Raw genomic sequence first — 63284 nt, 5'->3', positions numbered from 1 at the left:
ATCGCATTATTTTTTTTCCATGGAACACAATTCATTCACATAAATATTTGATCTCACTGCCTGAGTTTATTTGCCTGAATCCTAGTTAAGGGTGACTGCTGCTTGTATGGTGGACTGCTAGTGGATTGTGTACATTTTTTCTGTTATTTATGTGTTGAGACAGTTGTTGCTTTGTTATACATTTACAAACTTTTTGATAATGTTTAAAGTACAATAAATATTGACTGAAAAAACTAAAAAAAAATGGCTTATGTTCATGGGTGTGAAATGTAAACACATAGACACCCCCCCCCCCCCCCCCGAAGGATCAAATTTATATTTAAAAAGTCTGTTATTATAGTGAAACACTCTCCGCACATTTTCAGCTTTTTCCCGAGTCCTGACCCACCCGCAGAGACCGTCTCCGAACATGGTTTTCCAAAGAATATGCCAACCAGGAGTAGTGGAAAGGTAAAGATAACGAACAATGCTCGATACAGAAAATAAATCTTGCACACCAATAAAAATTTGTAAATGCATGTATGCGAACACTCTGGAATTATGAATACATGTATTTTGGACACTATTATTGGCCAGAACACACACACAAACAAATATTCCGATCGCGGTCAATGTTCACACGACGGATAAAAGGAATATATTTTTTTTTATTTTCTTATTCACAGTCATTATACCCCCCGCTTGAAAAGTTGGAGGGTATATAGTAACGCTTTGGGGTACCCATCTCTAATCCGCAACTCCTCTCATACCACTGAAGGAAATTTAATGAAACTTTCAAAGAATCTTTATTACATATTGCCATTGTGCACCTCCTATTTTACTTTTTGATCTGACATATATTTTGGATTTTCCAGAGCAAAACATGGACACTGCCATTTTATTCATATGGGAGGCGGGGGTATCATTTAGTGAGCTCATTGCTCATAGTACCTCTAGTATTATGGTTTTACTAACAGCGTGACAGTTTACTGGGCGTGCTAAAATTTTGTATCTCTGATTATCTTTTTACTCATCGATTGGATGTTTGATTTAAATGGAATCAATAATACTTTGCATAAGAAACACAGAACACAGCAATACCACTGACAATACTGACCAATGAATAAACAATAACACGTGAACGGACAAAGCAAGTTTTACTTCCTATAATGATGATATTGATAGAGCAACGTACATATATAGTACAACAGAAGCAGAGTAGCCTTACTAACTTTCTTATACGTACAATGAAGCGCATTGAAGTGGTAAAATTTTCCGTTTGGATGGAACGTTTTGAGCTATCTTAAGACACGCCCATTTCTTTAGAAAGGAAAAATCGGTCAAATGATTCAATCGAATACCTGTAGAACAGGTATTCCATAAATATAATAGCCAATGAAATTGACAGTCTGCATAAACACCGAGTAAGCACGTGTTCGACCGATACATGTGTAATGCTAACTCCAATAAACATGATAAAATCATAATTTATATGAACAAATTCGTTGCAATGCGTGTTTTACAAAAGCGGGGACTCTTTATATAGTTTTTTCTTATTTAAAAATCTTCAATTTAGTGTAACTCATGTTGTTTGTCGCGGAAAGTGGGGTGCCCTTAACCATTACGACGAATATTTCTTTCTCGTTTCTAAATAAATGGGCGTGTCGTTATGTTATAATTGGCGGTCTAAGCATGACTCAGAACGTTTCATCCAAATGGAAAATTTTACCACTTCAATGTGCTTCATTGTATATAAAAACCCATCCGGTCAAATCACAACAAATAAAACACACGCTTTTTTAAGGACAGAAACACGGGCTTTGACTGACCACGTGTTGCTGATGACTACAAATGCCGCACTGGTAAACAATCATTCAATGTGATTTGGTCAGTATTATCAGGCTATTGTTGTATTCCGAGTTTCATATGCAAATTAGTATTGATTTCTTTGATCCAATCGATGAGCAAAATGAAAACCAGCACACAAAATTTTAGCACGCCCAATCAAGCAGACTGCCACGCTGTTTGTAAAATGATAATACAATGAAGCGCATTGAAGTGGTAAAATTTTCCGTTTGGATGGAACGTTTTGAGCTATCTTAAAACACGCCCATTTCCTTAGAAAGGAAAAATCGGTCAAATGATTCAATCGAATACCCGTAGAACAGGTATTCCATAAATATAGTAGCCAATCAAATTGACGGTCTGCATAAACACCGAGTAAGCACGTGTTCGACCGATACATGTGTTGTGCTAACTCCAATAAACATGATAAAATCATAATTATGTACAAATTGTTGCACAATGCGTGTTTTACAAAAGCGGGGACTCTTTATATAGTTTTTTCTTATTTAAAAATCTTCAATTTAGTGTAACTCATGTTGTTTGTCGCGGAAAGTGAGGTGCCCTAAAACATTACACGTACGACGAATATTTCTTTCTCGTTTCCAAAGAAATGGGCGTGTCGTTATTAGGGCTGGGACGATACAACTTTTTCTATATCGATACCTATCACGATATTTGATCCACGATACGATATGTATCACGATATGTTTAATTGCTTATAAAATCTTTTTTGCATTGAAAGAAACAAATTATTTCTTTGCAAATAAGGATAATTTATTCAAAATAGTTGTTTATATGTTGTAAAACAAAAATATTTTACTCAAGTGGTGTAAATTATTATTTATTTCACATCTATATTTTTATTTATCTTATCTATTTTATATATTAAACCCCAAATGTTAAATAAACAAAGAAAAATAGAAGTAAGATTTTGGGGGGCGATATTTCGATATTTCTTCGTATGTATCGATATGCGTATCGTCCTCACATGTATCACGATATATCGATATCTCGATATATCGTCCCAGCCCTAGTCGTTATGTTATAATTGACGGTAAAAGCATGACTCAGAACGTTTCATCCAAATGGAAATTTTACCACTTCAATGCGCTTCATTGTATTAAACAAATAATGTTCAAATTTTGGCTGATCAGTAGATGATGCCATACTAGGAATTGTAAAAAATAAAATTCATTTAAAAAAAAAATCAGTTGAAACTTTGTCCATGCCCGTTTAAAATAATACACCAAGAATGTAACAACTTGATCAAAGAGCACAGTTTTTATATATAAAAAAAAATGATAGAAATAAAGTTCCTCATTTTTTTTTTAATGCTACAGTGTCCGTGCTAGATGTTCAAGCAAAATACAATGAAGCGCATTGAAGTGGTAAAATTTTCCATTTGGACGAAACGTTCTGAGTCATGTTTTGAACGTCAATTATAACATAACGACACGCCCATTTCTTTAGAAAAGAGAAAGGAATATTCGTCGTAATGTTTTAGGACACTACACTTTCCGCGACAGGCAACATGAGTTACATTGAAATGAAGATTTTTAAATAAGAAAGAGCTTTGTATTGAGTTCCCGCTGATGTAAAACACGCATTGCAACGAATTTGTACATAAAATTTTATGATTTTATCATGTTTATTGGAGTTAGCATAGCGCATGTATCAGTCGAACACGTGCTTACTCGGTGTTTATGTAGACCGTCAATTTCATTGGCTATTATATTTATGAAATACCTGTTCTACAGGTATTCGATTGAATCATTTGACCGATTTTTCTTTTCTAAAGAAATGGGCGTGTCTAAAGATAGCTCAAAACGTTCCATCCAAACAGAAAATTTCACCACTTCAATGCACTTCATTGTAGGAGGCGGGGCTATCGATCGGCGTCATTGTTGACATCTCTCTCTCTATTCCCTCCCCCCTCTCTCTCTCCAGAAATTCGAATACCAGGTACGTGTTAAGCATATTACAGCAATGTCATTATTTTAAAAATGTGATGACACGCAAAGTTAAAAAAATATTTATTTTGCCAAATTCTGAAAACGGCAACAAAACACGCTCAAAGACATAATTTAGATCGAGGTCAGGTTGAAGAAAACAATTAATGTACAACTCTTTTCACGAGTACACTCACAGATGGACATCACGTGATGAATTGTAATGATTGATTGATTGTATATTGTTTAACGTCCCTCTCCAGAATAATTCACTGATATGGAGACGTCACCACTGCCGGTAGCTGCAGATCTGTAGCTCTCCGAAAAAAAATATATTGATAGACCAGAGAGCTACAGTGCCACCCATTGAAAAAAAACTGTATATTTATTGCGCACAAAAAAAGTGCGCTCAGTTCTTGATTAATTATTCCAAATTCTTACCTCAATTGCAGAAAAGGGAAGATTTCAAAAAATTCCTTTCTCTTCTACCAAATACTCTCGTAGTTGACATCTTAACGAAGCATATTGGACCGAATTATCTTTGAAACCAAAAGGCAGTTTAAATAAGCGAAATATTCTATGATCAAAATACATGTATATCAGGGTCATGAGGACTATTAACAACATTTAAGAGGAATGTTTGGTTGTAGAAACAGCAAAAGAATATATTAGGAACACAGGGTTAGTAATATTTTGAGATTACATTTTGAAAACATGGAGAAATAAATCGAGAACCGAGCGCACTTTTTCGTGCGCAATAAATATACAGTTTTTTCAATGGGTGACTCTGTAGCTCTCCGGTCTATCAATATATTTTTTCGGAGAGCTACAGATCTGCAGCTACATTGCCGGTGAAGGGCTTCAAATTTAGGCCTATGCTCGGCACCACGGCCTTTGAGCAGGGAGGGATCTTTATCGTGTAAGAACAGCCGCCAAACATGTGCTGACTATGTATTCACGCGATAAAAAACGCGTGACCCTTATTATCTATTGATATTCAAGAAATCTTCAGGCACCATGCTTTCGATATTTATTTAGTTTACCTCGATAAAAAGCGTTTTAAATTCACATCCGTACAATGAATTCACGGTTAAGATGATGGAAAAAAATAAACATTTTGTGAAACTTAAATTTACGGCATTTTTCTGGCCAGTTAAGTCCACCCATTCTTTATCAAATTTTACAGTGAAATTTTTATTTAGATTATTTGAAGTAGTTTGACTCAAAATTAGACTCGAAACACGTAATATTGACCTTGATTACCACAGACCAGGCACGTAGCATCGTTTTTGAAAGTGGGGGGGAACCAGAGAAATTTTTTTTTTACTTACCTGATACCTGAAAAAGTTGACAAGCAAAAAAAAAAAGTAAAGGTAATAGACCAGACTTGAAAATCCTTTTTCGTTGGGGGGGGGGGGGGGGGGGTAGTGGTTAACTTTTTTTCAACACCAACTTCCTTTCACTTACATTTTTTCCATATAATACTACATATCCTTGATATCATTATACTATGGTAAGAATTAAGTGGGGAGGGGGGGGGGAGGCAACCAACCTTTCATTGGCTTTCAATAAACATTTTCAATAGTAAAGGTACGTAATGTTAAGACTGGCCTGACCTGCCTGTCTAATTCTTGTGTACGGTAAAGACAGGCAATACCAGTCTACGTAATGTTGGGATAAAAAGTGGGGGAACCCCCCCCCCCCCTTGCCACGTCCCTGTAGACAGACTTCCTGTGTAATGCTACGTGTATATAGGTTTTTTGACATCTTGAGTATTGGGTCTCCAGGTAAATAACATCACTGTTACCTAGACCACTCCCCCTCCCCAGTATGGTAAAAAAAAATTGGGTCTTTAAGGACCCTCTCTACACAAGTGCAAAATTTTTTTTAGACTTTCAGAAAAATATGTTGTATAAAGGAGTTAATATTGAGGTTATTTATTTAATTTTCACTCTATGGTGCGTGGCATTTACCCCCGGGAAAAATGTTCAAAGACAACACAGTATCCCTGAATAGAAATCACTGTTAATTACTTCAATAGAGAAAATACATGCAAATAACATGTTCAATTAATTTATCTTGGCCTTTTAAACGTTAAGAATACTAAAATTAATTACAAATTGAATAATATATTGTAAATTTCATTTTTTTTTTTAGAATTTAGATCTAAGGGCAGATCACTCTAACTTCAGAAAAATGCCTAAGAATCAGAACTCTTAGTGTGCAGTGTAGAGAGGGTTCTTAAGGGGCATTTTAAATAAACGCGCAGAAGACCCAAGATAATGGAATGACCTGACTATCCGTTGAATAGACCAGTCCAAGGCATTGGCGGATCCAGAGGGGGGGTTGAAACAATAGAATAATAGAAGGGTCTTCCGTTGGAGACGGAAGACCCTAAAAATAGTGGAAAAGAAACCTAAGAAAAACAATAAGGTCTTCCGCTGAAGACGGAAGACCTTAATAAGAATAATAATAATAAGAAACAGAGTAAAAACAATATGTTCCCCAACTTCGTTTGGGGAACATAATTACGAGGGCTGTTCAATAAATAATGTCCTCGGTGCTCAGAAAGAAGTAAAAGACGCTTTTCAATTATTTATTCTTCATGATTTTATTATTTAATCTCTTTTAAGTACAAAACATGTCCGTAGCATTTTTTATCCAATTTCTGATCGTTTGTAGAACTCATATTTAGGTATGTCCCTCAGTATACTGGAAAATGGCAGATCCAATGATTTCCCGGACTTGTTTCTTCCTTCTAAAAGGTATTTTTTCCAAGTTTGGAAATTGAAACAAGTCAAGAGGTCAAAGATCTTGCAAAAATTGTTAATGTGAAAAAACATTAACTTTCTGTTTATCCCGAAAACCCCTTTACTCTGCAGGGCATGCGGGTTTGGACGCTGTCTTGAAGAAATTCAATGTAGTAGATTCCTGATTCTGGGTCCTTCCTTTAATAAACCTTTTGATTTTTTGGCCAAAAAAGTGCTTTCTAGACTCCTCCAGAAATTAAACTGTCTCTCCGAATACGATTTTGAACAACATTACCACTAATGTTTAAGAAAATTACATATAAATCTGTCTTTGTGCTCTTGCATACCTGTGCACTTTTCAGACATTCGCCGTTTTTATCAAGTACATCTTATGGTAAATTTTGTTTTTAGGGTTTTAAGCGATAGATTAATGTTCCAATATCTGTTTGAAAATAAAACAAACGTGGATAACTACAATTACTGATATTTTAAAATAATTGTTAAGAATTTCGTACACGCTGTCATTTTCACTCATTTTTCAAAATATAGGGTGACCTTTGAGTATCAAGTTTTTTTTTTTACCGCCAAACGTTTCTAAAATACAGTGTAAACTACCCCCGATGTGATGTCTATCAAATTTGCTATGTGTCTTAAAGTCAATCATACAGCATCAAATATTATTTGTTGAAATTTGGCGAACAGTACATGAGTTGTTATAATTTTTGTTGGCAAGATGGGTAACCATTTTTGATGCCCATTATATGATTTTTTATCATTGAAATCCAACTGCTCTTTTGTCTATAAGACAGGCATTGGTTGCTCTAAATGTCACATATTTCAGTTAATATTTGTTTGGGAATTTTTAAAAGTTTTACGGCAGCTTTAATGAAGCTTTTATTTTCACTCTTGTTTACTGATTCTTTACCATTCATTTATAATGCAGTGTCTCGAAAAGCCCTTGTTTCCCAGCTTCTCATGATGAAACTTATACCCCATTCATACGACATGATTTACATACCTCAGTATATTTTACACATAAGTAAATTTACTCACGTGTGCAATTTTTGTCGTATGAACGGATTTACACATATGCAAATTCTGCACAGTGGAGTAAATTTACACCTGGTCAGGACTAGGTGCAAATTCACTTTTGCATACCTTTTGTAGCAAATTATTAGTTCATGTGTGTAAATTTTGTCGTATGAACACGCAGCAAATTTACTTATGTATGTATTTTGTTTTGTTTATTGATTAAATCTCTATTTTAAGTATTGTTTCGATTGTGTATGCATTGGTACGTAAAATATAAGTTGGTAAACATGGTGGCTAAAAGGCAAAACTCTAAACAATGAGCCATTATCTCCTCTGAGATAAATTTTCGAATTTGCAAAAACGAGGGCATCTTGCACCCTTTCTGGCAAACTTTTTTTTATATCTTAAAAGATAATAATAGTTGTGGTCGCTAATAAGTGCCCTGAAGGACCAATAAGTAGTGCACTTACTGTACAAGTTGTCTCCTTTGGGATGTTCCGAAGCTATGATGAGAACATGCATTCCATCAATTGCTCGGGCCCAATTACCGTTTAGCTCTTGATGGCTTTCTTCTACCCTTCTCTGTTTTTAATCGAGGCAAGCTACTCATATATAAGTTAATGTTTCAGGAATTTCAATAAACTCTTTGAAAGTAAGCATTTGTAAGTATCCTCTTCGGCACATAACCCCATAATGTCCAGGGGTTCGTGTTCATTTCCTTTTCACATATTTTTATTCAAAGATTTTTTGAGATCGATAAATATTAGTTTTCATTATCCTTTTCATTCCCCTTGAAAATACATAATTACATAACTGACGTTTTTCGCACTAATTGATAGTCAATTTTTCCGTTATTTTCTGATCATGACAATGAACACACGGCGGGTGAGACTGGTCGGCAGGGGATGCTCACTCCTCCATGGCACCTGATCCCATCTCTGATGTTCTGGATGTCCGTGTTTGCTCTGCTCCTATTTTGTACAATTTTATGGACTTTGATATTGAATATTATTCTCTCTCCATATCCTTCCTGTATCATATTCAAGAGGATATTTTATAATGGCTTCACATATTTGATGTTCTGTAGATTTCCCAACACCAAAAAGATTCTAATCGTCCTATTTCTGCTGAAGACGTCAATCAGTATAGATGGCAACAGTCATCTTTTTCTTTACATCCTACGGCTCTTACAGTAAAGAAAAATTTTAATATTTTTTTCTTCTTTGTGTATAAATTCTTTTGCCATTCTTTGTCATTAAAACATTCAGTTCCTTTTCTTTCGTACGAGGGCCGTTCAAAAATTACGCGGACTTGTTGCGGAGAAAAAATATTTGGCGACATATTCGGGCAAAATGCCACACATAATATAAAGGAATCTTTACTTACAAGGTCTTCAAAATGTCATATCAAAATGTTGTAAATTAGTATCAATTTTGAGTGATTTATCAGGACATATCATTGAGTCATGGAGCAGCAAAACCTTCGACGTCACAGGCATTATAAAAAAAATATGTGATTGAGCTTTCATTTTCTCAACATTTTCCCAAGAGTACCTGTACAGTTTGAGTTTCCTTATCTACTCAACATCCAAACACCATTTCCTGTCGAGCTTAAAATCTATTAAACAAGTAAAGGATATTCTTTTTTGTTTTGAAACCCAAAACTGCAGGTATTTATGAGATATAGTGTAATATTGGTGACTCTCAATCACGTTCTTGACATTCCGGATAAAGGTTTTCGTCGATAATCTTCTTCCCGTCCTCCCGTATAGCCTTTTTACAGAGGTCTTACTGTCTAAAATTTCATTTGGCTATTTGTGGACGAATGTCACGAATACCCTAGTTTACCACATATTTTATTATGCATATTTTGGATCTATGTTGGCGATATCTCGAGCATTACACATAATTTAACAAAAGTGTGGTGCGCCGTCAATTCAGGAGACGTCATTTTCACAGTCGTTTTCACGGGAATCGCATCGGGAAAAAATCACTATATTTCTGTTAGTACTTCACATATCTTGTCAGAAATTATAAATACATAATAAAAGAACAATATAAAGATACATTTGAGAAAATTGTCGAAAAATATCACGAATTATAGAAAATGAATGAGTTAAATTTTGGATTCCACATGCTTTTGCTTCAATTTTTTTGTCGTGCTCCGTACCTCTCCATCAGCGATATAAACATACCGATAATTTCCCTAGAATTTTTTTAAAATACAAAAATTTTGCCCAGAATTTATTTAAATCTTTAAGAAACGTATTTCTGTGAAATTTCATAACTATATGACGTCTGTAAGAGTAAATAATAGCACAGTCCGCGTAATTTTGGAACGGCCCTCGTACCAATATATTAATTAGTGGATCGGATTTCCACCCTAGTCTTTAAGGGTCCTCCACACACCTACAGCTTATGTTCTCATATTATTGAGCATTACTTTTAACAAGCATATCAGCCTTTAAAAACTGTCCAGGGATTAAAATGTAATTTATACTGATTTTTTGAAATAATTATTTCACAAGTTTCAAGAAATTTTTCCCAAGGCATTTTCATACCTAGCACAAAAAATTTTGTCTTACCTTTTCGTATATTTTTAAGCTCACATAATAACCATAAAAACTTAATTTTATCGATCATCACATATTTTACAGAGATTTATTTTATTTATAAAAAGTACATAAAACTCATTTTCTCTGAAATACATCACGAGAAAAATCAACAAGGCCTCCTTTTGTAGAGAAGAAACATTAATGAATTAGATTACATAAAAAAAATTATATTAAAATTAAATGCACTGATGTAGAAAAAACATTTTCAAAATATCTGGTATCAAAGTTCCTATTTGGAGTTATCTTTCCTGTTGCTCGGGACTCAAAAACTTTGGCAAGTCTCCGCTTACGTCACCATACTATATCTAGTAATATACTGGCCACTGAACTGGACAAAAATAAGAGAGGAAAACTAAAACCGCACACTAATTTATCAATATTTATAAACACACATTGAGATAATGTATTATTGAAACGTACAAATTAGTGTGCCGAAATTTCAACTATCAAAAACAGACTCGGTTGATTAGCCTGAAAGTGTAAATAACCTATACGTTTCTCGTCATACCCACAGGTACCTGTTGTCTAGGAATTATTATCTTTATTAACATAATCCAAGACGTTTGTTGTTCTTTACGTTTGTTGTTCTTTTATTATAAAAAAAAAATACCGCACATCCTTTTCATCGGTCACTCCGTGATCATGCCATGTGTTCATTGTTTACAAACGGTGGTAGGACAATTCGTTCATGTATATTCTCAATAAAAACGGAAGTAGAAGTATTTTTTCTCAAATTTTGAGAAGAAGATGAAAATGTGAAAAGTTTACGACAACGACAGACGACGGACAAACTTTGATCAGAAAAGCTCACTTGAGCATTCGGCTCAGGTGAACTAAAAATGAAACTACTCAGACAACTGTTTGTTGTTCACTGCATTGAAAACCCTCTCCACACTGCACACTAAAGAGTTCTTATTCTATGCTATTTTTCTGCAATTAGAGTGATCTCCCCTTAGATCTTAATTCTTTAAAAAATAATTTACAGTATATAACTTAATTCTTAATCGATGCAAATATTTTTTACATTTTAAAAGACCTAGATTAATTAATTGAACATGTTATTTACAGGTATTTTCTCTTTGGAAGTAAACAACAGTGATTTCTATTTGGACATTTTTCCCGGGGGTAAATGTAATGCACCATACAGTGAAAATTATGTTGATATGCTCAATATTAACACCTTTATACATTATATTTTTCTCAATGTCTAAAAAACATTTTGCACTGGTGTAGAGAGGGTCCTTAAACTAAAGACCATTTGTCTTTTATTATTTTTTTTTTATTATTTTCATACCTCCATATCAATATCCAGATCTGTATTATTCGGAGTTTCCATCATAGGAAAATTTCCATCAGCTGGGAGGGGACCATTAATATCCTGAAATGTATGCAGATTTTTATGATAAATTTATAGGCAGAAATAATTCTGTTGTTCCAAATTCATAAGATAACACAGGATCCGTATAAAATTTAAGTAATATTATAACCACGTGTAATAGGAAAGGAGAAAATGTATGGCTGGACCGAGAATCAAACCTGGGCCCCCTGCACCTCCAGTCAAGTGCTCTACCAAGTGAGCTATCCAGGCCGATATCCACCACCTAAACCTTTACAGATATATCATAGTCATACTCTTACTATGCACATGCATTTTAAAAGCAAAAATGCATTTTTTAAAAATCTTTTTTTGCTATTGGATGTTACATTACATTATATTCTATGATGCATGCTAACCTTAAGGGTCATTGATACTTTGATAAGAGAGATAACTCTTAATGACAATAATGTCTATTATTCCTTTATAGATTTGTCAAGTTGAAGGTTTTTTTTTGTCAAATTTTTGCCCTGCAAACTATGCTATAATTGTCAGTATTTTGCTTATAAAATACATTTCTTTTGGAAAATCATTAAGGTTCAAGCAACATTTTATATGAGTGAACAGAGGGTTTATGAACCTTAAAAGGCTTAAATATTTTAATTTTCATTAGCAAAAAGTTAAATTTAATGAAGTAGAAAAGGTTATTTCAGCATGTTCAGTAAATCAAAATTATGTTGATTACCTGCACAGTATTTAGCTGAGGAGTATTCAATCCCTTCAGTACCTTGTTGAAAAAGAATTATAAAATACTGGTTAATCCTCTAAATAGATTGTCAAAATTATGTGAAAATGAAATTATTTGTAAAAGTACTTAAGTTTTCATCTTCAATCTTCTTTAAAATATTTTTTTTAATTCCTCTCTAAATAAACAAACATTCTGCACCCTTGTCACAAGTTGATAATGCTGAATTATGTTCAATTTTATTGATTTTTGGTTTCAATGATGATCAGATGTCATCTTTACATTACATATTAGCTAATTTAAGTTTCTTTCCATTACATGCATACCAGTAATAAAATTAATTTACAACTATAATTTCATGAAGTTTGAGATGTTTGTTAAAATAGGGTTATAGGATTTTACAATGTATTCATAAATGTCAAAGATGAAGTCACCGGGTTCACAGGTGCGTGAAAGTCAGTCAATATATCGGGTCTCAATAGCTCAGTGGTTAGAGCGCTGGCACGGTACGCCAGAGGCCCTGGGTTCGAGTCCTGGTTGAGACTTGATTTTTCACCACCTGTGACAATGATAAACTTTGATCTTGTCAGGTAATTTTGATAATAGCAACTTACATCAAAGGAAAAGTAGTTATGATCATCTCCTGCATTATAAATGTTTGTACTGTACGCAAAACTCAAGCTCAATACAAGGACCTGAAGAAAAAGGGATATTCATAATTATAAATTTTAAATACAATTCACCGACAAAATTTGAAAAATCTTTACCAGAGTGAAATACTTTGTCCATGAAATATAGCATACACACCCTGAAAGGGGGAAAAATGATATTTTTATAACACATGTATTACATTTACAACTGATTGCACAACCTAATTATTTTGCAAATAATGGTATGATTTTATTATGATTAAGTATAATGTCACATAATGTCACACACCAGAATATTGTTTAAATACATGAACAATAAATGATATTCATAATATGTTGTGCCTTTGCCATTGTAATTAATTGTGTTATGCCAATAAATATTTGTATTTGTATTATAATGTAATTGAATATTGACTTTGCATTTTAAATGTAGAATGTACTATGCCATATTTTTCAAAAAGAAATCTTTTCCGCAATACTTTGCCAAGAAGTCTTTCCTAAATATCTTTTCCTCAATCATCATGTTTGTACCCAGCCTCCCTGGATCTTCATTCTACCGTTAACAGTTATACATAATACAGGCTTGTGATTAGGCAGGGTTGCAGTGTGTGTGTGTGGGGGGGGGGGGGGTCATACATGTTATACTAGGCCTGTGTGAAAGAATTTTCATATAAAATTCCCCTATGGTGAGGGGGGGGGGGTAAAAAATATTTATAAGGCTTAATTTAGTTTATTATTCAGTGAAACATACATATTAGTACACAGTTTACTTTTTTATGCAATAAAATTAAGTGTTTCAATCAAGTTGACATACTTTCAATGAAATGTAGTTTACCTCATAGTTTGTCATTGAATAGCTAACTGTCAAGGTTAACATGCTTTTTATGAATGGTATCACGCAAAATACATGTATTAATATTATAGCGAATAAGATATATTGTTACCGATTACCGATTATGAGATTTTTATAAGAATTATTCACTTACAACCAGGTTGAGAACAGCGCAAATCGAGGTCTTTGAAGATACCGCCATTGTTGACTAAGTTAAATTAGATCGGGTTTGATCTGAGGTATAGAAGTCTGCGCATGCGCACTTTAACTTCCGGAGTGAATCTCACCCGTCCCTGAGACTCATTTTTTTTTCTCTATATACGTCACAGGTCACATGGTGTGGAGGACCCTTAAGGAACATTCAAAAGTTAGGTTTTTACCAAAACAGTAAGAAAATACACCTAGTTTCTATAAAAATTCACAATTTTTAATCTGTCCATCTCCTTATTTTATATGAAAATATGAGGATTTACTTACAGTACATAAATCTTGCAAATTAACTTCTACTTACGTGTGTAGATTTACTTATATGTAAATTTGCACACATAAGTAAATTTTCGTCGTATGAATGGGGTATATGTGATGAAAAGTGGTCACATAAACTGTTATAAATTCACGAAAGATTCAATAATGAGAGAAAGTCAAGTTTAATGTCATACGATATCTGTAATGTATGTCATATAGTTCAGGACATTATTTATTGAACAGCCCTCGTATATGAAAAATCCTTGTCTGGAGTATATCTTCTCTCTCCTTGGCCCAATCTGGCTAATACGATCTTCACCCACAGAGTGCCAGTGGTCATTGAATGTGCAGTGACTTTAAGCAATGTTTCTAGATCAAAGGTCAAGGTCAAAGCAGAATTATATGAAAATTCCTTGTTCAGAGGATATCCCCTCTCCTTTGTCCAATGTGACTTATACTTCACTCACAGTGTGCCAGTGGTCAATGAATGTGTATTGACCTTGAGCAAAGTATCTAGGTCAAGGTAAAAAATAGCCTTCTTGTTTAGATTCCTGTCTGAAGCATTTTTTAACTTTCTTTAGCATAATCTGGCCCATACTTCACAAACATGGTGCCTGTGGGTAAAGGATGTGCAGTGACCTTGAATCATGTTTCTTGATCAAAGGTTAAGGTCATAGCAAAAGAACTTTATTCAGTAGTAACCAATATTTGCCCTTAAAATCAAACTTTGACTGAGTAAAATTTAATTATGTTTTAAAACAGGGGGATTCATGCTGACTTCAAAAGACTAAATGTTTTTGTCAACAATGACGTCATATGTTTGAAATGACGTCAGGAAAATGACGTAAATCTAAAAATTTCAATGATTTCTATAGAAAAATTTAAAAATTGTGTCAATATTTTGAGTAAAAATCACCGAGCACAGGTGTGTTCAGGCTCAATATTTTGATATAATGTGTAGAATAATAATATCAATTAATTTATATTTTTCATACAATTTATACAATACAACACATTTTAAGAATGTGCACCGACCTTGAATAAAGTTTGTAGGTCAAGGTTCAAGGTCAAAAATAGCCTCTCTGTTGAAAATCTTTGTTCAGTACATAATTTCTTTCCCTTAAGTCCAATCAGCCTCAAACAAATTGACTGGGTATGGAACATTTGTGATTTTCCTTCCATATTTTAATAGAGGAAATATTTGCATCCTGTTCTCAATATGTACATTTGTCTAGTTGTGATCTTGTATATTATTGATCATGGTAATCTGGTAAAATGAAAATAGTTCGATCAAATGTACAGTTTTATCTCTGATTAAGCAGTAAAAAAGAAACTAATTTATTAAATTTCATTAAATCTTTACATTGAAAGACTTGAGATTTCCTTCTGGAAATGAGTGCTGAAAAAGAATATTTGTATATATATCATGCTCATTTATTTTCAGAGAAAAGAAAAAATCGTCAAAGAGAGGGAAGAAGAGTTTCGGCCTTCGGATTGGTTGACGGACGTCATTCCCAGGAAGTTTCAGTATGTACCACAGATGGGAGACGACGTCATGTACTTCAAACAGGGTCACAAACTTTACCTCCTCGCGGTGAAGAAACACAATGTTTACAAATTTGATATACGCAAGAACCAGCCCTGGCACCTGAATCAAAACCTCAGGGTGAGACTTTAGATACCATTAATATTTCCATCATTTCCTGTTTTATGCATCATCCTGGGTAATGACATCTTCGCAAACCACGGCCAAAATGTACGCTCCTCTCCCATCTGGCCGTGGTTGAACGAGGAGAGAATTCTTCGTAGCTCATTATAATATTGACCAATGCGCGACCTTTCAATATCCAATGGCAGTATAGATAATATTTCTTGTATACTGTTGACGTCAGTTGTTGATTTCGATTGCGATGGAAACAAAACTTGCTACTGACTGAATATGACGTCACAATAGAGAGGCGTAAATATTCAAGACTACGACACTTTTTGTGCTCAAGCAGCCACGGGTAGGAGAGAGCTATATATGCGGACTCCGGACCGTGGCTTGAGACGATGGGGTAATGAATGTGTAAATAAAGCTTTTTAGTTCACCTGAGCCGAAGGCTCAGGTGAGCTTTTCTGATCACATTTTATCCGGCGTCCGTCTGTCTGTAAACTTTTCACATTTTCGACTTCTTTTCAAGAACCGATGGGCCAATTTCAATCAAACTTGGCACAAAGTATTCTTGGGTGAAGGGGATTCAAGTTTCTTCAAATGAAGCGCCACGCCCTTTTCCAAGGGGAGATAATTATGAATTAGAGAAAAATTAATGCCATTTTTAGCTCTACTGGTCAGAGACCAGAAGAGCTTATGCGATAGTAATGGGTCCGGCGTCCGTCCGTCTGTCCGTCTGTCTGTCTGTCTGTAAACAATTTTTCAAAATGCTACTCCTCCTACAGTTTTGATCTGATTTCAATATAACTTGGCACACAAGAAGACTACACTAAGATACATAATTCTGTATATTGGTTTTTGATTTCGATGAACGGTGTTGGCATTGTTACTAAAAATAGAAATTTCTGTGAAATTCTTTCAAAATGCTACTCCTCCTACAGTTTTAGTATGATTTCAATATAACTTGGCACACAAGTAGACTACATTGAGATACATAATTCTGTATATCGTTTTTTTGATTTTGACAAACGGTGTTGGCGTTGTTACTAAAAATAGAAATTTCTGTGAAATTCTTTCAAAATGCTACTCCTCCTACAGTTTTGGTATGATTTCAATATAACATGGCACACAAGTAGACTACACTAAGATATATAATTCTGTGTATCGGTTTTTGATTTCGACGAATGGTGTTGGCGTTGTTACTAAAAATAGATATTTCTGTGAAATTCTTTCAAATTGCAACTCCTCCTACAGTTTTGGTATGATTTCAATAAAACTTGGCACACAAATAGATTACTTTAAGATACATAATTCTGTTTATCGGTTTTTGATTTTGACAAACGGTGTTGGCGTTGTTACTAAAAATAGAAATTTCTGTGAAATTCTTTCAAAATGCTACTCCTCCCACAGTTATGGTACGATTTCAATATAACTTGGCACACAAGTAGACTACACTAAGATACATAATTCAATATATCAGTTTTTTACTTCGACCAACGGTGTTGGCGTTGTTACTAAAAATAGAAAATTCTGTGAAATTATTTTAAAATGCTACTCCTCCTACAGTTTTGGTATGATTTCAATATAACTTGCTATATAAGTAGACTACACTAATATACATAATTCTGTGTATCGGCTTTTGATTTCGACGAATGGTGTTGGCATTGTTACTAAAAATAGAAATTTCTGTGAAATTCTTTCAAAATGCTACTCCAACAGTTTTGGTATGATTTCAATATAACTTGCTATATAAGTAGACTACACTAATATACGTAATTCTGTGTATCGGCTTTTGATTTCGACGAATGGTGTTGGCATTGTTACTAAAAATAGAAATTTCTTTGAAATTCTTTCAAAATGCTACTCCTCCTATAGTTTTGGTATGATTTCAATATAACTTGGCACACAAGTAGACTACACTAAGGTACATAATTCTTTATATCCGTTTTTGACTTCAATGAACATTATTTCCTTGGTTAATAAAGATAGCAATTTCTGTTGCTCTCAAAATGCTACTTCAAATACAGTTTTAGACTGATTATAATATAATTTGGCATGCACGTAGACTACACTAAGAACTTAAAGAGACTTATTCAAGGATCATTATTCTCTTTTTTGCAAGTGTTAAGTTTCAATTCCCAACCGCTTATGTACTTTCGTCTTCCTTTGCTATAAGTACAAACCAGTAGAGCTTCAGTCTCGACAGAGACTTCTGGTTAAAAAATCTTCTTCTTAAGAACCACTGGGCCAGGAAAGATGGAACTCATGTGGAATCATCCTCAGGTAGTGTAGATTCAAGTTTGTTCAAATCATAACCCCTGGGGCTAGGGTGGGGCCAAAATGGCCAACCCAAGTTTTACATAGGAATATATAGGAAAAATCTTTAAAAATCTTCTTCTCCAGAACCACTTGGCCAGGAAAGATGGAACTCATGTGGAATCATCCTCATGTAGTGTAGATTCAAGTTTGTTCAAATCATGACCCCCGGGGCTAGGGTGGGGCCAAAATGGCCGACCCAAGTTTTACATAGGAATATATAGGAAAAATCTTTAAAAATCTTCTTCTCCAGAACCACTGGGCCAGGAAAGTTGGAACTCATGTGGAATCATCCTCAGGTAGTGTAGATTCAAGTTTCTTCAAATCATGACTCCCGGGGCTAGGGTGGGGCCAAAATGGCCGACCCAAGTTTTACATAGGAATATATAGGAAAAATCTTTAAAAAATCTTCTTCTCAAGAACCACTGGGCCAGGAAAGATTAAACTCATGCGGAATCATCCTCAGGTAGTGTAGATTCGAGTTTGTTCAAATCATGACCCCCGGGGCTAGGGTGGGGCCAAAATGGCCGACCCAAATTTTGCATAGGGAAATATAGGGAAATCTTTTAAAATCTTCTTTTCAAGTACTTCAAAGCTATGACTAGTGATATTTATATGGAATCATCCTCAGGTAGTGTAGATTCTAGTTTGTTCAAATGATGAATGCCAGGGGGTGGGGGGGGGGGTTAAATTCAAGCCCAATGTGCTCGGTAGAGCGCTGTGGCCCCTGCATGGGCCTCTTGTTCAAAATGCTACTCCTCCTACAGTTTTGATCTGATTTCAATATAACTTGGCATATAAGTAGACTACACTAAGATACATATTTCTGTGTATCGGTTTTTGATTTCAACAAACGGTGTTGGCGTTGTTACTACAAAATAGAAATTTCTGTGAAATTCTTTCAAAATGCCACTCCTCCTACAGTTTTGGTCTGATTTCAATATAACTTGGCACACAAGTAGACTACACTAAGATACATAATTCTGTGTATCGATATTTGATTTCCAGGAACGGTGTCGGCGTTGTTACTAAAAATAGAAAATTCTGTGAAATTCTTTCAAAATGCTACTCCTCCTACAGTTTTGGTCTGATTTCAATATTACTTGGCACACAAGTAGACTACACTAAGATACATAATTCTGTGTATCGGTTTTTGATTTTGACGAACGGTGTCGTCGTTTTTACTAAAAATAGAAATTTCTGTGAAATTCTTTCAAAATGCTACTCCTCCTACAATTTTGGTCTGATTTCAATATAACTTGGCACACAAGTAGATTTAGTAACACTGAGATACATAATTCTGTGTATTGGTTTTTGATTTTGACGAACGGTGTTGGCGTTGTTACTAAAAATAGAAATTTCTGTAAAATACTTTCAAAATGCTACTCCTCCTACAGTTTTGGTATGATTTCAATATAACTTGGCACACAAGTAGATTACACACTAAGGTACATAATTCTTTATGTCCGTTTTTGACTTCAATGAACATTATTACCTTGGTTAATAAAGATAGCAATATCTGTTACTCTCAAAATGCTACTTCAAATACAGTTTAGTCTGATTATAATTTAATGTGGCGTGCAAGTAGACTACACTAAGAACATAAAGAGACTTATTTAAAGATCATTATTCTCTTTTTTGCTAGTGTAAAGTTTCAATTCCCAACTGCTTAAGTACTTTCATCTTCCTTTGCTATAAATACAAACCAGTAGAGCTTCAGTCTAGACAGAGACTTCTGGTTGTACTTTGAACCATGAAAATTGTGAGAATGGAAACACCTTAAATATAAAACCTCTCTGGCATTAAATCTAAAAAGAAATCATTGAGTTTTTTATATGTTTTAAAAGTGTTTTAAGTTAGAAAGTGCAGATCTATTAATATCTAGGGAGTAATGAGTATAGGCAAGCATCCAGTCAAAGATTAATTAATGAGTTCAATGTAGGAAGGCTATAATAGCTGTCTCAATCAGCAGTCTTATCTGTATCCTTTGGGGATTAGACAGAAGAACTGCTGGTCTAGCAGTTTATAGTATATGTCATTTGATGGCCAGCCTTTTTTTCAAAATTAATTTGGTATAGATTAAGGTGTTAAGACTAATTTGATATTGTTTAATATGATGGGCATTTGACAAAGTCCAACACAAACAGTATAGAAATCTGTCAGTTATGTAATATTTGTTATAATTAATGCCTACAGCACATGGGATTGAAAAAGTAATTTTATATTTTAAAAAAAAAATGGAAAAATCATCCCCTACTCTGTCTATGGGTATTAAGTAACCAAACGAAACATGCTAAGTGTATAGTTATGATTAGCAATGGTGCCTCTTTCATAATTGTGAATGCCATGACGTCTAGTTTAAAACATAAAGAAAATTCAATCATTGGATTGTTGCATAATGCTCAGGTGACCTATAAGGCCCCTGGGCCTCTTGTTTTATGATAAAGTCTTTTAATATTCCTCAAGAGAATATGAAGATTGTACATGTTGAAGGAATCAAGTATAGATTGAGGTGAAAAAAAAATCTTTAAAAATCATTTTACAAGAGATCCTTTATAATTGTAGGAACAAGAGCATATGAAGATAGTAGGAATCAAGTATGAAGTCCGTCCACCTAGGCTCTGCTGTCTTAAGATGGCTTATGTCGACCCGGAAACCGGGAAACCAACGAAAAACTCATTAACATTTAAGTGAGTGTGTACGGTCAGATTTTACTTGTAGCACAGTGTACATATACTGTAAGTTTTTAAAAACAGGATTTTATCTATGAAATGCCCAAATGGTAATTACCTGTATATTTCATACATGCCAACTTTTGAAAATTCCCATGGGGGATTTAGCGTGTAATGACAATTTTCAAAGGAATTAATTCAACACAAAAAATAAAGTTTTTCTTCCCACTTTTAAATCATTTTTTTTCAAAGGCTAAGAAATATGAGGTTTTGATACTGTAAGGTCCTGTTTCTGGAAATATTTTTGAGATTTTTTATTTATATTTCAATTAATTTGAATTTCTAATAAGATATTAAATTTACAGAAATTTATACCACCTATCTAAAAGAGAATTATTTTTTTTACAGTCATGAAATTTTTCAGTCTTGATGGTGCCATGTGGGTATTTCCTTAAGACATGCACATACCTAACACATTACTTTTGGGAGAAGGGAGGGAAAAGAAATTCTAATTGACATACACTTGATTGTTTCATCTTAATTTTTTCATAATATTTTAACTGGCAAACTTTACAAAATTCTTCAATATGAAGACAAAATCAGCAGCTATGCGTTGTAATTTTCTACTTTCATTTTCAGAAAACGATCTCTTTGGATTCCGATTTTATGGTTTGATTAGTATTTTATTGTCTTTAATTTATGTTTTTAATAAAATGAGTAATAGTTATCACGTTAGTCTATGTGTTTCACCTTGCATACCCCTTAAAACTGACAAGATAATCCCCTAATTGCCCCAAACTATAAGCTACTTGTACCTGAACTGTGTGCGTTCAAGCGTGAAGTGATTTCCTGTGGCTAGGCCTAATTAACACCTGGTTAAATAAACAATGAAACCTATCTGGTGCATTGAATAAACAAGTCTGAACAAGTTATCCCGATTGTCAAAATTCAGTGGTAGGGAAACTTTTATAATATGAAAATTTAAGGTGATTTTTTTTATCAAATCGGTAAATTAGGGCAATTTTTCTCTCCCGATCGGGAAGGCAAGATGCAAGGGTTAAATCGGGAGAATCCCGCCTAAATCGGGAAAGTTGGCATGTATGATATTTTATGATGTAAGTTTGTATATGTACAACAAGTATATATGGTTTATCTTGGTTTGTTTAACTAAAAAGTATTATGATTTTGATAATTGTCTGATGGAGTATTTTATCAATAACTCTATTACTAATAAGCTGTGTGATATTACAGGTACCATGATATGCCTGATGTCATCGATTTCATTGTTCTAAAACAGTCGTACGACACCGCTATGAGGAGAAAGTGGAAAGCAGGTTTGTTTTGTGAGAAAGTCTATATAATAGTTCTTAGCATAATTTGTTCTTTAGCTCACCTGAGACGAAGGCTCAAGTGAGCTTTTCTGATCACATTTTGTCCCTTGTCCGTCCATCTGTCTGTAAACTTTTCACATTTTTGACTTCTTATCAAGAACCACTGGGCCAATTTTGTCCAAACTTGGTACAAAGCATCCTTGGCTGAAGATGAATTTAAATTTTTAAAATGAAGGGCCATGTCCCCTCACAAGGGGAGATAATCAAGAAAAGACAAATATAGGGTTGGGTCATTAAAAAATCTTCTTCTCAAGAACCACTGGGCCAGATAAGCTAATACTTATGTGGAAGCATCCTGGGGTAGTGTAGATTGTAAATTGTTCAAATCATGACCCCCGGGGGTAGGGCGGGGCCACAATGGGGAATCAAAGTTTTACATAGAAATATATAGGAAAAATCTTTAAAAATCTTCTTCTCAAGAACCACTGGGCCAGAAAAGCTGAAACTTATGTTGAAGCATCCTGGGGAAATGTAGATTCTAAATTGTTCAAATCATGACCCCCAGGTGTGGGCGGGGCCACAATGGGGAATCAAAGTTTTACATAGAAATATATAGTAAAAACCTTTGAAAATGTCCTTCTCAAGAACCACTGGGCCAGATAAGCTGAAACTTATGTGGAAGCATCCTGGGGTAGTGTAAATTCTAAATTGTTCAAGTCATGACCTCCGGGGGTAGGGCGGGGCCACATTGGGGAATCAATGTTTTACATAGAAATATATAGAAAATATCTTTGAAAATCTTCTTCTCAAGAACCACTGGGCCAGAAAAGCTGAAACTTATGTGGAAGCATACTGGGTTAGTGTAGATTTCAAATTGTTTAAATTATGATCAGTGGGGTAGGATGGGGTCACAATATGTATTACAAGGGGAAATCTGGTAAAGAACAGAATGGCCAAAGCTTCTCAGGTGAGTGATGTGGCCCATGGGCCTCTTCTTACCTAAATTGACACTGTCAACTCCAACTACCAAACACCTCTGGTTTATGTGATACTGAAAAGTTACGTTATTCTTTGTAAAGGAGAAAGGCCGAAAACTGTCCATTCTGCGAGAGAAAGAACTAATCGAGGGCGCCGTATCGAGTATCCTTCTTAAAACATGAACGTATAAAACAAGGGAATAAGTAATATAAACCCAACAGTATAAAACTATGTATCAGTGTAAGACATCTTTTTAAATATAAACTTTCATTTTGAAAAAAAAAGTAATTGAAATGTAACTGAAAAGTAATTGAAAATACATGACCTTTTTAGCTCACCTGAGCAGAAGGCTCAAGTGAGCTTTTCTGATCAAAATTTGTCCGTCGTCTGTCGTTGTCGTCATAGTAGTAGTTGTTGTCGTTGTAAACTTTTTACATTTTCATCTTCTCAAGAACCGTTGGTCCAATTTCAACCAAACTTGCCACAAAGCAGTTTTGGGTGAAGGGGATTCAAGTTTGTTCAAATGAAGGGCCACGCCCTCATTCAAGGGGAGAAAATTGGGAATTAATGAAAATTTGGTGTTATCTTTTAAAAATCTTCTTCTCAAGAACCACTGTGCCAGGAAAGATGAAACTTATGGGGAAACTTCCTCAGGAAATGTAGATTCAAGTTTGTTCAAATCATGACCCCGGGGGGGGGGGGGGGGGGGGGTAGGGGGGGGGCCAAAATGACCGACCAAATTTGTACATAGAAATATATTGGAAAATTCTTTAAAAATCTTCTCCTCAAGAATAGCAAACCATTATTGATCATATTTATATGGAAGCATCCTCAGGTAGTGTAGATTCAAGTTTGTTCAAATCATGACCCCCGGGGAAGGGCAGGCCCACAATGGCCGACCAAAGTTTTACATAGAAATATAAAGGAAAATTCTTTAAAAATCTTCTTCTCAAGAATAGCAAATCCATAATTGAACATATTTATATGGAAGCATCCTCAGGTAGTGTAGATTCAAGTTTGTTCAAATCATGATCCCCGGGGGTAGGGCGGGGCCAAAATGGCCGATCAAAGTTTTACATAGAAATATAAAGGAAAATTCTTTAAAAATCTTCTTCTCAAGAATAACAAAGCCAAAATTCATCATATCCATATGGAAGCATCCTCAGGTAGTGTAGATTGAAGATTGTTCAAATCATGACCCCGGGGGGTAGGGTGGGGCCACAATGGCCGACCGAAGTTTAACATAGAAATATATAACATTTTTGAAGAAGTTTTCCAATTATATTACAAATTTAGTATTTTTATCCATATGCCCTGAAAAACTGCCGAATCACGCCGGATACAGTTATGTTCCCCGGAAACAGTTATGTTGCCCTCCCGAACACGGTTATGTTCCCTAGCGTGCAATCATTCTGCATATTAATTACGTCGGGTTCGAAAATCACAGAGGCAGTTGCTAAGCAAACGTAAACAGTTCCGCGAAAGTTAAAAAGTCAAAACAAGATCTGCGATTTGTTTATTTTAATTCAGAGGAATTAGATATTTTAATTGAGGAGAAAAATTCTTTTAATACAACAAAGGTTATCAACACAAGTGTCAGTATACTGAAAACATTCTGCCATGAAACAGGACGGGATATTTCGGAATAGTACTATACTCAACATACATATATGTGTACATAGCGTTCAAGAAATATGTTCGATGATCGATTTGGGTTCAATGCTTAAAAATGTTATATACCATATATTACATGGCTTAATTCTCGGGCAGCAATACCAGAATATTTGCCCCTTGGTGACAGGAAAGCCCTGGAGTGTTATGTCGCCCACTGCCGGCGGCCTCGGGCGACATAACACTCCAGGGCGTTCCTGTCACCGAGGGGCAAATATTCTGGTATGCTGCCCTCAAAGCCATGTAATATATGTATAATATAGGAACATTTTTTAAAAATCATCTTCTCAAGAATAGCAAAGCCATAATTGGTCATGGGACTACTTTTGGATTTTAATTTTTCAATAATAAATAATTTTTCCTAGCCACAGTGCTCAGGTGAGCGATGTGGCCCATGGGCCTCTTGTTGGTTTAATACCCAGGAGCAGAGAAGAAGATTTTTGAAGAATCAATGTATTTTCACTGTATAATCAATAAAGCCCTGCCTTAACATCACAACCCCTGACTTAGTGGCCACAAAATTCACAATTTTGGAAGAAACACTCTTGCTCATCATAACTATATAGTTAGTTTGTTTAATACCCAAGAGTTATGAAAGAAGATTTTTAAGCTTTCATGCATTTCCACTACATAATCAAATGAGTTCCCTCCTTACACCAAAACCCCTGACCCATGAAATTCACAAATTTAGAAGAGGCATCCTTCCTCATGTATTAACGCATTTTCACTATATAATCAATAGAGCCTCGCTCTAACACCAGAACTCCTGACCCTGAGGCCTTAAAATTCACAGTTTGGAAGATGCACTCTTGTTAATTATAACTTTTTACTTAATTAGCTTGTTTAATACCCAGGAGCAGAGGAGGATATTTTCAAAGAATTAATGTATTTTTATTGTATAATCAATAGAGCCTAGCTGCCTTAACACCAGAACCCCTGACCCAGGGGCCATAAAATTCACCATTTTTGAAGAGGCACTCTTGGTCATCTTAACTATGTACTTATAGTTAGTTTATTTAATACCCAGGAGCACAGAAGATTTTCAAAGAAATAATGCACTTTTACTATATGATCTCTAGCACCTTGCCCTAACACCAGAACCCCTGACCCAGGGGCCATGAATTTCACAATTTTGTTAGAGGACTCAATGCTGATTACAATCATGTCAACAGTTTGACTGCTTGATGTCCAGGAGTAAAGAAGAAGATTTTTAAATATTGCATCATTTTTAGTGGTTTTGGCCCCACCCCTCAGGCCCTGGGGGGGGGGGGGGCAGGGACCATGAAATTATAATGTTTGTTCCCCTACACCCATAGATTCTGTATAGTCAATTTTCGTTGAAATTGGTTCAGTGGTTCCAAAGAAGAAGCCCAAACTGGCAGATGATGAAATAAGCAATTAAATGTTCTACTTTCCTATTTGTAAGCATTATATGTCCAGTGGTAAGGAGCCTATTAGGATAGCATAAAAAAGAATGTACAAATGTTAATAATTGATTTATCAAAAATTTTATTTTATTTCCTTCTCTTTCGGGACTTTTTTATTCTCACGTTTATAACTAAACCTAAACATAAAAAAAAAATGTTGGCCTTATAATGAAGAAAGGGGCCTCTTTCAAAATAGATAATTTCAGGGCTGCTGGGTCAGGGGTACCTGGGGGGGGGGTACTTTGACTAAAAATAGATTAATGCTTTGAAATCTGCCCTTTGATAAGCAATGGTGCCTCTTTCAAAATTTGTAAATTTCATGGCTTTTGGATAAAAACACGAACCAAATACAATCGCTGGAAAGTTGTTACATGATACTCAGGTGACCTATAAGGCCCGTGGGCCTCTTGTTTAAATAGATTTTGTGAAAATATAGGATCTCACATGATTTGTAGTTGGATATGATTTTTATCCAATGAGTTGTGTGAATTTTAAAAACAAACAACGATTTGGATAAAAATCATATCTATCTACAAATCATGTGAGATTCTTTTTATCCCATGTTTTTTACAACACAAACAATGTTTAGCACTGTTTTATAGAAGACTCCACTTCATTTTACTTCATCACTCCGCAAAATCCATCGTGACATTACAACTGTGTGATATGAAAACGATATCACATGAGTTATTTCAACGGGATAAAGGGTTAAACATGGAATAAACATTATTTTATTGCCATGAATGAATTCGGGTGAAATACTGCGATTATATGCATGTTTTTGTTCTCCTGGCTGTTTCTCGGAGATGGCTGGGACAATCTTCCTAAAACTTTCCTCAAAGGAGGATCACTGGTTTTAGGTGTGTTGTGTGGTCATCCAGTTTCAAAATGGCTACCGTTGCCATGGAAACCTGCAAAAAGTGACAAATTTTGTCCGCAAGTGTTCTCTCTGGTCCCTCGAACATTCGTCATGAAATTTTATTGATGTAATGATTAGTATCTGTAATTGTGCTCATTGGATTTAAAAATTGGTAATTGTCGATAGTTTCCATGGAAACAGGGGAAAAGTGAAAATTCTTTAACTTTGATTTTTAGGTCACCTGAGTTTCTCAGGTGACCTATTGCTATCCGTTTTCGTCCGTCGTCGTGCGTCATCCGTAGTGTGTTAACATTTGAACATTTTCAGCTTCTTCTATGAAACCACTGAACTAATTTCAACCAAATTTGGTATACAGTATCTATGGATAAAGGGGAACAAAAATTGTGAATTTCATGGTCCCCGCCCCCCTGGGGCCTGAGGTGTGAGGCCAAAACCACTAAAATTATTGCAATCTTTAAAAATCTTCTTCTTTACTTATCAAGCAGTCAAACTGTTTGCATGATTGTAATCAGCATTGAGTCCTTTACCAAAATTGTGAAATTCATGGCCCCAGGGTCAGGGGTTCTAGTGCTAGGGCGGGGCTATATAGATTATATAGTGAAAATGCATTATTAGGTCACCTGAGTCACTCAGGTGACCTATTGCTATCTGTTTTCGTCCGTCGTAAGTCGTTCGTCGTTCATCGTCAATCGGTCGCTTCTTCTCTGCAACCACTGAACCAATTTCAACCAAATTTGACACAAAGCATCTATGGGTGAAGGGGAACAAAAATTGTGAATTTTATGATCCATGCCCCCCTGGGGCCTGGTGGTGGGGCTAAAACCACTAAAATTAATGCAATCTTTAAAAATCTTCTTCTTTACTCCTGGACATCAAGCAGTCAAACTGTTTGCATGATTGTAATCAGCATTGAGTCCTTTACCAAAATTGTGAAATTCATGGCCGTCGGGTCAGGGGTTCTTGTGCTAGGGCGGGGTTAAATAAGTATATAGTGAAAATGCATTATTTCTTTGAAAATCTTTTCTGCTCCTGGGTATTAAATAAACTAACTAAGTACATAGTTATGATAAACAAGAGTGCCTCTACCAAAATTGTGAATTTTATGGCCCCAGCGTCAGGGGTTCTGGTTTTAGGGTGGGCTCTATTGATTATATAGTAAAAATACATGAATTCTTTGAAAATCTTCTTCTCTGCTCTTAGATTTATATAAACTAACTAAGTACATGTATTGCTGTAAATGGTACCATTTGGAGTCTTTGTTGTGTTTTAAAGTTTTCTTACCAGCCAATCAAATTCGAGTACTATCAATAGAGGTATAATAAATATTTTTGATGAAGAAAAGTGCATCTAGCAAAGTTGTTTTTTTATGCCCCCTGGGTCAGAGTGGTGGTGGGTGGGGGGTTAAATAGTCTGAAAATAAATTAATCAACCATTTTATGATAAAATTAAATATGTGGCCCCTGGGTCAGTGGTTCCTTTGGAGTGAGGTGCACAACTAGGTATAAAGTGGAAGTACATTTTCTCTTCGTTACTCTGATCTACCTCTGGGTATTAAGTAAATAGAGTAAGCATTCTTAGTTAATAATAATGATAAGCAATGGTGCCTCTTCAAAATTGTGAATTGTGAATTTCATGGCCTCTGGTTTAAAACACAAACCAAATTTAATTGTTTGAAAGTTGTTACACAATACTCAGGTGACCTATAAGGACCATGGGCCTTTTGTTAAATCAAAGTACTGAAAGGAGTGATACGAGTTGATGTTTTTCCAAGCCTAGCTATAATGGGTATTGTTTTAGTGATGAAAAAAAAAGAAAGTCTTGTCCAGTTTGGGACGACATAAGCTATTGTTTGAAATAGCAGACTTTCTAGCTTATTAAAACTCTACAATTTTACTAACTTTGAAGGCAGTCAGAAGTTTTTGAAAGTACAGACTTGATTATTAAATCATAGCATACTTGATTGTTGAAGATGTTGGTTTCTAAAGGAGATTCAGAATGTCACATGTACATGTAAGATCGTATTTTATAAAGGTGATAGATTCCGTTCCATAATTGATGATGCCTGGTGGTTTGGAACCATTGTCTGTCAGAGTCCATATGAAGCTATTTATCCAGATAGCATGTTCCAATGCTTCATTGTCATGTAAATATAAAAGTATTAAAGTTAACTGGAAAATTATGTTTTAAAAATGATTGCAACATTTTGTGATCAATAAATAATTTTATAGAGATACTGAGATTTGATTATTTTGATTCCATCATTTAAAATTGTATTTTATGCATTGTATGAGATTTCCAAATGCAGCAAACAGAGAAATCTTTTATTGTATACCACAATGTGTCCATACTTGTCTATATTAAGGAGAAAGCCCAGTATATCTGTACTTGTTAGTCAGTATTATGGTATTAAATCATTTTTTGCTGTAGATGGGACACTGGAGAGACAGATAAACTGAGTCCATGGGACATGGAGCCTGTCGATCATAATCGTAAGGCATTTATTCCAGAAGTATTAAATTTTTTTTCTTAAGAATGAGAATGTTTATCAGTTACGTTTAATAGATGAGTCAGTCCACCATACTGTAAATTTGAAGTACCATTATTGAAATGTAGTATTATGTTTTTAGCTCACCTGAGCCGAAGGCTTTGTCCGTCGGCCGTCTGTAAACTTTTCACATTTTCAACTTTTTCTCAAGAATCAATGGGCCAGTTTTCACCAAACGTGGTACAAAGCATCCTTGGGTGAAGGGGGGTTTAAATTATTAAATGAAGGGCCAAGTCCCTTTACAAGGGGAGACAAAAATAGGGTGGGGTCATTAAAAAATCTTCTTTTCAAGAAGCACTGGGCCAGGAAAGTTGAAACTTATGTGGAAGCATCCTTGGGTAGTGTAGATAATAAATTGTTAAAATCATGACTCCCGGGGGTAGGGCGGGGCCACAATAGGGAATTCCAAGTTTTACATAGAAATGTATAGAACAAATCATTAAAAAATCTTCTTCTCAAGAACCACTGGGCCAGGAAAGCTGAAACTTATATGAAAGCATCCTGGGGTAGTGTAGATTCCAAAGTATTAAAATCATAAAAGGGAAGGGGGTAGGGGGCACGATAGGTATAGCAAGAGGGGAAATCTTTTAAAGATCTGCATCACCCAAGTTACTCAGGTGAACGATGTGACCCAAGGGCCTCTCGCTTGCTCAAGATACCTGCTATATTATAGTAGTGAATGGTTGTTTCCTCATAAAATTTGAAAATTCCATGTATTTGTGTGGATAAAATCATATCAGACATTCTGTGGTTTCATGTCTTGTTGATTAGATCTGCTGGCTCATAATGAGTCCAGTGTACCCGTACAGCCGGAGGAGTTAGAATCCCTGGTGTACACCCCGAGGGTGGGGGAGTGGCCCTCGTGTGGGCGTGATGCAGAGTGTGATCGTATTGCTCACGGGATGGAGAGCATCATTCAGCATTGTATAACAGAACAGTTCCTTACACTGGTGGATCTTAATGTATTCCCAATCTACGGCATCATCATAGAATACCTCATAGATCTAAACACCATCAAATCACGACTAGAGAACCGATTCTACAGGTATGGTCAATCAAAAATTTATTCAAAAGAAGACATCATTATAACCTGTTAATGGTAGACAACAGATTAATATGTTACTGAGTATAAGTGAAGTGATACTGTTTCCTTCAGGAGAGTGAGTGCTCTGCAGTTTGACATTAGATATATTGAACACAATGCCAAGGCCTTCAATGAGCCTGGAACTTCTATTGTGAAAAGTGCCAGAATTGTAACAGAGGCCCTGCTCAGGTTTACCAGGTAATTCTCAGAAATTGTCTGATAATGAAAGCCAGTTATGGAGAATTTAAATTTGCCTTTCTATAAATGAATTAAGAATTGAGGTGGAATATGATATAATACCGTATAATCCCTATTAACCGCCCCGGACGCTTAGAAAATTGCAAAAGGAGGGGGGCGGTTATTTTGTAAAGTGAAAATAATCCACCCAAATTATGCTAAATTATTCATTTTCCACTGAGAAATAGGATTATAGACACTTTTCATTTTCACGTTCTTCATCAGGTGACCTATTGCTATCTGTTTTCGTTCGTCATGCGTCGTTCGTCGTGATTTAACATTTGAACATTTTTAGCTTCTTCTCTGAAACCACTGAACCAATTATACGTTTATACATATGTACCTTTTAAAATTAAAACGAGCGTCTCTTTCATATTGGACGTGATACTGACTTTATGTTAAAGAAAGGATTTTTTTTAACGTTTTATTGAAAATTATCATGCAGCTTTTCTAAAGTATGATTTAGATTATATATTTATCATGCTGAATGTTGACATCATTGCTTTCAAGACAGGTTGAAATTAAACATGCAATTCAAAGACGGATCAAGGGCCGTTGCGTCGAGCGCCCCCTCCCCCCATCCACCGTTTGATTTTTAAAAATTTGCTTGTATTTTGTAAAACAAGCATGTAATTAATAATTTTTAGCTCTACTGGTCAGAGACCAGAAGAGCTTATGCGATAGTAATGCGTCCGTCGTCCGTCCGTCTGTCTGTCTGTCTGTCCGTCTGTCTGTCTGTAAACAATTTTTCAAAATGCTACTCCTCCTACAGTTTTGGTCTGATTTCAATATAACTTGGCACACAAGTAGACTACACTAAGATACATAATTCTGTGTATCGGTTTTTGATTTCGATGAACGATGTTGCCGTGGTTACTAAAAATAGAAATTTCTGTGAAATTCTTTCAAAATGCTACTCCTCCTACAGTTTTGGTCTGATTTCAATATAACTTGGCACACAAGTAGACTACACTAAGATACATAATTCTGTGTATCGGTTTTTGATTTCGATGAACGGTGTTGCCGTGGTTACTAAAAATAGAAATTTCTGTGAAATTCTTTCAAAATGCTACTCCTTCTACAGTTTTAGTCTGATTTCAATATAACTTGGCACACAAGTAGACTACAATAAGATACATAATTCTGTTCATCAGTTTTTGATTTCGATGAACGGTGTTGCCGTGGTTACTAAAAATAGAAATTTCTGTGAAATTCTTTCAAAATGCTACTCCTCCTACAGTTTTAGTCTGATTTCAATATAACTTGGCACACAAGTAGACTACACTAAGATACACAATTCTGTGTATCGGTTTTTGATTTCCATGAACGGTGTTGCCGTGGTTACTAAAAATAGAAATTTCTGTGAAATTCTTTCAAAATGCTACTCCTTCTACAGTTTTAGTCTGATTTCAATATAACTTGGCACACAAGTAGACTACAGTAAGATACATAATTCTGTGTATCAGTTTTTGATTTGGATGAACGGTGTTGCCGTGGTTACTAAAAATAGAAATTTCTGTGAAATTCTTTCAAAATGCTACTCCTTCTACAGTTTTAGTCTGATTTCAATATAACTTGGCACACAAGTAGACTACAATAAGATACATAATTCTGTGTATCGGTTTTTGATTTGGATGAACGGTGTTGCCGTGGTTTTTAAAAATAGAAATTTCTGTGAAATTCTTTCAAAATGCTACTCCAAATACAATTTTAGTCTGATTATAATATAAATGTGGCATGCAAGTAGACTGCACTAAGAACATAAAGAGACTTAATCGAGGATCATTATTCTATTTATTGCTGTTGAAAAGTTTCAATTTCCAACTGCTTAAGTACTTTTCTCTTCCTTTGCTATAAGTACAAACCAGTAGAGCTTCAGTCTCGACAGAGACTTCTGGTTTTTGTTACTATCATTAAACAAACTCCATACAGTGTCCATTCTCCGGGACTACTTTCGTTCCCTACGAATAACGATATGGTGTTGTAGCGTAACGTAATACTGAGCTGTCTGGAGCTTGAGCATTAAACACAAACTTATCAGTAGATCTACATGTATCAGTGGCGGATTTAAGGCGGGGGGGGGGGGGCACCCTGCTCCCCTCCCTAAAATTGTCAAAGTTAGCATAAAACATAGTTTTGTCAAGAAAATGTTTAAAATGTCTACTCGGTAGACCACATTTTTACTCTATAAAACCTCCAGAATCCATGAGTTTCCGGGGACTTCGCCCCCTGGGCCCCCACCAGGGCTTTGCCCTAGACCCACTGGGGGCATCAAGGCGGCCCCCAGACCCTCTGCCTAAATCTTGTGCCCCCCTAACTTTAATTCCTGGATCCACCCCTGCGTATGGTATGAGATATTCCAAAATATTATTTTACCGCCATGGCAATGTATTCTAAAATTCCTGCAAGGTGACGATTGGTTTTCTAAATCAAAGGAGGGGGGGCACATATTATAGCAGATGTTCGTTCCCCAGACCCTACCAGGAATGTGCTCCAATTCCCCAGGGGGTTTCAACGCAGTACATTTCCTGTACTCAATACCACCCCCTCCCACGTTATTAAATTCCTGGATCTGTAACTGTAATCTATAAGGAGTTTAGATAATGAAATGATATTATTTTGACAAATTTTGTATGGCTATAGTTGTGAGTGTTTTCGGCAATTTCAAAAGAAACATGATGCAATCAACTATTTATTTGTGTCTGAATAAAGATTAACAGTTTCCAATAGCAATTAACATTTTTCTTTACACAGACAAGTGAAGGCAATTTTAACATATATGAATCCGCCATATATTTAAGAAATAAAAACAAGCACAATCATGCATAATTTTTTGACAAGAGACATGTCTTTCCCCTTTCGCTGCATGCAATCGATGTATTTAGCTCGATTAGGAACTTTTTTTTTAGAAATTAATTAAGTCATTTATAAGACATTAAATTGCTTTTTATAAAAATTATCTGTGTTAAAACGAATGTATCAGACAAAATATTGTTAGGATTTAAAAGAATTTCAACCAAATTACCTATGAAATAATACCTTAAAAATGTCATAGGATATAAATATTGATACAAATGACATTCATAAGGGCTGGGAAGGTGGGGAGGGGTGTCCAGTCCATATCACCGTAGTGAGAATGGTACGAATCAGATCTGAATTTTAAAGATGTCAACTTCCGTCTGTGATGATTATTAGTTCCAAAAAAAATATGAAAAGTTTTTTATCGTTACTACAAGAACAAATGACGTAAAACATTGCGAAGGCCCCAGAATGTTAATGTTTCCAAAGGAAGTGCGACAGGATTGGAGTTGAAATTATAATTGTCACTGAAATCTATCAAATATCCACAAACATTTACATTTAGGAGGTATTGTAAAGCATAATCAATATCAAAAATGTCTGTTTTAGCAGTTTTTGTCTCAGTAGATGTATAGTCACATAAATGACGTAATACATGTCAGCTGTTTGTGAGGTCTATTTTAAAAGAATTCTACATTAAAACAACTTTCAAGAAAAAAACAACTTATTTTGTTAGAAACCCAATCTCGCTTTCTAATGGTAATCCGGGAATGACAAACCTAACTCTGTAAAAAAAAATGCATGCCGTAGTGACGGTGCCCACACGACACAAAATAACATTAGTTTTCGTATATTAATAACATACTAGTACATGTAACTGCAAAAGTGTCACAATATGTAGCTTATGAAAAGGTTAAATAAGAAAAGGGACTTGAACTAAGTTTTGATATTTTTATATTAAGTATTTTGTCATTATGCATTTCGATTATTTGTATTTTGCTTCATTCAAATAGAAAAATATATAGAATGGGGGGGGGGGGGGTACTGATTATCAAGATGTACAATTACGACTACCAATGGACAAGTTTACATCAAGAATTTAATTTCAAACTAGAGACAGTCCTTTCCTATTTTCTGTTGATCACCTCTCGACTTTGATTGTTGGTCGATCATTTACAGCCGACACCAATGCAAGTGACTGTGTATTGCTTAGAAAACAAAACGCACAGACATACATGCCAACTTTTGAAAATTCCCATGGGGACTTAGCACGTGACGACAATTTTCAAAGGTCTAAATACGCGACATTTTGTTGTGAAATAAAATGAAAATGAAATGATGTTTTTTTAAATTTGTAATATTTGATATCACTTATTAATACAACTAAAGGATTAATTTAACACAAAAAATTAATTTTAAAAAAATGTTAAAAAATGTTGTTTTTTCCCCAAAATTGAAATATTTTTGCTAAAATAAGTGCCTCTCTCATTAAAAACATGATTTTTTTTCTACCAGGACACATAATTTAGTGAAAAATTGAAAATTGTACAACTTTTAAATCATTTTTTTTCAAAGGCTAAAAAAATATATGAGGTTTTGATACTGTAAAGTCCTGTTTCTGGAAACATTTTTGAGATTTTTTATTTATATTTCAATTTATTAGAAATTCTAATAAGGTATTAATTTTACTGAAATTTATAGCACCTATCCAAAGGATAATTATTTTTATACCCCCCGCAAACGAAGTTTGGGGGGGGGGGGGTATATAGGAATCACCTTGTCCGTCTGTCCGTCTGTCTGTCCAGCTGTCCGTCTGTCTGTGCAATCGTGTCCGGTCCATATCTTTCTTACAGAGGGACATTAGAATCTACTACTCAAAGCTAAGATTGCTCATGACCTAAGGGTGTGTCATGACCTTGAACCAAGGTCATTTGGGGAAGTTCAAGGTCACTGGAAGAAAAATTTCATAATTCGTGTCCGGTCCATATCTTTCTTATGGATAAACTTGGTAGGTTCTCATTTCACACAAAGATTGCCCATGACCCAAGGGTGTGTCATGACCTTGACCCAAGTTCATTTGGGAAAGTTCAAGGTCACTAGAAGAAAATTTTCATAATCATGTTTGATACATATCTTTTATGGATAAACTTGGTAGGTTCTCATTTCACACAATGATTGCCCATGACCCAAGGATGTGTCATGACCTTGACCCAAGGTCATGTGGAAAAGTTCAAGGTCACTGGAAGAAAATTTTCATAATTCCTGTCCAATCCATATCTTTCTTATGGATAAACTTGGTAGGTTTTTATTTAACACAAAGATTGCCCATGACCCAAGGGTGTGTTATGACCTTGACCCAAGGTCATTTTGGGAAGTTCAAGGTCACTGGAAGAAAAATATCACAATTCGTGTCCGGTCCATATCTTTATTATGGATAAACTTGGTAGGTTCTCATTTCACACAAAGATTGCCCATGACCCACGGGTGTGTCATGACCTTGACCTAAGGTCATTTGGGGAAGTTCAAGGTCACTGGAAGAAAAATTTCATAATTTGTGTCCGGTCCATATCTTTCTTATGGATAAACTTGGTAGGTTCTCATTTCACTGAAAGATTGCTCATGACCCATGGGTGTGTCATGACCTTGACCCAAGGTCATTTGGGGAAGTTCAAGGTCACTGGAATAAAAATTTCATAATTCATGTTTGATACATATCTTTATTATGGAAAAACTTACTTCTGAAAAACCCAGCGGGGGGTATTTTGTCCCGTTTGGACAGTTCTAGTTTTTACAGTCATGAAATTTGTCAGGCTTGATGATGCCACGTGGGTATTTCCTTAAGTCATGCACATACCTAAAAAATATTACTTTTGGGAGAAGGAAGGGAAAAGAAATTCTAATTGACATACACTTGATTGTTTCATCTTAATTTAATAATATTTTAACTGGCAAACTTTACAATATTTTTCATTATATGTATATAAAATCAGCAGCTATGCTTTGTAGTTTTCTACTTTCGTTTTCAAAAAACGATCTCTTTGGATTCCGATTTTATAGTTTGATTAGTATTTCATTGTCTTGAATTTATGTTTTTAATAAAATGACTTACAATTAACACATTAATCTATGTATTTCACCTTGCATACCCCTTAAAACTGACAAGATAATCCCTTAATTGCCCAAAGCTATAAGCTACTTGTACCTGGACAACTGCGTGCGTTCAAGCGTGAAGTGATTTCCTGTTGCTAATTAACATTGTAAAATAAACAATGAAACTTATCTGAGTGCATTGAATAAACAAGTTTGACATTGCTAACCCGATTGTCCAAATTCAGCAGTAGGGAATCTTTTATAATTGGAAATTTTGGTGATTTTTTTCAAATCGGGAAATTAGGGCAATTTTTCCTTCCCGATCGGGAAGGCGGGATGAAGGGTAAAATCGGGAGGATCCCGCCTAAATCGGGAAAGTTGGCATGTATGCACAGACTTCTATACCTGACGTGGATAAACTATGTAAATCACACACATAACATTTCAATATAGTATAATATTTATTTCTACAAGTCTAGAAAATTATGCCTGTTAGACAGTACTATTACATTGTACTACTAAATTCTGGGATCCCTTCCCGGAAATTCGTGTTTTTTTTACCTCCTGCTTGAAAATCAGGAGGGTTATAGTAATCGATATGTCCACCAGTCTGTCTGTCTGTTACGCGTCAAGGGCACTCATCTCTTATCCGCATATCCTATTATACCACTGAATGAAATTCAATGAAACTTTCAAAGAATCTTAATAACATATTGCCATTACATGCACCTTTTATTTTACTTTTTGATCCGACACATGTTTTGGGCTTCTAACGGCAAAACATAAAAGAGAGGTACCCCTAAAGCGTAACAGACGGACGGACACCCCGATCACTATATACCCTCCCACTTTTCAAGCGAGGGTAAAAATTCTAAAATCAAAGAAAATTGAAAGAGGCATATCATATAACCCCGAAATAGGGAGTAATTAATATGTTCATATAAAAGACCCAACATTTTTATAGCACCGTCATTTGTTGGAATGAAAGGAGGAGTTCTGTTGATAGCTTTTTCATTGCCAAAAAAAATTCCAACTTCATAAACTATACGTTAAATTTTTAAGTACTTACCTCATTTCATCTGGATGGATAAAGTTTTGTAGACTAGCGTGTTTGGTACAATTGTTTGTAAAAAATATTATATATTCCTGAAAATTATTAAACTATTTCAAACTATCAACGATGTATGGTAAATTGAAAGATAGTTCAAAATGGTTTACCGGAATATTTGCAGGATTAAGCAAATACTAGTAGTTCTCGGTTAAGAGAATTTATAGATTTCATTTAATGTAACGTTAAAACCACTTAACGTCGTGATGACGTCGTTACGTCAAAAGTTGTAATTATTGAAGAAAATGCACCATTTTTCCAAACCTCTGGCGGAAAAACGGTAAGAGATAATTCCAAAAAATAAAATGATTTTGAAAGGACACATCGTGGGCATGTTTGTAAAAAACCTCAATCAGATTTAGAGACAGGGCCGCCTCGTTATACATACCGTACCCAGTTCTTTGGCATATAGCATCTATGGGTGAAGGGGAACAAAAATTGTGAATTTCATGGTCCCTGTCCCCCTGGGGCCTGGGGGGTGGGGCAAAAACCACTAAAATTAGTGCAATCTTTAGAAATCTTCTTCTTTACTCCTGGACATCAAGCAGTTAAACTGTTGGTATGATTGTAATCAGCATTGAATCCTCTACCAAAATTGTGAAATTCATGGCCCCAGGGTCAGGGGTTCTAGTGCTAGGGCGGGGCTAAACAGGTTATATAGTGAAAATGCATTATTTCTTTGAAATTCTTCTTTTCTGTTTGTGGGCATTAAATAAACCAACCAAGTGCATAGGTAAGTTGAAAATGACTGCCTTTTCCAAATTTGTGAATTTCATGGCCCCAGGGTCAGGGATTCTAGTACTAGGATGGGGCTATATAGATTATATCGTGAAAATGCATAAATTCTTTGAAATTCTTCTTTTCTGTTGGTGGGCATTTAAAATAAACTAACCAAGTGCATAGTTATGTTGAATAAGACTGCCTCTTCTCAAATTGTGAATTTAATGGCCCCAGGGTCAGGGGTTCTAGTGGTAGAATGGGGCTATATAGATTATATAGTAAAATGCAAAAATTCTTTGAAATTCTTCTTTTCTGTTTGTGGGCATTTAAAATAAACTACCGTTAACCAAGTGCATAGTTATGTTGAATAAGACTGCCTCTTCTCAAATTGTGAATTTAATGGCCCCAGGGTCAGGGGTTCTAGTGGAAGGGTGGGGCTATATAGATTATATAGTAAAATGCAAAAATTCTTTGAAATTCTTCTTCTCTGTTCTTGGGCATTAAATAAACTAACCAAGTACATAGTTATGTTGAATAAGTCTACCTTTTCCAAAATTGTGAATTTCATGGCCCCTGGGTTAGGGGTTCTGGTGTTAGGGCGGGGCTTTATTGAATATATAGTGAAAATGCATAAATTCTTCTTTTCTGCACCTGAGTATTTAACCAATGACCTATGTACATAGTTATGAGGAGGAAGGATGCTTCTTTGAAATTTTTGAATTTCAGGATCCTTGGGTTAGAGATTCTTGTGCTGGGGGGGGGGGGGGGGGCTCTAATGTTCATATAGTGAAAATGCTTGAATTCTTTGAAAATCTTTTTCTTTGTTATTGGGTATAATGCCAATGACCTTAGTATACATTTATGAAAAAAACACTGCTTCTTCCAAAAATGGTTAATTTCCTGTCCCCTGGGACAGAGGTACTTAGGGGGGGGGGGTAACATAGTCTGAAATAATTCAATGCTTTGAACTCTGCACTTTGGTATTAATCAACAGCATGATGAAATAAAATTTTAAAAAATTTCCAAAATTTTGAAAGATGTGGCCCCAGGGTCAGTGGTTCCTGTGGGATGGGGAACTAAACTGTTGACCAGCTCTAACAGAAGAAGCCCTGACCCAGGGGCCCTGAAATTCACTAAAAGTGGAAATGCATTTTCTGTTTGTTACTCTGATTTACCTCTGGGTTTTAAGTAACCAAAATAAGCATGCTGAGTGTATAATTATGATAAGCAATGGTGCCTCTTTCAAAATTGTTAATTTCATGGCCTCTAGTTTAAAACATGAATCAAATTCAATTGTTGGAGAGTTGTCGCATGATACTCAGGTGACCTATAAGGCCCATGGGCCTCTTGTTTGATATGATTCTTGTTGATTTTAATCACTGTACAGGGGGCCCTTATTACCTGACAATTAAAAAAGACCTAAGGGGGTGCTTATAGGGGCAGGGGTGGTTAATAGGGATTATACGGTATTCAGTATACTATACTTTACTATTTCCAGTGATACTGACTGTACCGATCCAATGCCAATCTTAAATCAGCTTTGTCACAGAGAAAAAGTGGGGGGCGTGTCATCTGGTAGTGAAACTGAAGATACCTCAAGCAACAACAGGCTCATGCATGTAAGTCAAACTGAAAGTTTGTAGTGGGAAGATTTTTATTCTTTTAAATTTTCACATTCACTGTCCATACATGTATATTTATGCCCTCCTTTGAAGAAGGGAGGGCATATTGCTTTGCTGCTGTCTGTCGGTCCACTTAGTTTCCATTCATTTTCTTCGCAACCGTTTCATATACTGAAATGAAATTTGGTATACAGATACATCACATGAATATCTAAGTCAAATTTTGTTTTGGGTACGATCACACCATTTATGACAGAGTTATGCCCCTTGGACTTAGAAAAATTTCAATTATTTGCAGTTTCCGTTCATTTTCTTTGCAACCGTTGCACATACTGAAATAAAAATTTGGTATACTGATATATTGCATGAATATCTAGGTCAAGTTCTGTTTTGGGTACAATCGTGCCATTTTTGACAGAGTTATGCCCATTGGGCTTAGAAAAATTTCAATTATTTAGTTTCCGTTCATTTTCTTTGCAACAGTTGCACATACTGAAATGAAATTTAGCGTACAGATTTATCAGAGGTATATCTAGGTCAAATTCTGTTATTGATACAATCGCACCATTTTTGACAGAGTTATGTCCCTTGGACTTAGAAAAATTCCAATTATTTACAGTTTCCGTTCATTTCCTTTGCAGAGGTTGTGCATACTGAGATTTGGTACTCTATTTGGTATACAGATTCATCAGATAAATTTAAGGAATCACTGTCTAGTAAGTATAGTATGCCAGGACATCAACAATAGTGGGAAACATGGCAAAGCTCGTTATGCATAAATCCATGTTTCCCACTATTGTTGATGTCCCTGGCATACTATACTAACTACACAGTGATTCTTTATATTTTCATTTCATTGTGAAATAAAATTGTAGATTTAGACTTTAAAAAAGCAGACATATATTTGAATTACACGAGGATTCCCATCCCTATTTCAATAGTCCTCGCCCACCGACGTCAAACACAAAGGCAGCCGCACGAGATTTACATGCATATTTGGCCTCCTTAGGGTCAGATTCAGAGACAGATGCGCACGAGATTTGCATGCATATTAGGTCTCCTTAGCTCCTGACCTATTGACCTGCCTAACTTACATTCTGGTATAATTATCAAGAAATTAACTCCGCTAACTTTCAAAGAGTTATCACAGAGAGAAAAATAAGAAATGGAAATATATCTTGGTCAAGTTCTGTTTTGGGTACAATCGCGCCATTTTTGACAGAGATATGCCCTTTTAGACTTAGAAAAATTCCAATGTAGGGGGAGGGGGCCATAAGTATTTTACAATCATCTCTTGTTTTATTTATGAATGTAGTCAGATGATGATCAGCCGGGAACCAGCACATGGAGGAAGTCAGCATCACCAGTCAATAAAACCCCTGACTCCTGGAAATCCAAGTGCCTTAATCTTCTGGAGTCAGTATTCCAGTGTGAGGATTCTAGTCCATTCAGATTCCCAGTAGATCCAGATGAATTACCGGTAAGCTGGAAACATTTCAAGACTCATTCTTTAAAAATGTCAAACAAGATGTGTTTGTGAAACACTGATGCCCCCATATGGCACCACAGCAAAGATAAAACTTTTCTTTAATGCAAATTTAATATACCAATTTAATATACCAAAAGTAAGGTATTCTCACTGGAAATACAATGTGTTACATATGAAAGTAGGCCAAGGTTAAAGTTTTTTTCAAAAGTATGGAAATCACTATGGTCAAGATCATTGGTATCCAATGAAAGGTATTGCCACAAAAAATACATGTAAAGAATGAAAACCCTAGCCCTAACCATTTAGAAGTTGTGGCCGAGGTTAAAAATCTTTAAAAGTAGGTCAAAATCAAAGGTCTTGCTATCGAATGAAAGGTCTTATCACAAGGATTAAATATGCAAAGTATGAAAACACTAGCCCTAACCCTTTTAATGTTATGATCAAGGTTTGCCTCTTAAAAGTAGGTCAAACTCCAAGGTCAAAGGGTCAAAGTTCTTAGTATCCAATGATGGGTCTTCCTACAAGGATTACATAAGTGAAGTTATGGCCAAGGTTAAAAATTTATAAAGTAGGTCAAACTCCAAGGTCAAGGTAAAAATTCTTGATATCAAATGAAAGGGCTAGTCACAAGGTTTACATATGTGAAGTATGAGTGGCCTAGCCCTAACCCTTAAAAAATTACTATTAAGGTCGTTTTTTTAAAGTAGGTCAAACTCCAAGGTCAAAGGGTCAAAGTTCTTTTCACAAAGATTACATGAATGAAGTATGAAAGCTCCGTCTTTAACAGTTCAAAAGTTATGGCCAAGGTTAAAGTTTTTTCACAATGACAGAAGTCTCAAAGGTCAAGGTCAAAAGGTCAAGATTGTTGGTATCCAATATACAATTATTTCATGCCTGAGCAGTCAATAGACCAGAATATTTTTCCCTCGGTGCAGGGAACAGCTCAGTGTGTTCTATTGCCCGAGGCAATATTTTCCGTATTAAGTGTTCACAACTGTATATTCAGTACAGAAGGTTCCCGTACCATATTGTAAATTTATACCTAGATATAGTGCATCTGTAATATTAATTAAAGATTGATTGTATTGACTATTGTTTACATTCCTCTCGAAAAATTTTCACTCTTATGGAGACGTCACCACTTCCCGGTGGAGAGGGACCTTTTTTTGCCAGCAGAGCACCTACTGCTACACGGGACCTCGGTTTATAAGTCTCACCCGAAGAACCGGTCTCAACATCCCACAGTGTATTAATTAAAGTATCTCTTATTAAGTAAAATACCCGACCATTGAAATCATACAATTTTTAAAACCAATGTCGAAAGATCAAATAAGATGATTGTTTACCATGTCTGTGCATTGTTACAAACAACTAAATTCGATTAGCGGTCAATAGAACGCGCTGTCTATTGACCGGTCAATAGATCGTTTTGAATAGATAAGAAAAACTGAAAACACATACAGAATAGATGAAAATATTAAATCTATAATAAAACAACAAAATTCACTTGATTAGGTAATAAATATATATATATGAAGTATAAATGTCCTGGTATCTACTGTTCAAAAAATATGGCCAAATTAAAAGTTTGGAATTTTTGTATAAAAGTGGGTCAAACTCCAAGGTCAAAAGATTAAAATTGTTGGTACCCAAAGAAAGGTCTTGTCACAAGGAATACACATGTGAAATATGAAAATCATAGCTCCTCTAAATCGAAAGTTTTTAGCAAGGTTAAAGTTTTTGTCAAAAGATTAAAATTGTTGAGGTCTTGTCACAAAATTTTGTGCAGGCGATTTCTCGTAAACTATTCAGTGGATTTCAATGAAAATTTCAGGAATTATAGGTCATTATATGAATTTTATATAAAATTCCGTTTGTTGGAAAATTCGCTACCAGTGCCAAGTTATGGGCAATTTCCTGATTTTAAAATGCAATTTTGTCTTCGAATGTTCTCGAAAACGGCTCAAGATATTAACTGGAGACTTGTTAGAGATGATAGACCATGAGTTATAGATGTGCAATTTTGCCTTCGTTTGCGTCGTCAGTACTTCCGGTCGCTACAGGAAGTGAATTCAAAATGTGCACTTTTTCAACTTTTTTTGTTTTTCAATATTTTTCTTTGATATCATTAACGGTAATTAAGACCCTACTGGAAAGGCCTAATATATAATTTATTTTAGAATTGATCAATCCACACACTAGATATTCGCATTTAAAAATCTGAAGCGTGTCCAAGATGGCGGGGCGTCTCCGTGAACTCCGCCATTAAGCAAGTCGGGTTCTAGAAGGTCAGCTGAGCGTTTAGATGAACGAAACTTCTACCAAAAAGATTTATGAAATGTAAAGGATTCTTTAGATTGCTACATCGCAATTACGTTGCATTGAGTATTGTTTTAATATGAGGTTTCCTCAAACGTCTATTGAAATTGCTTTTGTCTGCATCTCAAAGTAGAATACAACATGACTACAAGTGGAAATACGATGACTACAATCTTTTGTTTTGCACCAGGGAAAACTTATCCTAAACCATGGTTATAAGTAATAGCTTTTCAAGAAACTTGCCTGACTTAATATTCACTATGTTTCTGAAGTATTACTTGACGTCTGTTTATTTTTCCACGCAGGCTTGTGACATATTAAATGAATAGAAAAGACAAAAATAAGAAAAACATTTTTTTTTAAAAAAGATTGTTTATTAAAGGTTATATAAATATTCTTGTAATAAATGCAAATTATCGAACTTAAATAGTATCACTTCCTTGACCGTCGGAGGGCGAGTGATTTTTTTTTTTCAGTGAAACATTCCAGTCTTTTCATGAACGTGTAACTCATCTCCACTTCGGGGGAAAACAGGATACAAAATTCGTGGAAATCACTTTAGTGTTACTTGGCCGTATACTATATTATATTTGTATAATGTGATAAATATACTTTCTAACGCTCGAAATTCCGGTTATAAGAACATAAATTTCTAATTTTCATTGAAGCTATCAAATCCATTAAATAGATCAAATATTTCAAAGGAATAGCGTTAAGAACTACTTGTGACGTTTGGCACGAAATAATGTATCGTGACCCGACTTAAGTAGTAGACAAATGGTGACAATAGTGCAGAAATATATAACATTGGCATGCCTGTTTATGGAGTTGCATGGAATAAAAAGTTGAATGGAAAGAAAACAGTATTGTCTGTTCATCACTAATAGATTATCTACCTAAAAATTACTGTTAAAACTCAAGTAACAGATTCCGATGTAATCATCTTGAGCAAAATTTAGCAAGCTGGCTGTCATTTTACAAATCCAAACTGAATTTTAAAAAAAAATGTAATGTATGTTGGAATCAAAATAAGCAATCTCGCGATATTCGAATGTTAAATTTGAAGCGGGTTCCCAAAGGTGTAATGGGTACCGCAATGGATTTTCACGTTGGCGACCCGGGTTCGATCCCCCGTGTGTCCGATTTTTAAAATCACTTTTTCAGTTTGATTTTACGTGCTTTTTTCTGAATCGGACGGAAGACCTCTCGTTGCTCGCAACGAGTTTCGTTTCTAGTTATTCTTAGGTTTCTTTTCCACTATTTTTATTAAACTATTCGGTCTTTCAATGAAAATTTCAGCGGAAGACCTTCTTGTTATTCTTAGGTTTCTTTTCCACTATTTTTATTATTTTTATTATTGTTTTTTTTCTTACCGATTTTGTGCACGCGATTTCTCAGAAACGGCTCGATCGATTTTCATGAAACTTTCAAGACTGATGGAACATCAATCAAACCTGATATATAATTTTTTATTTTTATGACGTCACTTCCGGTTTAGAGATTTCCGGATTTAGTGATTTTCAGAGGGTCACATTGTCCAGCATTTTTCTCAAAAGTGCTTTTAGATAGAAACGTAAGATTTTCAGCGATGATAGAGCAACATGTGCTGATGTGATATACACCTTTCTTATTCTCCGGAAGTGCAGCACGTCGGCGCTAGCTATGGCTCGAAAATAGACCTATCGGTAATGTAGAAATTTTTCACACATTTTTGGCAATATCTTTTTACAGGTTAATATTTTGTAAAGACATATAGAACAAAAGTTGTGAAGAATATCACGATCTTTCGAAAGATATGAATGATAAGGGGCTGGCCCCTACAATAAAGGGCTGAGAGGGGCCAAAAGTTTTTCCTTAATATCTCAAAAAGTACTGAGAATTTGTAATACGTCAAAGAAGCGAAGTTGTTCAAAATGTCAAGCTTTATCTACTGGGATCGTCAAAATTCGTCCGTCATCGTCACTTCCGGTCAAACCGGAAGTAGTCGGAAAACGCGTATTTTTGCCGTTCTTGACAAGTTTTTGGATAACATATGTGTTTGGGAGCATAAAAACTTTTTTTTCGTCCGTCAGCGTCACTTCCTGTCAAACCGGAAGTAGCCAAAAATAGCTTATTTTGAAGGCTTTTGATGCAAAATTGAAATTATAAAGTCACTGGAGATGACTTAGCTCATTGCTTTCTTTTTTGATGTCACTTCCGGCACTTCCGGTCAAAACTGGACGGAAGACCTACTCGTTGCTTTGCAACGAGCTTTGCTCTAGTTATTGTTTTTTTTCTTACCGATTTTGTGCACGCGAGTTCTCGGAAACGGCTCGCTTGATTTTTATGAAACTTTCAGGACTGATAGAACATCAAACAAACTTGATATATAATTTTTTGTTTTGATGACGTCACTTCCGGTTTTGAATTTTTTGCGATTTAGTGATTTTCAGAGGGTCACTTTGTCCGGCAGTTTTCTCAAAAAGCACTTAACACAGAAGCATGAAATTTTCAGCGATGATGGAGCAACATGTGCTGATGTGACACACACCACTCTTTTTCTCCGGAAGTGCCGCACGTCGGCGCTCGCTATGACTCGAAATAAGTCCTATCAGGAATTTAGAAATTTTTCACACATTTTTGGCAATATCTTTTTACACGTTAATATTTTGTAAAGACATGTAGAACAAAAGTTGTGAAGAATGTGAAGATCTTTCGAAAGATATCAACGATAAGGGGATGGCCCCTATAATAAAGGGCCGAAAGGGGCTGAAAGTTTTTACTTTATATCTCAAAAAGTATTGAGAATTTGTAATATGTCAAAGAAGCAAAGTTGTTCAAAATGTTAAACTGTATCCAATAGCGTCATCAAATTACGTACGTTGACGTCACTTCCGGTCAAATCGGAAGTAGTCAAAAATTGCATATTTTTGCCGTTCTTGAAAAGATTTTGGGTAACATATGTCACTGGAAGCTTAAATCTTCATTTTCCGTCCGTCGTCGTCACTTCCGGTCAAACCGGAAGTAGCCAAAAATGGCTTAATTTTGCAATAATTAACATAGATTTGGAGGATTAAACCATTTATGGACTTCATTAATCATTTTTTTGAAAAAATGAATGTTACTTCCGGTCGAACAGGACGGAAGACCTACTCGTTGCTTTGCAACGAGCTCGGCTCTAGTTATTATTCTTTTTTTTTAGACAAAATTTTGTGCAGGCGATTTCTCGTAAACTATTCGGTGGATTTCAATGAAAATTTCAGGAATTATAGGTCATTATATGAATTTTATATAAAATTCCGTTTGTTGGAAAATTCGCTACCAGTGCCAAGTTATGGGCAATTTCCTGATTTTAAAATGCAATTTTGTCTTCGAATGTTCTCGAAAACGGCTAAAGATATTAACTGGAGACTTGTTAGAGATGATAGACCATGAGTTATAGATGTGCAATTTTGACTTCGTTTGCGTCGTCAGTACTTCCGGTCGCTACAGGAAGTGAATTCAAAATGTGCACTTTTTCAACTTTTTTTGTTTTTCAATATTTTTCTTTGATATAATTAATGGTAATTAAGACCCTACTGGAAAGGCCTAATATATAATTTATTTTAGAATTGATCAATCCACACACTAGATATTCGCATTTAAAAATCTGAAGCGTGTCCAAGATGGCGGCGGTCTCCGTAAACTCCGCCATTAAGCAAGTCGGGTTCTAGAAGGTCAGCTGAGCGTTTAGATGAACGAAACTTCTACCAAAAAGATTTATGAAATGTAAAGGATTCTTTAGATTGCTACATCGCAATTACGTTGCATTGAGTATAGTTTTAATATGAGGTTTCCTCAAACGTCTATTGAAATTGCTTTTGTCTGCATCTCAAAGTAGAATACAACATGACTACAAGTGGAAATACGATGACAACAATCTTTTGTTTTGCACCAGGGAAAACTTATCCTAAACCATGGTTATAAGTAATAGCTTTTCAAGAAACTTGCCTGACTTAATATTCACTATGTTTCTGAAGTATTACTTGACTTCTGTTTATTTTTCCACGCAGGCTTGTGACATATTAAATGAATAGAAAAGACAAAAATAAGAAAAACATTTTTTTAAAAGATTGTTTATTAAAGGTTATATAAATATTCTTGTAATAAATGCAAGTTATTGAACATAAATAGTATCACATTCCTTGACCGTCGGAGGGCGAGTGATTTTTTTTTTTCAGTGAAACATTCCAGTCTTTTCTTGAACGTATAACTCATCCCCACTTTGGGGGTAAACAGGATACAAAATTCGTGGAAAATCTTACCGAATTCACAGCTTTAGTGTTACTTGGCCGTATACGATATTTTATTATATTTGTATAATGTGATAAATATACTTTGTAACGCTCGAAATTCCGGTTATAAGAACATATATTTCTAATTTTCATTGAAGCTATCAAATCCATCAAATATTTCAAAGGAATAGCGTTAAGAACTACTTGTGACGTTTGGCACGAAATAATGTATCGTGACCCGACTTAAGTAGTAGACAAATGGTGACAATAGTGCAGAAATATATAACATTGGCATGCCTGTATATGGAGTTGCATGGAATAAAAAGTTGAGTACATATTGAAAAAAGGAAAGAAAACAGTATCATCTGTTCATCACTAATGGAATATCTATCCTAAAAAATTACTGTTAAAACTCAAGTAACAAATTCCGATGTGATCATCTTGAGCAAACTTTAGCAAGCTGGCTGTCATTTTACAATTCCAAACTGAATTTTAAAAAAAATGTAATGTATGTTGGAATCAAAGAGAAAACGAATCTCGCGATATTCGAATGTTAAATTTGAAGCGGGTTACCAAAGGTGTAATGGGTACCGCAATGGATTTTCACGCTGGCGACCCGGGTTCGGTCCCCCGCGTGTCCGATTTTTAAAATCACTTTTTCAGTTTGATTTTACGTTTTTTGTTTCTGAATCGGACGGAAGACCTCTCGTTGCTCGCAACGAGTTTCGTTTCTAGTTATTATTATTATTATTCTTTTTTTTTTAGACAAAATTTTGTGCAGGCGATTTCTCGTAAACTATTCGGTGGATTTCAATGAAAATTTCAGGAATTATAGGTCATTATATGAATTTTATATAAAATTCCGTTTGTTGGAAAATTCGCTACCAGTGCCAAGTTATGGGCAATTTCCTGATTTTAAAATGCAATTTTGTCTTCGAATGTTCTCGAAAACGGCTCAAGATATTAACTGGAGACTTGTTAGAGATGATAGACCATCAGTTATAGATGTGCAATTTTGACTTCGTTTCCGTCGTCATTACTTCCGGTCGCTACAGGAAGTGAATTCAAAATGTGCACTTTTTCAACTTTTTTCGTTTTTCAATATTTTTCTTTGATATAATTAATGGTAATTAAGATCCTACTGGAAAGGCCAAATATATAATTTATTTAAGAATTGATCAATCCACACACTAGATATTCGCATTTAAAAATCTGAAGCGTGTCCAAGATGGCGGCGGTCTCCGTAAACTCCGCCATTAAGCAAGTCGGGTTCTAGAAGGTCAGCTGAGCGTTTAGATGAACGAAACTTCTACCAAAAAGATTTATGAAATGTAAAGGATTCTTTAGATTGCTACATCGCAATTACGTTGCATTGAGTATAGTTTTAATATGAGGTTTCCTCAAACTTCTATTGAAATTGCTTTTGTCTGCATCTCATAGTAGAATACAACATGACTACAAGTGGAAATACGATGACTACAGTCTTTTGTTTTGCACCAGGGAAAACTTATCCTAAACCATGGTTATAAGTAATAGCTTTTCAAGAAACTTGCCTGACTTAATATTCACTATGTTTCTGAAGTATTACTTGACTTCTGTTTATTTTACCTCGCAGGCTTATGACATATTAAATGAATAGAAAAGACAAAAATAAGAAAAACATTTTTTTTAAAAGATTGTTTATTAAAGGTTATATAAATATTCTTGTAATAAATGCAAGTTATTGAACATAAATAGTATCAGATTCCTTGACCGTCGGAGGGCGAGTGATTTTTTTTTTCAGTGAAACATTCCAGTCTTTTCATGAACGTGTAACTCATCTCCACTTTGGGGGTAAACAGGATACAAAATTCTTGGAAAATTTTACCGAATTCACATCTTTAGTGTTACTTGGCCGTATACGATATTATATTTGTATAATGTGATAAATATACTTTCTAACGCTCGAAATTCCGGTTATTAGAACATACATTTCTAATTTTCATTGAAGCTATCAGATCCATTAAATAGATCAAACATTTCAAAGGAATAGCGTTAAGAACTATTTGTGACGTTTGGCACGAAATAATGTATCATGACCCGACTTAAGTAGTAGACAAATGGCGACAATAGTGCAGAAATATATAACATTGGCATGCCTGTATATGGAGTTGCATGGAATAAAAAGTTGAATACATATCGAATAAAGGAAAGAAAACAGTATCATCTGTTCATCACTAATAGATTATCTATCCAAAAAATTACTGTTAAAACTCAAGTAACAAATTCCGATGTGATCATCTTGAGCAAGTTTGGCGCGAAGATTTACTCGTGGCGTGTGATGCAAAATTATGAATAGTGACCGCCTTTCATTATTCTAAGACAGATGTACTGTTTCAGAAGTATATACAAGTAGATTTAGAGATGTGGTCCCAATAGCGTAACAGTAAGCGCTTTGTATTTTTCATGCTGGCGACCCGGGTTCAATCCCCTTTGTTTCCATAAAAAGTTTTATCACTTTTTCGGCTCGATTTTGCGGGGTTTTTTTCCAGAATCGGACGGAAGACCTAACGAGTTTCTTTTCTAGCTTTTTCTGAATTTTCTTCTTTGTTCTCCGGTATTTCTTGTCCGCGAGTGTTCTCGTAAACTACTCATCCGATCTAGGTGAAACCTTTTTAGGGTCACTAGGTATGTTATGTATATGTTCGGAACGAAGGTCATTTTGCGCGCACATGCGTGCGTGTGCGCACACGTGTAACACGTGAAATGACCAATATAATAGATATTTTTTTAAATTTTGGAGGAAATGCACTTTATATATTAGTAGTATAGACATGACGACATGGTCAAAATAGCAAGATCTCGCGTGCATGCACGTGCGCTTCGCTCCGATTGGCTGAAACTAAAAGTCTAAATATCTTTTTAGCTCTACTGGTCAGAGACCAGAAGAGCTTATGCGATAGTAATGCGTCCGGCGTCCGTCCGTCTGTCTAAAACAATTTTTCCTTATTATTATTTTTCCGACTTTTTTGTCTATATTGGTTACATAAAACCTTTTTAGGGTCACTAGGCATGTTATGTAGATGTGCGAAACGAAGGTCATTTTGCGCGCACATGCGTGCGTGTGCGCACACGTGTAACACGTGTATCTTGCGTGCATGCACGTGCGCTTCGCTCCGATTGGCTGAAACTAAAAGTCTAAATATCTTTTTAGCTCTACTGGTCAGAGACCAGAAGAGCTTATGCGATAGTTTTTGATTTGAAGGAATAGTGTTGCCGTGGTTACTACAAATAGAAATTTCTTTGAAATTCTTTCAAAATGCTTCTCCTCCTACACTTTTGGTCTAATTTCAATATTACTTGGCACACAAAAAGACTACACTAAGATAGATAATTTTATGTATCGGTTTTTGATACCGATGAATTGTGTTGCCATTGTTACTAAAAATAGAAATTTCTGTGAAATTCTTTCAAAATGCTATGTCTCCAACAGATTTGGTCTGATTTCAATATAACTTGGCACACAAGTAGACTACACTAAGATACATAAGTCTGTGTTCCGGTTTTTGATTTCGATGAACAGTGTTGCCGTTGTTACTAAAAATAGAAATTTCTGTGAAATTCTTCCAAATGCTATGTCTCCTACAGTTCTGGTATGATTTCAATTTAACTTGGCACACAAGTAGACTACACTAAGATACATAATTCTGTTTATCGGTTTTTGATTTTCATGAATGGTATTGCCTTGGTTACTAAAAATAGAAAATTTCTGTGAAATTCTGTCAAAATGCTATGTCTCCTATAGTTTTGGTTTGATTTCAATATAACTTGGCCCACAAGTAGACTACACTAAGATACACAATTCTGTGTATTGGTTTCTGACTGATGAACATTATTGCTTTGGTTACTAAAAATAGAAATTTCTGTTAATACTCTCAAAATGCTACTCCAGTTACAGTAGTTTTAGTCTGATAATAATATATAATGTGGTATGCAAATAGACTTCACTGAGAACATAACGAGACTTAATCAAGGATGATTATTCTATTCATTGCTGTTGTCAAGTTTCAATTCCCAACTTAATAAGTACTTTTCTCTTCCTTTGCTATAAGTACAAACCAGTAGAGCTTCAGTCTCGACAGAGACTTCTGGTTTTGTTTTCTGACAAAATCCTTTGAAATTTTGAACATATTCATACACTATGAAGATCTACAGTATGATATATATAAGAATTTTCATGAAAGCATGCGCATGCACGTGTGCTGCAATCTGATTGGCTGAAACTTTAAATGTCTATAACTTTCTAAATTCTCAATGAAACGGGATAAAATTCAGAATATGAATAGGTACAAGAAACATAAATTGACGCAAGCATCAAAAATTGGCCGCAAACCAAATAAATTGTTCCTTTTATGAAGCAACTAAAGACTGAAATGGTGATCTGTTTTTAAATAACTTATATTTATCTGTTAATATTTATCCTCGTGACATTAAACGCTTGTGCATGACATTGCATGACTTTCTTAATTATATAATGCATGTTCAGTATTACATGTATACAGAAAAGTACCCCATGTCCTCTGCGTCAACAAACCGTGGGCCTATATAATTAGAGGCATTTACATTAAAAGTATAAAACTTAAGTTTAATGTAATCTACAACTAGATATGCAGTGTAGTTTTAATCTAGTAAAAACGCAACAAATATGTGGGACTCCTTCCTCTCTCTTAGAGGAAAAAACTAAACTCCCTCTAGATCCACCACGACATTTCTTCTCTTTCTGAGTTGTAGCGGGAAAATTCTTGGCACATTGTAAAATGCGCACTATCCTCGTCTGCTAGGGTAAAATCCTGTAATATTCTGTAGCCTGCTAGGTCTTTTGGTGAATTAACATTTAACCATATTTTTGAAAATGTTTTTATATGTACATGTGTACACGTCATTTTAAAATAAATACGTACAACAAATTCTGTTTAAATAGAGAAAGTAAAATCGTGCAATATACATAACGCGGTGTTTGCTTTAGACTATGCCAAACATGTCCCAATTTTCTCCGCACCTCAAACATGTCAAAGTTTCTCAATCAGGATTGGATGAAATATTTACCTCATTCTTTATAAAAAATTTTAATGTTATGTTTATTGTGCGCTCTTGTAAAACATTTAGACGCTCTTTTTAATCTACTATTATATTAATGTTAAATATTTTTTATTTAAATTGTTCTAACTTCGCAGAAACGCACAGCGACTTCAAACTTTCATATCATATAACCGACCGCCTCCTGGCGGCCGGTAATAATGGATTCCTACATTATGCTACTAGCAAAAGTAAATGCAAGGACGTGCGTGCACATGCGCCCGCACACAATGCATTAAACGACAGTATACTTGAGTTGTTGGTCTTCATGCAGAATTAAGAACTTCTAAATGCCAAGACATGTAACATACTGAAGCATGCAGATCTTTTGACCCTTGACCTTGAAACTTAGGTCAAGGTCACTGGTAAACTGAATAAAATGTTGATATTGGCTATTTACCAAAATAACCTTGACCTATGAACTTGAAATCGACCTTAACCTTTGTCCTTGACCCAAGGGTAAAAAGAAACATGAAGTACATGTACATGTATCTAGAAACACCTTTCAGAGTTTATTTCGGTTGACAGGATAGAAGTTAAAGAGGTGGTGGTTTCTAATGACCTTGACCTTTCATCCAAATGTCACAATCAATCTCAAATTCTTGGAGTAAGATACAAGATTCAACTCCAACGTTAAACAGGTTAAGAATAAAAATACCCCCCCCCTCCCCCCGCAACAACCAAACAAATCAAATTAAAGGCAACATAGAGAATCGCTGTTAAACTCAAATAACACCTCGGACCCACATAAAATTTCAGGAAAACTGCAGAAAAGAGCTCGAGGAAAGTGTGTGAAAATATTTGATTTGAGTTTCCAAAGTATATAGAAATTATTAATTTATGCGGAAAAAATTACAAATCCTGTCGTCTTTAAAATTAAAGTGCAGATGAACAAAGTTGGTATATAAGCCTTTTATAGCCTATTAATTCAGATGGCATTGATAGCATTCAATTCTGCTGATTTGAAATAATATTTTAATACCAAGCATGCTCTGTTTATTTTACCTTTGAAATTTATTTGAATTTTTTTTAGAATTACACAATCCCCAGAAATAGCGATTTTCGGAATATAAAAAATCAATATACATGTACGCTCCTTCGTAAAATAATCAGGTATTTGCATTCATGAAAAAATATTAATAAGAATGTGTTAAACAATATTGGTCTCATTAGCTGACACGAATGCCTTTTTAAACATCTCTTGTAAACCCCAGAAAGTAGCCCCCTATGCATTAAAAAAATGAATAGTTCCGGTCAAAAACCTTTATATATTTATTTACAAAATATATAAAATTTACTAGACACAGGTACCAGAGTTGTCAAAATGGCTTGAGAGGAAATATAAAAAGAATTCTGAACAGAAAGGAAAATCCCTTTTCCATGTATGGAACTACTATTGAATAAGTTCATTTTGATTGGTTAGCAATCGGCGTTATACCCTTAGTCGAATTTAACCCTGCCTTGCGTCGGAATAAAACCAACTTTGAGCCCGAGGTTAAAATAAGTAGAAAAATAAAATCTGAATCGATATATTAAAAAAATGACAAATGCTTGAAAAATGGTAATTTTATATATGTATTTTTTTCTTTGATTCGTGGGATAGAAAGATATGTTGAACGGTTAACCAACATGCCATATTCATCCTGCATATGCATGTACAAAACGTTAAACGATATATATTTGATATCATTGTAACTTTTATATTCTTCAATGAAATCCTTGGATACTTAGCATATTGATAAAAGGTCTTAGAGGAATAAGGCACGAAAAGGGACATGGGGAGCGTTTGGGGAACATCTGTAACGGTCCCCGTTACAATTAGCACTAGTTCAATTTATATTGCATGACTGAAGTTTTGTTTAATCACCCCTAGGGATACTTTGACATCATTGAGCATCCCATGGATCTATCCACCATGAAGAAGAGACTATTGAGAGACCAGTACTCCAACCCTAACAGTCTGTTTAAAGACTTCAGACTTATAATATCGAACTCCAGGACATTCAATACCAATAAAGACTCGAGGGTAAGACAGATCAAAACATAATCTTAATAACATTGGGTATTAAGAATGTTGTAATTTATTCTCTGTAAACTAGAATATATCTTTTGTCTATATATTGTTTAAATCTGACCTTGACTTTGTCTACATGATTTGTAGGTACATGTTTGTGTTTTGGCATTGAGATTATTTTAACTTGACTTTTTGTATACAGTATAAAGGTTACATGTATTTTCAAACCGTGTTATTTTCACCCTGTTACACTTGCTTCAAAAAGTTTCTGTTTAAGAATTCATACTGTGTTCTTCGAATTTGCCCAGTTTTAAATTCAACCACTTTTGACAAGGGCGAAAGGGGCAAAAATAAAACTGGGACAAAAATTCGATGTATACAGAATTTGCCATAATTTTAAAGTTATCCGACCTTGCCGTTGGAGATGTATGCCATGACAATTAAATTATTTGACCTTGACTTTGTAGATAAATGCCATGACCTTGAGATTATCAGACCTTGACTTTGTAGATATATGCTATGACCTTGAGATTATCGGCCCTGATTGAGGAGAAAATGAAGGACATAATCAGTGGGTGGAATTCGGCTGTCAAACAGAAGAAGAGCTCACCTCGTCTCTCCCAGAGTAACTACAGCTCCAAGACAGAAAGGTCAGTGTAGACTTCCCAGAGGTCAGCTAATCTGTAATCAGTTTGCTGGAAATGCAATATGGGCAAAGGTTGCTATTAATTACAAGACAGAAAGGTCAATGTAGGCTCCCAAAGTCAGGTAATCTGTAATCAGTTTGCTGGAAAAGCAATATAGGCAAAAGTTTCAATTAAATATTGTAGTTATTATGGTTATAGGGATAAACCACAAAGAAATTAAGAGACTGAGAGCTGTCAGTTCTTTTCCTTTCCTTCCCTTAATCATCCTATCAGATGTTGTTAAGACTGTGTTCGTTTATGATAATTAAGTAGCACTTTTTGAACCCGTCATTTCTTGCACATTGTGAAACTGAACAAAAGTATTAAAACACTTTCTGGTGAATGACAAAGAACCATTGCTGTTAGATCTCTTCAAATGAGAAATTCTATTGAATCAACCAGCACATGGAGAAAGTCAGCACCACCAGTCAATAAAACCCCTGACTCCTGGAAATCCGAGTGCCTTAATCTTCTGGAGTCCGTATTCCAGTGTGAGGATTCTAGTCCATTCAGATTCCCAGTCGATCCAGACGAAATCCCGGTAAGCTTGAAACATTTGAAGACTTATTCTTTAAAAATGTCAAAAAAGGATCGATTGACAAAGTAAAAATTTTCCTCTAATTCAATTTACATTGCATAATTGAAGTTTTGTTTAATCACCCCTAGGGATACTTTGACATCATTGAGCATCCCATGGATCTATCCACCATGAAGAAGAGACTATTGAGAGACCAGTACTCCAACCCTAACAGTCTGTTTAAAGACTTCAGACTTATATTATCTAACTCCAGGACATTCAATACCAATAAAGACTCGAGGGTAAGACAGATCAAACCATAATCTTAATAACATTGGATATTAAGATGTAATTATACCCCCGCTCTGAAGGAGAGGGGGGTATACTGTTTTACCCTTGTGTGTCTGTCCGTCTGTCCAGCTGTCCGTCTGTCTGTCTAGCTGTGTGTCCGTTCGAAACAAATTTTCGTCACAGTTTTCTCAGCAACTACTCATCATAGATGCTTGAAATTTTAACACAATCTTCTCTGAGGCATGCCATATGGTGGGATACATTTTTCCTTAAATCTGAAGTCAACTTCCTGTTTGTCTGTGTGTCTGTCCGTTTCATACATAACAAATTTTCGTCGCAGTTTTCTCAGCAACTACTCATCGTAGATGCTTGAAATTTTAGCACAGTTTTCTCTGAGGCATTCCATTTGGTGGGATACATTTTTGTTTAAATCCGATGTCAACTTCCTGTTTTCTGTGCGTCTGTCTATTTCATACATAACAAATTTTCGTCACAGTTTTCTCAGCACTCAACATAGATGCTTGAAGTTTTATCATAATCTTCTCTGAGGCATGCCATTTGGTGGGATACATTTTTGCTCAAACCCGATGTCAACTTCTTGTTTGTGTGTGCGTCTGTCCATTTCATACATAACAAATTTTCGTCACAGTTTTCTCAGCAACTACTCAACTTAGATGATTGAAATTTTAACACAAACTTCTCTGATGCATGTTAATGATGGGATACATTTTTGTTTAAATCCAATGTCAACTTCCTGTTTGTCTGTGCGTCTATCTGTTTCATACATAACAAATTTTCGTCACAGTTTTCTCAGCAACTACTCAGTGTAGATGCTTGAAATTTTAACGCAATCTTCTCTGAGGCATACCATATGGTGGGATACATTTTTGTTTAAATCCAATGTCAACTTCCTGTTTGTCTGTGCCTCTGTCCGTTTCATACATAACAAATTTTCGTCAGTTTTCTCAGCAACTACTCATCACAGATGATTGAAATTTTAACACAATCTTCTCAGAGGCATGCCATATGGTGGGATACATTTTTTTTAAATCCGATATCAAATTCCTGTTTGTCTATGCGTCTGTCTGTTTCATACATGACAAATTTTTGTAGCAGTTTTCTCATTAGCTATTCATAGCAGATGCTTGAAATTTTATTACCGACTTTGTTGATGCATGCCATATGGTGAGTTTAATTTTGATATGAATCTGATGTCAACTTCATCTGCCTGTATTTGAACTTGTGTAAACAGTATATTAACATGATAGTGCTTATTTACATCAGAGCAGGGGTATTACTAGTGAGCATTGGCTCACAGATTTCTTGTTTATTCTCTGTAAACTAGAATATATCTTTTGTCTATATATTGTTTAAATCTGACCTTGACTTTGTCTACATGATTTGTAGGTATATGTATGTTTTTTGGCATTGAGATTATTTTAACTTGACTTTTTGTATACTGTATAAAGGTAATTTTCAGACTGTGTTATTTTCGCCCTTTAAAACTTCCTAATAAATTTTCCCTGTTTAAAATTTGCACAGTCCCAGTTCTGTTTAAGAATTCATACTGTGTTCTTTGAATTTGTCCAGTTTTAAATTCGCCCACTTTTGACAAGGGCGAAAGTGGTGAAAATAAAACTGGGACAAAAATTCCCTTGTATACAGTATTTGCCATAACTTTGAAGTTATCCGACTTTGGCTTTGGAGATGTATTCCAAAACATTGATATTTACTGACCTTGACCTCATAGATATATGCCTTGACCTTGAGATTATTTGACCTTGACTTTGTAGATATATGCCATGACCTTGAGATCTGACCTTGACTTTGTAGATATATGCCATGACCTCAAGATTATCAGCCCTGATTGAGGAGAAAATGAAGGAAATAATCAATGGGTGGAACTCAGCTGTCAAACAAAAGAGCTCAATGTGTCTCTCCCAGAGTACTTACAGCTCCAAAACAGAAAGGTCAGTGTAGACTTCCCAGAGGTCAGCTAATCTGTAATCAGTTTGCTGGAAATGCAAAATGGGCAAAGGTTGCTAATAATTACAAGACAGAAAGGTCAATGTAGGCTTCCCAGAGGTCAGCTAATCTGTAATCAGTTTGCTGGAAATGCAATATGGGCAAAGGTTGCTAATAATTACAAGACAGAAAGGTCATTGTAGACTTCCCAGAGGTCAGCTAATCTGTAATCAGTTTGCTGGAAATGAAATATGGGCAAAGGTTGCTAATAAAGTTTCAGTTAAATATTGTAGTTATTATGGTTATAGGGATAAACCACAAAGAAATTAAGAGACTGAGAGCTGTCAGTTCTTTTCCTTTCCTTCCCTTAATCACCTCATCACATGTTGTTAGGACTGTGTTCGTTTATGATAATTATGTAGCCCTTTTTGAACCCGTCATTTCTTGCACATTGTGAAACTGAACAAAAGTATTAAAACACTTTCTGGTGAATGACAAAGAACCATTGCTATTAGATCTCTTCAAATGAGAAATTCTATTGAATCAACCAGCACATGGAGAAAGTCAGCATCACCAGTCAATAAAACACTGGACTCCTGGAAATCCGAGTGCCTTAATCTTCTGGAGTCCATATTCCAGTGTGAGGATTCTGGTCCATTCAGATTCCCAGTAGATCCAGACGCATTACCGGTAAGCTTGAAACATTTAAAGATCCATTCTTTAAAATTGTCAAAAAAGGATCGATTGACAAAGTAAAAATTTTCCTCTAACTCAATTTATATTGCATGATTGAAGTTTTGTTTAATCACCCCTAGGGATACTTTGACATCATTGACCATCCCATGGATCTGTCCACCTTGAAGAAGAGACTATTGGGAGACAAGTACTCCAACCCTTACAGTCTGTTTAAAGACTTCAGACTTATAATATCGAACTCCAGGACATTCAATACCAATAAAGACTCGAGGGTAAGACAGATCAAACCATAATCTTAATAACGTTGGGTATTAAGATGTAATTTATTCTCTGTAAACTAGAATATATCTTTTGTCTATATATTGTTGAAATCTGTCCTTGACTTTGTCTACATGATCTGTAGGTACATGTTTTGGCATTGAGATAATATTTGAACTTGACTTTGTGTATACTGTATAAAGATAATTTTCAGACCGTGTTATTTTCGCCCTTTTACACTTAATTCCTAATATTTTCCCTGTTTTAAATTTGCACAGTCCCAGTTCTGTTTAAGAGTTTATACTGTGTTCTTTGAATTGCCCAGTTTTAAATTCGCCCACTTTTGACAAGGGTGAAAGGGGTGAAAATAAAACTGGGACAAAAATTCCCTTGTATACAGTATTTGCCATAACTTTGAAGTTATCCGACCTTAGCTTTGGAGATGTATGCCATAACATTGATATTTACTGACCTTGACCTCATAGATATAATATATTATATTATGCCATGGCCTTCAGATTATTTGACGTTGACTTCATAGATATATGCCATGACCTTGAGATCTGACCTTGACTTTGTAGATATATGCCATGACCTCAAGATTATCAGCCCTGATTGAGGAGAAAATGAAGGAAATAATCAATGGGTGGAACTCAGCTGTCAAACAAAAGAGCTCGATGTGTCTCTCCCAGAGTAATTACAGCTCCAAAACAGAAAGGTCAGTGTAGACTTCCCAGAGGTCAGCTAATCTGTAATCAGTTTGCTGGAAATGCATTATGGGCAAAGGTTGCTAATAATTACAAGACAGAAAGGTCAGTGTAGACTTCCAAGAGGTCAGCTAATCTGTAATCAGTTTGCTGGAAATGCAAAATGGGCAAAGGTTGCTAATAATTACAAGACAGAAAGGTCAGTATAGACTTCCCAGAGGTCAGCTAATCTGTAATCAGTTTGCTGGAAATGCAATATGGGCAAAAGTTTCAATTAAATATTGTAGTTATTATGGTTATAGGGATAAACCACAAAGAAATTAAGAGACTGAGAGCTGTCAGTTCTTTTCCTTTCCTTCCCTTAATCACCTCATCACATGTTGTTAGGACTGTGTTCGTTTATGATAATTATGTAGCCCTTTTTGAACCCGTCATTTCTTGCACATTGTGAAACTGAACAAAAGTATTAAAACACTTTCTGGTGAATGACAAAGAACCATTGCTGTTAGCCCTCTTCAAATGAGAAATTCTATTGAATCAACCAGCACATGGAGAAAGTCAGCACCACCAGTCAATAAAACACTGGACTCCTGGAAATCCGAGTGCCTTAATCTTCTGGAGTCCGTATTCCAGTGTGAGGATTCTGGTCCATTCAGATCCCCAGTCGATCCAGACGCATTACCGGTAAGCTTGAAACATTTAAAGATTGTCAAAAAAGGATCGATTGACAATTTAAGGGGGCCGACTATAGTTTTATTGTGTGAAAACTACAATAGCGAAACTCTCCATTTTTATACCATATATAACTAGCATTAACTTAAGTGTACATGCAAAGTTTGGGGGAAATCTACCGTCCAGGTATTTTTGAGGGACCGTCTCAAAATACAGGTACATTTACTATAGGATTATATAGGAAAATGCCAATTTTTACCACTTTTAAGCAAATTATACAAATACTACAATAGACATTTTGTTCAAACTATAATATTTTATGAGTAATACTAAATGATACAATATATGTAAGAAACACAAAATTCTACCGTCTTGTTAAGAGAGGGGGCATCTCAAAATGCAAAAAAAAAATAGCAAATTTTACTATTTCTATAGAGTACTACAAAATATGACGTAAACAATGGATTCACAAGAAAACATAAAAATGTTGGAGATATTCTCAAATTTCTATGTTTTAAATTTCAAGAGCGTATGTTTATTACTTTTTCTGTAAGAATATTTTTATTACCCCTTTCTTTAAGAGCTTCAGATTACCATAACGTCAAAAACACACAGCAGCGACGTCAACCTACCTATCAATTGCAAAATCGGTTAAATAATCAGTTATATCAAATTGTAGTTACATTTTTATACCTTAAATTTCTTAATATTGTTTAATTTTAATATTTATGCGAAAAAAGTTGCATTAAAACAATAAATACGCTTCATTTTACTATGATGCGCGAAATATTGCGCAATGGAAACTATAGTCGGCCCCCATAAAAATTTTCCTCTAACTCAATTTATATTGCATGATTGAAGTTTTGTTTTATCACCCCTAGGGATACTTTGACATCATTGAGCATCCCATGGATCTGTCCACCATGAAAGAGAGACTATTGAGAGACAAGTACTCCAACCCTAACAGTCTGTTTAAAGACTTCAGACTTATAATATCGAACTCCAGGACATTCAATACCAATAAAGACTCGAGGGTAAGACAGATCAAACCATAACCTTAATAACGTTGTGTATTAAGATGTAATTTATTCTCTGTAAACTAGAATATATCTTTTGTCTATATTGTTGAAATCTGTCCTTGACTTTGTCCACATGATTTGTAGGTACATGTATATATTTTGGCATTGAGATTATTTGAACTTGACTTTGTGTATACTGTATAAAGATAATTTTCAGACCGTGTTATTTTCGCCCTTTTACACTTCCTAATAAATTTTCCCTGTTTTAAATTTGCACAGTCCCAGTTCTGTTTAAGAATTTATACTGTGTTCTTTGAATTTGCCCAGTTTTAAATTCGCCCACTTTTGTCAAGGGAGAAAAGGGTGAAAATAAAACTGGGACAAAAATTCCCTTGTTAGCTCACCTGAGTTGAAGGCTCAAGTGAGCTTTTCTGATCAAAATTTGTCTGTCGTCTGTCGTTGTTGTCGTTGGCGTTGTTGTCGTTGTCGTAAACTTTTTACATTTTCATCTTCTTCTCAAGAACCACTGGAACAATTTCAACCAAACTTGCCACAAAGTATCCTTAGGTGAAGGGGATTCAAGTTTGTTCAAATGAAGGGCCATGCCCCTATTCAAGGGGAGATATTCAGAAATAGTGAAAATTTGGTGGTATAAAAATCTTCTTCTCAAGAACCACTGTGCCAGGAAACTTGAAACTTATAGAGAAGCATCCTCAGGTAGTGTAGATTCAAGTTTGGGGTAAGGGCGGGGCCACAATGGCCGATCAAAGTTTTACATAGAAATGTATAGGGAAATTTCTTAAAAATCTTTGTAGCGGGCTAGCGCTCAATGCTCTGTATAGCTACTCCCAATTATGTATAACGGTAAATTAGAGAGGAGGAAATGGCCGGCCTCAACCCATTTTAGACACCAAGGCAGACATAAAAAATAATATGTACTCCAGCAAAATAAAAATAAATAAGAGAAAGAGTT

General features: G+C 35.2%; 1 protein-coding gene across 1 annotated transcript; it reads left to right on the top strand.

Moving 5' to 3' along the window:
- The first annotated feature begins 14783 nt into the window (after positions 1–14783).
- On the top strand, positions 14784–56160 carry LOC134255620 (PH-interacting protein-like). The gene is made up of 12 exons (XM_062738144.1): positions 14784–14792; positions 15621–15842; positions 20712–20836; positions 22070–22152; positions 29137–29248; positions 29533–29594; positions 30422–30695; positions 30807–30932; positions 40187–40307; positions 41626–41790; positions 55360–55512; positions 56011–56160. The coding sequence occupies exons 1-12, from the start codon at positions 14784–14786 to the stop codon at positions 56158–56160; spliced, it is 1602 nt and encodes a 533-aa protein (XP_062594128.1).
- Positions 56161–63284: the final 7124 nt, after the last annotated feature.

Source organism: Saccostrea cucullata, unplaced genomic scaffold (assembly GCF_032062105.1).
Source record: "Saccostrea cucullata isolate Sc308-1 unplaced genomic scaffold, CSIRO_AGI_Scuc_v1 ctg951, whole genome shotgun sequence".
Taxonomy (NCBI): domain Eukaryota; kingdom Metazoa; phylum Mollusca; class Bivalvia; order Ostreida; family Ostreidae; genus Saccostrea; species Saccostrea cuccullata.
Note: the sequence above shows the minus strand (reverse complement) of the source record. Positions and strands in the feature narration are given on the sequence as shown.

Excerpts from the sequence above, each read along its gene's own strand:
- LOC134255620 (XM_062738144.1), top strand. Across the intron at positions 20,837-22,069 it reads AAAAACTCATTAACATTTAA|GTACCATGATATGCCTGATG; the intron begins GTGAGTGTGTAC and ends GTGATATTACAG. Across the intron at positions 40,308-41,625 it reads GCAACAACAGGCTCATGCAT|TCAGATGATGATCAGCCGGG; the intron begins GTAAGTCAAACT and ends TTATGAATGTAG.